Genomic DNA, 72,089 nt, shown 5'->3' with positions numbered 1-72,089 from the left:
TATGACTATAAAAAGGATTTGTGTAGTTTTGAGTCAAATTTTTGTTTTAATGAATTGGGAAGAATGCGTCTAAAACAAAAATTCGCTTTTCGGATACTTGCCAGCGATTAATCCCAAACACTTGCCAACGATCGCACGATGGAATCAGTAAAAATATTTCATTCACACCTAGTGTTAACATTCCGTAACTATTGAAGGTCAATACCGCACAAAGCATTTCCTGGCAATATGCGAGAAAGTTTTGTGGAGACGGTCTGGCTGATACTTTTACTGCACTTTAGAAATGTGGCGATAAGACAATTTCTTTTTAGTCTGATCCTTTGTGAACGCTGCTATTATTTTCTATTAAAAAGGATTTGTAAAACTTATTCAGAACACGGCATTTTTCTATCCTCCATTTCATGGCAATTTTGCCAGTCGTATGATGATAGCCATAGGCATGCTTTAGTTTTTAGCTTTATAAGATTGCAAATAAAATTACTTAATAGAATGAGTACTACTTAGAATGATTATTTAATACTCTTTCTATCTCAGCCATGTTTGATCGTAATAATTGTTTCACTCTTTCTATCTCAGCCATGTTTGATCGTAATAATTGTTTCTTCTATAAAAATCAAACACAAAATGTGTGATCGTACTGAAAACATATCATTTGTGCTTCTACATCACTATCGGCATTTTGAGAAATGTTTATATATATTTTATTTCAATATTAAGAAATGTCGAAAAAGCTCACAGATAAAAATTGACTTAATGCTTTGCTATTAATAGTTTTCTTTAAATTTTTATAATTATTTATATGCTTTTGTCAAATCCAAAAAGGTTTACAATAGAAGAAGTTGTGCAAATACAAAAATAAATATTAAAATTGAATAAATGAGCATTTAATGAGCATTAATGTTTCAAAGCAAAAAAAAAAAAAAAAAAAAAAAATGACTTTGGAAGAAAAACAAGATATTTTAAAGAAGAATAAGGCCTACTTTGCCTGTTTAAAGGTTGGACACGTTTCTAGAAAATGTAAAGTTAATGTTCAATGCATGCTTTGTCAGAGAAGACATTGGACAACTATGTGTCCTGAAAAGTTCAATAACATCAAACCTAACGCTGCAGAATGTCCCAGCACTTATGGAAATATAGTGTTATCAAATCAAAGTGAACTGGAAATTCTTTTGCAAACACTTTTAATATTAATTGAGACGGGGGGAAGAAGCAAAGTGGTAAGAGCATTATTCGATACACGATCGCAAAGATCATATATTTTGAAGTCTACTGTAAATCAAATGAAAATAACCACAGAACGAAGCCAAAATTTAACGAATGTAGTATTTGGCGGCGCTAATTCCAAGAAGAAACATAATTGTTATGAACTGTCAGTGAGTAATTTGAAGAAAAATTATTCTTGTAAGATACAAGTTTCGGATCAGGATATTATTTGTGGTAATATTCCTATCATACAAAAGGGTCCATGGGTCAAGGAGCTACAGAATAAAGGTATCCGATTCACTGATGTTGGGAAAAGCTCGATGCCTATAGAGTTATTGATAGGAGCTGATTATGCTGGAAATCTCTTCACAAAAAATATATGTCCCTTGTCATCTGGTTTGATTGCTGTCGAAACCTATTTGAGTTGGAGTGTAACGAGAAAACCAAAAGCTGTTTTCATCAAAAACTCCTCTATATCTCTTTTTATTCAAAGTAATGACATTTCAGACCTGTGGAGACTAGAAACTCTAGGTATAATGGACCCATGCGTGACTGATAATTCAAATAAAATAAATAAAATAAAAAAATAAATAATAAAATAAAGCTTTTGATTATTTTGCCAGAAATGTAAAAATTGACGAGGATAGAAGATATGAGATCAGGCTTCCTTGAATGCGCAGTCAAGATGAACTACCTACAAATAGAGACATTGCTGGGAAAAGGCTCGTTTCTACTAGCATGAAGTTGTTAAAGGGCAATCAATTCGAATGCTATGATGGTGTCTTCGAAGAGTGGAAGACAGAATGTATTATAGAATATTCTGATAAGGGTCCTGGTCCCTATATACCTCATCGAGGAGTATTTAAGAATGATTCCACCACCAAAGTGCGGCCAGTTTTTGACGCTTCATGTAAGTCAAGAGGTAATCTCACACTGAATGATTGTTTGATGAAAGGTCCAAATTCTATAGAGACGATACCTTCAGTACTTATGAAATTTCGGGAGAAAACTTTTGGTGTTGTATCAGACATCAAAAAGGCGTTTCTTCAAATATCGGTGCTAAAGAAGATAGAAAATATTTGAAATTTATGTGGTGGAAGAATGAGAGCAGAGATGTGACTAAAGTTTATCAGCATGCCAGAGTAGTTTTTGGCCTGAATTGCAGCCCCTTTCTGTTGAGTGCTGTCATCCACCAGCATTTGGACCAGTATTTATCTTCTCTTTACCGTGATACTGCTGTGAAGTTAAAAAATTCACTTTATGTCGACAATTGTGTGATATATGTAGATTCAGAGCAGGAACAACAACACTTTATTGAAGATTCCACAAAGCTGATGGCACAAGCCAAGTTTGACCTTTGAGGTTGGGAATACACAGGACAGGCAATTGCATTAAAAGATCCCAAATCAACTCCTGTTTTAAGACTTTTGTGGGAAAAATCAGAAGATGTGCTTTTTTTGTGACAATCCTTTGCTGGAAATGCCTCCCGATACGATTACTAGACGTGTGATTTTATCGTATGCAAATAAAGTTTTTGATCCTCTTGATTGATTTTACTTGTCCAGTCTCTTTGAAACCTAAAATATTGTTGCAAGAGAGTTGGAGATTGAAACAAAGCTCGGATTCGGAAGTATCAACGGATATGAAGGAAAAATTTCTTAAATGGATAGAAGATATTAAAATGTTACATCTTGTGATTTTTAGCAGCATCTTGGAAAATTTTTATTAGCAATGTTTTTTCCTTTAGCCTCCACGTATTTTGCTATGCTAGCGGCATTTCATATGGAGCAGTTGTATTCATCTGATGCCAATCAGTCCATGGAACTCTGTACAATTTCTAGCCGCTAAATATAGAATAGCTCCATTAAAATCCATTACTATACCGAGACTGGAATTGCTTGCCTGCTGCCTGTTGAATTTGCTACTCTCATTTTCATATTTTTAGAATATACTTGACAGGAAAAAAAAATTGATTGACGCGATAAAACATCTAGGGCAAGGGTCTTATTAAGTATGGAACCTTATTGGAAACTATTTTCGATAGTATTTCAACTCTCAGCCTACTTTCACATAGAATTTAAAATAAATTTAATTAAAAATTTCTTAAGAACATGCTTGTGACTGAATTAAAAAATAGAAAATTCTTATTTTAATTGTTTTTGACTTTATAGTCATTAATTATTATTATATACATTATCGAATCTCAAGATGATTTTTTTTTCTTCTCTCATCCACTATCAGGTGGTGCTGTCCGCATACAGCGACGAAGCGAAGGTAAATAGCTATCGGGACATAATATTTTTTAGTCCATCATCACATTTTAAAAACTGGCATTATTTTTTTTTCTCTTCATAGCGCCCCTAAGATTGGTGCCCAAGCCATGCATTCCTCACGCTCTGCTGCTTTGCCGCGACACTACCATTTACATGGCACTAATATTTAAGTAAATGAATAAATCTTTTTAATTTAAAAAAAAATTAAAATTGTGTATAATTATAGGAAATGCAAACGCATGTATAATTTCAAAACTCTACCGTCAGGAAGTGGGTAAAAATTTCAATATAAAAACATTTCATTAATTGTATTCCTCGAGAATTCCAATATGTACTCGACGGAGAAATATACCAAATGCGTGATTTATAAGAATAAATAATTTCCAGATTTAAATCAGGACTATTATTATTTAAAGGACTCTGCAGGAAATAATTAAAACATATTATTTCCGAATATCAGAAATGATATGGAGGACAGAAAATAATAAATTATCTTGATATTTAAAAAAAACCCATCTGTTTTTAAATTCAACTTAAACTAGATTTTCATTCGTCATTATTATATCTATGACATTCAAGCAAACTAACAAAAAAAATCTCATTTCTCACGCGAATATTCGGACATTTTAAAATATTTATTTACCTTTATTAAGATTTTCCATCGGTCGTTTATATATTTAAAGAAATATCTGTTAAAACAAATCAAGATTTTGTTTACAGATAATGCAAATAAATAAATAATGAAAAAGAGCGGAACTTGATCATTTAAGCTGGAACAAACACTCTGTTTATCCAGATAATTGAATTAAAACATCAAAAAAGAGCAGCTACTACTTACATGCATGGAATAGCGATTTGTTCAAAAATATGCCCTCCTCTAGCTGTAATGATTCATAGTCCTGCACATATTTCGGCATGGATTCCACTCATTTAGAACGTAAATTTTCGACATTGTCATCACCGACCCAACTTTTGGGACATTCTCAATCATTTTCACTTGGTTGAACCGTTCGTCTCAATCCCTCTCCTCTTCACACGGATTGGCATCTGCAGACAATCCAAATAGGCTCATTTCTTTTTCTGAAAACGAAATTTTTTCTTGCTTCGAACTATGGCAAAGAGCAAGCTCTTCTTGAAGCACACTATTACCGTCAGCGAAATTTTGCATAAAAAATACAATTTGTTCTAAATTTGAAATGCATTTTTTGGAGTTCGTCATTCTCCCAGCTGATACTAAGCTACTCAGCCTCCAGATGTGAAACAATTCTGAAACATTTGTTTTTTAGGATGTTTTCTTATATGATTAAGATCTTATTCCCCAATAAGTTCTTTAGCGTTTTGCCTCATCCATGTTGATAAAGTCCTTGCACACATACACACAACAGTTTTTCGTCGTTGTGTGCAACTTCATTCCAGGCTTGTACAGCCCAGAATTGATATTTTTTTTCATGATATAAACATTTTCTTTCCTTTGCAGGTCTTAATCACCGTTTCGGATGGATGTTGTTGTCCATCTTTTTTCTTCAATAAACCTACGCCGTAGTGTCGATGAAGTAACGTTCAGACCAATAGACAATATTTCTTTTTAAGATTTCTTATTGGCTTGTGAAGATGCATTTTATTATTTATCACAAGAAGTTTCTTTTTCCAAGGTATTGTATTACGTTTGAATCCACATTTCTGTTTTGGAGAGTGTTCTAAATTAATTTTCCTCGCGTATATTCCTGGAAGCACCGGATTTTCCCAATTCTAATTACCGCAGCAATATTCCTCACAAACATAAAAATAAGCTCACAAAGAGTAACAGTTCTAGTTCTGCGATATTTATATATTTCCTACACGTGAGAATTGGAGAGCTCGTGCAATCGGCCATTCTAATAGCGTTTGAATACAACTGAGTATACTCTACGTGTGAAAATCACGGGGTCAAAAAATGATGAGAAAGGTTCGAATTGGCAGTTACGCAATAATGATAATAATTTAACGTATTTCTTTAAAAGTTGATTTTGTGTAGAAGTCACTGTATACCCGCGTCGCAGAGCTCTTTTTCAACTTCAAATTACTTTCTGTATAGAAACAGAAAGTAATTTGGGGAGCATTTTGAAGAGAAATGATTTTTTTTTTCTAATCCGCTGGTCTAACTTAGTTGATAGTTCGAAAAATTTGTCCAATAAAAATAAGGGGCTTCTAAACTGCATCCTGGACCATAAATCTATTAGGATCCGTCTCCTTAGAACCTTTTTGTTTCGCAAATATTGCAAGCCGAGGACTTCCTCGAAATATACCAGAGTTAGTTGCAACTTCTCAACGGCAGGGTACTCTTACATATAAGATTGTAGGGGCAGGGGGGGGCAAAGATAGTGTTTGTGAGAGAAGGAAAACTTGTTCGTGCAGAGAATTGGTAGAATTTTTTAATGTTACAGAAACTCGATCTCTTGCGTGTATGGCTGCAAAAACTACTTAGATTTTTGTAAGACTGCTGAGGTCCGCGGGAAGGAAACTATCCCTCTATGTAGAAAGCGCCGGTTCTTGCGAGAATTGACTATCTCTTCCTCTCTCTTTTTGCAGCTACATTTCGTCGTATTTTTCATTTTTTCAGTTATGGCTATTGTTGAAAGCCATTTGGATCACATAGGTCAGCAAGCGAATTTAAAACATGAAAAAAATTTGACTGGACTTCAAAAGATTTTATTTTAAATAAGTACAAGCACATTATTTGTAGCACTCTGGCGCTGAGCTCTGAACACACGAAACCGATCTGAGATGTAAAGGATACAGAGGAAAACTGTTTAATATCTAAAAATCCTAGTCGATTATTTTGAAATCCTTCGTTCATCAGCTAAAATTGCCGAAGTTGTCTTAATTACATAATTTTGTTTTACCCTTATTTTTCCTTAATATAATTTACAGAACAGTGATGCAGAAATACTAAAATTTTGTTCTGCAATCGGATATTTACAAAGTAAATAAAACGTATTACAAAGTATGTTGTTTTAATTAAATAACTACATACAATGCCAAAGTATCTAGACCATCAAATATATATCACAGTGATGGAATACTGTACATTAAGTATCCGTATTATGCATACAAAAATGTATAAAAGAGAATTGCTTTAGTCAAAGAATACATAACATAAATACAGAAAGACAAGAACGAAATTAAATTATGGCATGGGAAAAACAAACAACAAAACAGAAAAATCGTATAAAGTTTAATAATCTTTCCTGGGAAATAATCCAGGAAGATTGATAAAAATGAAATGATACCCAGGAAGGTGTTATAAATCATATACCAAAATCTAGAATCATTTCTCAAAAAAAAAAAAAAAAAAAAAATTCGATATTAACATGTATTATTAAAAATACCGCTCCACTGAAACATTTCAAGAAATCAACTTCGGGGAAAACGAGGAGCTGTCAATAAACAAACTAAACGAACTAAAAATTAAAAATGACTGACGAATGGAAAGGAAGCAGAGTCACATCACGAATTTTAGGAAGTATCTTTCCCGGTCCGTTCGTTGGACATGTTCTGGTCAACCGCATTGCATTCTTTTAAATTATTTCAAGCTAGAGATGCTTTTCAATCGTGCTTTGCAGTTGCCCCGTTATATTCCATTTGGTGATATACTTTTCTTTCCAGATACATGGAGGATTTAAGGGGCACGTTTGCAAAGCATACTTGAGTTTGTCAGGGAACGATTCGTGACGATGTCTGAGCAAAATCTTAGGGTGTTAATATTTGATCTATAATCCGAAGCGAAAGAGAGCAGAGGCTGCAGGAGACATTTACCGATGGGGGGAAGGGAAGACAAACCCGACGGGAGGAGCAAGCGCCATTTCTCTAATTTTCTTCCATATAACTCATTATCAATTTTATATTCAATTAAAACCATTTAAATATTAATTAGTTCAGTAAAATTCTGCATTCTATTTTTTATTCAAACACTGGTCCTACTTTTCTTTTAATGTTAAAAAATTACTATGATATAAATAAAAAAAAATGTTCTCAGTTTAGTTTACTGACTATCAAAAGATTATCAATATTTGAGTCTATTCTTTGAGATTCTTCAGAGTTGTTTGCAATGGGAAATTCTGTAAAAAATACAGTTAATATTTCATTCTGGATAACAGTATATGAATCGAAACACAAGTTATAGCGATAAATCGTCTTAATTTGTTGTTGCATGATTATAAAAATATTTAATCAGACTTTAACAAGGACTACGTTTTAATTACTTTGAATTAGATTCGAAATTAGCAAAATTTTTCTGGATCTAGTTTTAATACTTATAAAATATTTCGTTTACAATAAAAATGAATTTATTGAACAGGACTACAACAATTTATAAAAGCCTAATATTGGGTAATGATAGCATATGCAAAATTACACTTAATAAATTAAAATAATTAAATTTAAAAATCCATTAAGTGTTTTCTTGATCAGTTTATTTTTTTAAAAGTGAATAACGTTTCTGCAATATGTATTTATATGAAAACAATGAATGCATAAGACACTGCCAACACAAGAAAAAAACTAAAAAATAAATCTTGTGTTTATTCTTATAAATCCTTTCCAATTCAAAAGGAAAGAAAAAAAAATAACTGACAGCAGTTCCTGAAGAAAATCGGAGCTTCCATCGTCTTCAAGGGAGGAACTTTTGATGCAAAACTCCTCATTGTTTCTTTTTCTTTTTTCTTTTTTTTTTTTTTTTTTTCTTTTTTTGTCACACCCACTTCTTAGACAAAAGTTACCCAATTTTGTTGCACTCATTCAGGATGCTTCACACACAGATATATCTTTTAACATAAGCAGTGTCAAAGCATTTCTTGACAAAAAAATGTATTCAACTTTGTATCTATTGCACCTGGATACATGCCATGCGTAATGAACGAATGTTTTCTCCTAAAGTGGAAGTCGTATAAAATGAACGTAAAAACAAAATTCAAACAGTTTTATAAAAGAAATTCTTTAAAAAAAATCGAATTTTTAGCTTATCACCCACCAAAAAGAATTAAATAAGGATTGCGATAATGAGCGGAGATTAAGATACTTTTTGAGTCTGAGGTGAACGAGCACAAACAAAAAGCGAACACGAATAATATAGAATTCAGAGAAGATATCGCTTTTTAAAAAGGCCGGAGAAAATATTTTGTAAATATATATTCAAAATTTCTTTTTATGTAATGCCTAGTAAGGTACGAAAAATGCACAGGCGAAAAATGGATTACTCATACATTAGGTTCTCCATGTTGTTTAGAAGTGTGTGTGTGTTTAAAAACGAATGCATTTTATTCAAAGACACTTCGATATTGAATTTCAATTTTCCTGTCTTCATTTTAAGGCATCTGTTCTTATTGTTAAGCATTTTTTTCCCTCGGAGTTGTTACAAACCAATATTCCCCAAAATATGACAGTCTTTTTTTAAATCTAAATTGCATACATTGATTTTTCTTAATCTTTTACGTATAATTATGCAATGAAAAAATATTTTAATATTTATTAAGACACATTTATCTGATAAGGTGATAATTATCAACATGTAGAAACATTTCCAAAATATATAATTTTTCTCGTAAAGAGTAAATTAAAAAAAAATTAAAGAGAAAAAATTGCATTCTTCTATTGCATTGTTATAATATTGAATGTAGAATCTGCAACATTTAGGTAATAATTTATTTAACAAGTTTAGGTATGTTTGGAAACGTTATTTGAGTTTAGCTAGAAAGCTATCATATCACATACCTTATTTTATTATCAATTGAAAACGGTAACACTTGATTAATGAAATAATTTCTGTTTAATAAGTTAGATTTAAAAAATAGGTATTTTACTGATTAATAAATCTAAATTACATTTACCGAATTTACTTAGTCTAATAATTTAGAATTATCATAATGAAATAAGTATAATAGAAAAAAATTGTAAAAAAAAACAACTTAAAATTCATTGCCGAGGAAGTAATAATTGGATGAATAAAACAACAATTCTTTTCTGAATGATTCAATGAATTCCTAATGACAAAAGCAACCCTGTCGCCTTATTCCTGTATAACACAAATACTTTAGTTTTCTTTTAACAGACAGGTGAACGAAATAGTGGGAAAAAATGATAATAATTTTCCATAAATCCTGATGATTTTAGTCGAAAAAAAAAAAAAAAAAACAGTCTGCAAAAATGTGACATTTTATTCACCTGTCACAATGCATGTTATTCAGCAAAAAGCAGTGTAGATTGCAAGCAGAATGAATTGCATTTGAATGATATATATGTTAACCTGCGGACTTTTCATTGTCGACATCCGTCCGGTGCCTCCGAGAACGAAGAAAGCAATAAAAGTTTTATGGGCCAGGAACATCGACCGTTTCCGCCATTACCGGTTAACTAAGAGATGGGCTGTCTTTAGCTTTGGTTAGTTGATATCCATCGTCCCTAGCGTCCGTTCATTTGTGATTGTGAAGATTTCTGAACATTTTTTGCATTAAAATTCTTTGGCATCACCTCTGGATTACTAAAACGAAGTACCGTATAACACTTGATTATCATGTGAATAATTAAGACTATTTATTTTTCTTTAATAGCAGTTTTAATGTGAAGTATACATTAACCCTCTGGGTGGTTTCATTTTACGTGTGAAACTTTCGAAAAGCGAGAGATGTCAGACTAGTAATGTGTCGTAAAAGCGCATCGGTTTTCCAAACGAGATGCACTGAAAGCGTTAGCCGAATTTTTGCTTTCCCCCAAACGTCATGTGGGGTCAAGAGTCCCTAAGGGTAGGAGCAAGTTACCGCTCATTCAAGTCAAATTGTATTGCTTTCGTTCATTTCTTATGGTTACAAAAGTCAGAGGGTTTCTAAGAATAGTAAATGGGAAAACTGTTCTGTTTCTTTTTAACCCCGATCGCTGTTATAACACTTTGCGAATCGTTGCACAGCAGAATCATTGAACAGAAATTTCATTATATATTCGGTCTCAGTGGGTAATATATATATATATACACAAAGAGAGAGGGAGCAGTCAATGTAAGAAAAAATTGTCTTCATATTCCCTTATTATCCTTTTAAATAAATCATTGCAATATTTTTGTATCGAGTAATCAACATTTGCAATACGGTAGCATATGTCTAAAATTAGAGTTAATCATAAATAGTTCTGTTAACTGAAATGCATAAATAATAATATAGAACTGATGTACTATATTTTAGAAGAAATGGCATCATCTTCTATTATAATAAAACATACAATTTTTGAGTGCAAATCAGCAAATTGATTGGGCAGCTGAAAAAATATATTATTTTAGAGCTACATAATTGGCTACTTAGGTATTAGTTATCCAGGCCCTAAAACATCTCGTAGCAGTTTTATCAGAATTCAAGTTTGTTTATAATCATTATTTTTTATTGAAAAATAGTGGCATCTTCGTTTTTAAATTATTCAAAATAATGAAATATACAATTTAAAACCTTATGAATTGCACCAGTGTAAATGCATATCAAATATTTTTATTTAAAATTTAGTTTTGAAGTTGTATACTGTTCTAGTGATTTTAAAGCGTTAGTGAAATTTAAAACTATCGACATTTATTGCAATATTTTCTTTCATCTATTTCCACCATTTTATGTTAACATTCAATAAAATTGTCATCTACAAAAACATTCAAAGGCAGCTAAAACAAACAAACAATTCTTTTAAGATATTAAGCAGGAGTATTTTATTCCTCGTAAATTTCGATACGTTTATAATGTTTAAAATTTTCTTTTAAAAAATACAATGTACATAAATATTTTTTTTTTTTTTTTTCTAATTTTCGTCTAATCTGAAAAACTAGTTTGATACTTTTTATTTAAGCAGTTTTAAACTTAATAATTCAAGATATCTTCTACTGTACGATATTTATAAATTGCACGTATCACACAACTGGTTTTCGCAGATTTATCACCAAAATTTGATGTAAAAAATGTATTCGCAAGTTTCAGAAATTCTGTATTCGTATATTTCCCAGCACTCAGAGAAATGGAATTATAAAGAAATGCTGAAAGAAAACAAATAATATCCACCCACAATATCATCCACAAACGTTTATCATCATCATTATTATTATTATTTCGAAATTGGGAAATCATAGAGAGAAGGCGATCATTGATGACATATCTAATGGACAAAAGTTTTAATATGAAATAAAAATTGGCAGAATCGGTCGAATGGTTGGGGCAGCTTGAGCACCAAAAGGTTTTGGAAATAATTTTAAATTTCCGCCATATGGCGTATCTAGGGAATATACAGCTAAGAAATATATATATTTTTAATATTTCTCTTAAAGGAAGGTGATGAGAGACTTGCGATCTTTGATGATGCATCTATGCTTATAAGCTCTCGTATAAAGCAAAAATAAATGAAATTTATCTTGTGGTTGAAGTTGGCGCTGATTGGAATTATATATATACATCGGTGAAATTTTGAAATCATTCGGAAATCTAGTTATTAGCGGATTTGAAAGTATCCAAAATTTGTAACATAGTCAGTAGACTTTTATATATTCATTTATTTAAAGTAAATGTTCACTACAGAAAAAAAAACCCCGATTAAATAGAATTTTATACAAAAGACACATTTAAAAAAAATTCTTTTAACACCGAACTATGAAAATATTGCAATATGAACTGGGAACACATTTGATATTGGAAATTGACACATTTGAGGTTCAAAAAGCTATAAACACTGGACTTTAAATGTATTAAGAAACATGCATGGAAATTAAATGCAACTTTAAAAAAAAAATTAAAAAGCAGATTAAGAATTAAAAATTTGTAATATTTAAACGTAATAACGTAGATTAAAATATTCAGCCTTTTTTGGAAACTTGTTAAAATGTTTGGAAAATTTGCATAACAAGTATTTATTTATATAATTGTTAGGCTATATTAATTGAAATTTCAGATTAATACGGCATACTGGATATGGCTTAACCCCGTTTTTCAACCACTTCAACCCCTTTATTAACCTTTTTCAACCTCCTCTCAATTCAATAGCTAGGGTTAAAAAGGCAGAGCATGTGCCATTGGAATCATTCCAGTCAAAGTATTTGAGAGAACTTTCAAATTAATTGCAATTAACTTAAATATAATTTTATCTCAAATATTAGATGAAACTGGCTAATGGGAAATCTATATGACCGTGAATGTGTGAATGTGAATTTGAATGAAATTATTCTATTCAGTTCTTTAAAAAAACTTTGAAAAGGAGTCGCATTATAAAAAACAACACATTATTCCAAATTTTTACAAGATAAGAGAAACAATATAATAATATATTTTATTATATTCTTTGAAATTTAGACTGCTTTAAAACGCAAAATTCATTTGCATCTGTTTACTTTGTGAAAAATAATTGGAGGTAGAAATTAGCATAAAAATATAAATTTGAATCATAATAATAGTTGAACTAAGAATGAAAAATATATTTAATATTTTAACTATATATCGATGGCAATTTTTCAAATATATCCCTTTCGAGTTGCTAGTACTTCAATGTGATGTTTAATCACAAGTAAGCATAAAACTGCATTAAGAAAAAACAACTCAATGAAATTTTGAGGCAACGCTTAGATCAAAGAAATCCTATCCCTATCGATATCAAACAAAAACTATTGAAACAAAATGCAATTTAAATTTAAGTCCACATAGAGCCATTATGGGAGACACAATTGTGGAAAAATTCCTGTTCCTCTTTTCTTGGGCGAGCCCTTTCCTTTTTCACCCCTCATTCCTCCATAAGGCCGGCACCATCACAATGCCCTATGCCTAAAGGAACCTTCGGTCTCTCAGATCCTGTGACACCCTTAAATGGCCGTAAAACTTCATTGTGTTGTCTCCCCTCCAATTCATCAAGATGTCGAAACTTGTAGGGGGAAAGAAATACGTTAAAATACGTCGACACCATTTTTGGTGCAGTATACCCCCTACGTGATTTTTCGTGCAAAGCGAATTTGCATCGTTCGTTACCCTACGTTAAAATGTGTGCAGTGCACTTTAAAGACATCTATGGGGCTACGTCGAAATGCGTGTGGAACCCTTAGAGGGTTAAACCCTAAAATCCTTTCATGTCTCTTAGCATTTTAGTCTGTGTAACTGGCGTTTCAAGGATGTTCGCTTTCCCTACTCTTCATTCTTTCTCCTTCTCCGTTGCCATGGTTTCGACAAAGCTTTTTTTTTTTTTTTCACGCCAGTACGTTTCAGGAATACCTTACCTTCGGATTACCATAACAGCTGTGTAAAAAAAAGTGACACTGTTTTCTGCCTCAGCGTTGCCAGACAGACAACCAGTACCGAGGTAGAAAATGTGACCTTGAATCGCCTACAGAAAATACACAGACAATAGACTTTCTTTATTCGTTGCAGAGTGTAAACAAGAGTGGTTTAACGATTCATATAATTCAATTTGTGTAAAACTAATGGCAGAATTATTTTGTTTGCTTATAAAATATTTTTTTGACTTCACAGAAAACTAATTTTTTTTGTTTGTTTCACTAATTTTTTGCTTTCAATTTTTTTAAAACTTTTTTTCGCAGGAAATATTTTACTTTTTAAATAATTGTAAACAAGTCGATAGCTTCTAAATTTCAGAAAAAATAACATTATTATTTCAGATAAACAAAACTATTAGTAAATATTAGGAAATTAGAGCATTATTTTATAGAAATGTCGCAACTATTTGGAAATGTGAACAATGTTTAAATTTATTTATCATTTGATTATTTTTGCTCAATGGAATAGATAATTTGATTTCTGACGATAGGCTACTGTTTCTGGAAAAATGCATTAAATGGAGAAATAGAAGGAAAATAGAAGATAAAGCAGTTTTCTCGGAGGCCCCGATCCTTCGCATTGATTTCTTAATCAACCGACCAAAAATTATCGGGAAGATACCACGTCTTATTGGCCTTTCATCCTGTCGACTAGTCATTCTGCTCACTCAAACAGTCGCTTGAATATTTCGATTATTAACTTTGAGATTGTTTTTAAGTTATTATATTCGTTCCCCCACCGTTCTGAAGCAGAACAGACATTCACTGACGAAACTCACAATTTCTCGCCGACTGGGGGGGGGCAAACAGTTATCGGCAGGGGGGCAATTGCTCTCTTGACACCCCTTCCCTCCTACAGACGCCGCTTCTGAAGCCGTGTTCCAAGGACCTATCGCCTTACAGATGAGGTACGCTTTTCGGTAAACTGGACAAACATGACAGCACCCGAGAAAACTGCAAGAGAGGGTCAAGGGGGGAAAGCGTGCCTCGTCTGTAAGGTCACAGGTAGTAGGAACACAGCTTGAAAGAAATGTCAGATCCTTAAGTCACAACAGAATTGAGAAGGGCCTTTTACTGTCATCAAGAAACCTAATGATCTTGTCTACAGAGTTCAGAGGTCGCCTAAAGTCAAGCTAAAATCTATCCACGCCAGTCGGCTCTCACCATAGCGGGCTACTCGTCATGGTTTTATGTAATGAGACATCCGGGGCGTGCAGTCACTGAAAAGAGGAGCTGTATTACGAATCTGTAATATTTTTTCCTTGCGTATTCAGGCTCATAACAAGGAAGATGATTTTACAGATATTTCTTGCAGATGCTGAAAGGATGGTACTCCAAATGGTAGGAAAGGATCTCCTTGGAGTGTACCCTCGGAGCGTTTTGTGACGCCGCGTTTGTTTCTTGACGATGGCTGGCAATTTCTGCGCGGTTTTAGCGTTTATTTTTGCCGTGTTTTAATGTAAAATTCAAACATCGTTATTATTGAGCCTGTCAGACAGTTTACCATATATCCACTGAACGGATTTTTTTTGTAACATTACTGACCTATTTTGAGCGGCTGAAATTTCATTCTTTCTCTTTTCCTTTCACTAATATTGTTTTAATTTTTTTTTTCGTTTACATATTTTTGACATCGATTTTGTCATTCCTATATATATTTTTTAACCTTTAGATTGATTACTGTATAGTATTCAACTGATTTATTGCATTTATTTTATTTTATTACTGATATATACCTGAGATAACTTGATGCAGATTGAGGGTTGAGTATGTATTAATACTGAAATTTAATTTTCACTTTATTTTAAAAAAATGGGACGATCATATAAAGTCAATGCTAGATTTGAAACTAGCCTCACGAAATTATCCTAAAACTATTGGAAGTAAATTTGCGATAAAATCAGTGTTGAGTCATATAAACATCGTATGCTAGTGATTTGAGAGCAAGTGCCATAGCGCTAAAGCGCCATGATGTAAAAAATGCGCTGACTTTTCTAATAAAAATAACATTGTCCTATACCACCTACAAATAAGGCACAAAAGCTTTCATATATTTGTTTGGTTTTAATCTTTCAACATTTTATTTCACATGGAATACATTTTATTTTAAAATTAACAGAGCATTTTATTATATATATATATTTATAAAATTTTATTCGCTATAATTATAATAGGTTAAAATTTTACATTCTTAAACTTAACTCTCTAAATTTTGGTTTTATAGCTTTTTAGATAAAAGTAATATTAACTTGATAAAAGTTATATAGTCTGATACGATATACTTGATACAAAAAAATTAATAAAAGTTAAATTAAAGATTAAACGAACTTTGAAATATTTTCCTCAATAACTTCGGATCATGTATCGCGCCCGAATTATTTTTTCAGTATTTTCAAATATAAAAACAAATAAACCTTTTCAATGATAGCAATTTTATTTTCGTGTAATTTTTCTCTGTGTTTTGTATCTTTTTTTTTTTCTTATTTTGCAAGGCTTAGTTTTTTCGTTTTTTCCGGCAAGAATCAAGTTTTTATTCAAAGTAAATGTTCATGAGCTCCTCTTTTGGCTCACACACCTGTATTAATCAATTAATTTGTTTTCATAAATATTTCAAAATATTGTAATGCGCATTTTACAACAATAATTTTTATTGTTTATTTAATGTATTTATGTATATACTGTTACAGCGATATTATATATATATATATATATATATATATATATAGACAAATATTTAAAATAAAAAGAGTTGCTTTCCAATCAACTAAATTAGTCTCTAAAACTGATATATTTATGGATATTTGAATATCACTATTTAATAAAAATGAGTGATTTTAGACCACTTCATCGCCCTTCTCAAAGATGATATTTCAATCAGCGCCCAGAATTTCTCAAGACTTATTGGCTTAGGATTATGAAAATGTTGATTATTCTAAACTATTCCATTCAAAACTTCATAAATCAACTATATCTGACAGCAAAAGATAGATCATTTACTTATTTAAAAGCTGCAGTGTCGAGAATAGGATCCCTTAGGACCAAAGGACTGTATAAAATTTAGATTTCATAACTTTTTAAAGTATATTTATAGACAAAAACAAAATAAAATATATATATTTAACGACATTTAAATCCTTTTGAAAATAAAACTAAAAACTGAATTTTATGATGAATCTTTGTAGAAAAGATACTACATAAATTATGAAAATTATTCTGTAGTGCACGGTATGACTTAAATACTGAACGATCCCGTTTTCAGTACTCATATTTTAAAAAAATGCGTGGTTTGAGTAAAAAAGTTTTTTTTATATATTAATTGCAGTTTAATCATTGCCACTTTAATTTTACGGTCGCTGATTGAAAATTAGAGAGAGAGAGAGAGAGATAGTACATTATGGTTTAAGGTCGTTTTAAAAGTATGAGTGAATTACATGACTATCAAAATTTGAAGCTTAAAATATTTTGATGAAGAAGCAATTGAAAACACATAAAATATTTATATGTAATTTAAAATTTTAAGGAGCATCAAGATCGGCGAACCGGCTGGTCGCCAAAGGCGGCTAGTATATATATATATATATATATATATATATATATATATATATATATATATATATATATATATATATACTAAAGGTTCGTATATATTTACATTTTTTTTACATACACATTTTTTGATATTAGATACAAAATATTCCAAAAATATTTTCAACTTTGAAAAATTATTACATAAACAGTTATCAAGCATATAAAATCATAATAAGTTTTTTTTCCCTTAGAAACTTTAATTCATTCTTTTTTTTTTTTTTTTTTTTTAAATATTTTGAAAAATAGTGAACTTTGAAAAATTATTACATAAACAGTTATCAAGCATATAAAATCATAATAAGTTTTTTTTCCCTTAGAAACTTTAATTCATTCTTTTTTTTTTTTTTTTTTTTTTTTTTTTTTTTAATTTTTTGGCAAGAAAAGACAACGTAACTGCTACATATTCAGGTCGTATCTGAATGCAAACATTGGAGACATCCGACCGGTTGGAGGATGAGGAGTGATATTTTAGTTCAATGTATTGACAGAACTTTCTCCAACAATTTTTTGTGTGTGCAGAATAATGCAGATACTTTTGACTTTCACCTGCATTGAATATACAAAGAAAAATAGTGAAAGCATCAAAAGTGTCTGGAAATTTCGATGAACCTTCCGTTTTTACGGCTGTTTTCTTTCGGCAGTAGCCATATTTTTTATGTATCTGTTTGTGAATCCTCTCAAAAATTCAATGGATGAAAATTTGGGATACTACACTAAAATAACTGACTTTCATCACATTTTTTTTTTTTTTTTTTTTTTGAAATGCGGATACTGTCTGAATATCTAGTTGCTTGCATGTGAAGAGAAGTGACAACGATGCTGTAAGTTAGCTGAATGAAATGTGGCATCTGATTGTATCATTAGCATGATAATTCTGTATGAAATGCCGGAGCAAATATGTTCACAGATATACGGTGCTTTGTTCTTTCCCTTCCTGTGCATGTGGAAGCAATCATTTATAACCACAAGGAGCTGAAAGACAAACGGCAACAAATGATATTTCTATCTAAATTTTAAATCTGTTTCAATTTCCTGATCCAACTCTAGAAGAGCCAGTCCAAAAAACGATCATCCTATTCTTTAAGTTACAGCATCATAGATTTATACAAAATGCGCAACATTATTGTATATGCACAAGAAAATATTTTGTTGCGCTTGTACCAAAATCGTGGCACATCAAAAATGTGGGACGGAAAAATTCGTATCCCGAGATGAAATTCCGAATTATATTACTTGGAATGTTCACAACAACACGCTTCCGTAACATGCGGCGCATTGCAGAAGGTGCGGCAATTATCTAATACACATAAAATGAAAGTAAGGAGAGATGAAACGGAATGAAACTCGTAGCTGCCGCTGTTTTGTCAAAAAGAATTTTCGAACAGGAATTTCCTATGAAAAGGAGGGAAGAAAAAAATCTTTTCACAATGATAATAAGATTAACCGGATAATGACACCTGCACTTGAAATATCGAGCTCACATGAGTGCAGGTAAAAGCATTGACTGACGTGCCACATGTGGAGGCATTTTGTATTCCACATGTTTTCCTCTTGTGGGTGCATAATGAGAAAATAGGTTCCTGTTGGCGTTGGTAAAATGAAGTACTTGCGTGCATTTTACATAGCGAGCAGTGATATGTATTTTATATTCCTCGTGTTTCACATTTTGCTGGATTCAATCGGCGTCAGATCGGATGTAAGTACGTAACTTCTGGTTTTTGCTTAAAAAATGGACAACTGCGTTTCATCAGATTTTGCAGAAAAATTGTAACTTAAGGAAAATATTGCCTAAGTATGCAGTAGATTGGAAAATATGTATAATTCCCTTTCGATCTATTCTATAAATTTTGATATTTCGTCCGTCATGATGATTCGTTAATAAATATTAATGTAAAAATCATTTAAAATCGCTCTACAATTGTGTTAACCCAGCTTACAATAAGTATGGAAAAAAATATGAGAGAAAAGCTTAGGCTAATTAATTTTTCGAATTTAGAAACCATTTTTAAAAAAAGTGGGGGGAAATCTATAAATATAATTTAATAAAAGAAACCTTGAGAGATGCCAAAGAGCATGATTTCGAGCGATCCTTTGCGTTTTTTCCATCTTCTAAGTTAGTAATCAATATCTCAGTTTTGATTGATAAGATCTCTTCAAACAACACAGCGAAGACATCAAAAGAACCCATTTAAATAATGAACTTTCCGTTAAGAATTGAAATTTAGTTTTTCGAAATCGGTTCGTATATCTGCTTTCTTCAGGAAATAACTTTTAGTTGTTTATCTTAATACGCAATACAAATTTAAAACCATATAAACTGTGAAACATTTCACATTGAAACTCCCCAAAAAATTTATTTTCCCTGCTTATGACCCACCTTCTGTACATCAGCGTCGTGACATGTTGGCGAAAGTTTTATGAAACATTCAATAAAGTTTCATTTACTGTAAATAAATGGCTCAAACTTAACAAAATTCTGATTTTTCATAAATCTTCAGAGGCGTCGTATGGACTGTGCCAAACCTCATCCATCACTTTAATAGTGTTAAGAAGAAGGGGAGTGAAAGAGGAAAGGATTGCCTCTATGCGCCTATCTTGGAAATACCGAGGTATTTCGGCAATTATTACTCTGTAAGTCAACAAATACAAAGAGAGAAAGAAACAAATAAATACTCCATTTTCACCCCTGAACCATTTTCGCTCTCCTCGCAACATCGAGTAGTAGCTCTAAATGGAATGAAGGATCAGGGAATGAATTTATATTTTATGCGATAAGTTGAGCTCTTTATTCGTTCTAAAGGGTCCATTTCGAAGTGGAATACTTATTATCTCTCATCGGTTTATTTGTTTTGCTATACTCAGTTTTTGCACAAGATTTGTTGTCATAAAAGAAAGTATTGATAGAATTTTTCTGTTTTGCAGTTTACCCATCTGAATTCTGATCAAAGTAAGTGTCAAATGGATTCATTAACATTCTATTTACGATTAAGTAATTGCAATTATTTATAATGATTTTTCATTGGTATTCAGCTTTTAAGTATTAAGTGTCATTTGTGATTGCTTAAAGACAAGAAGTCATAATAGCTAAATAATCTTGTTATTTTTTTTTTTTTTTTTAAACAGGGCCACTCTGTCCTTGTGGCAGCAATAGCAGCTCCATCCACTCAAGGGTTGTAGGGGGTCATGATGCAGGAAAAGGACAATACCCTTATGCTGTGAGTGATTTTATAACTCATTAACAAAATTCGGACGAAAAACAAAACTCACCTCAACTGATAATATAATTAAGCTTTGTTAGCTTACTCATAATATCAGTAACATAACAAAGGATGGTGCAGGGTCAAAGGCAACTCCTATATAGGCCATGTATTACTGAAATTCCATCCACTTTTTTCATTATATATATAATCACTAATTTATTTCAGTTTGCAAGTAACGTTTAAATCATCAAACAGTTTAATGCATTTTTCCTTTTAGCCCTTTCAGTCTCCCAAGGAAAGTCAGGTAAACTGTTCTTCGCATTCCCACCGGGAGCATCTCAGACATGGGGATGAGAAGCTTCAGAATGTAGTTGGTTTTCGTCGCCTTAGTGTGCACAAAAATGATCTGGGGTCATCTACCCTACCGATGATAGGACGTGTCTCCAATAGGAGGGGTTGTGCCGTGAACGGTGATGATTCTTAAAATTCAACCTTAGTTTCCAGCAACGCTGTCGTGGCAACACGATCATTCAGTTCTTTCCGTGTGCCCACAAACTGAATGGCTGGTTACAGTCGCCTCTTTTCACAGGCGGAAGTAATTTCTCGACAAACCCGATTTTCCCCTGCTACGTATGCAGAAAGCCAATTTATTGGATTTCTTTCTCACGCACTCGGAGGAATCATCAAATTACAAGTCCCTTCTAGCTGGTTCCGATGTAGAAAATCGAAACTCTCTTTGCTTCTGTGTTGACTGTCAATACTTTTGAATATAGTTATCAAGATTTTGTCCATTGTTTCATTGATTAAATTTAATTCACTCAACTTTTTTTCTGAATCTGAATCTGAATTTCAAAAAATAAAAGAAAAAAATTCATAAAAAAGTTGAATAGAACGAAGGAGACTAAAGCATTAAAAAAAGCTTTTAAATACCGATCATTTGTCGTTAATAAATGTTAGTATTCCCACAAATGCGTTCATTTTAATAAAAACTCTCCATTTAGATAATTGTAATTCTTTTTCTGTTCAATAATAAATATCATCCATATGATTTTTTTATAACTAGATAATAAAATTTCCGTAATTTTTTTCGTAATATATATGCTGATGAAAGCTTTTATACTAAATTAATTTATTAATTATTTTTTATTAGAAATAATCCAATAAGTACATGAAATAAGTTCTAAGAATAATATGTCTCAATGTTATTTGTTTAAGCTTTTGTTTAGAAACTTCCTATTGAGAGAATTCAAATAATTATATATTGTTTATTATAGATTTAATAAAAAAGAACACATAATTTTTTTAAAAAAAATATTGAATTAATACGAAAATAAATCGATTGCAAGCATCAAAATTAAAATTACCGTTTAGTCTTTTAACCATTATTCATCCTATTTTGTTATGGAAAATTTTCTTAATTGTTTTTAGAATATAAAGAAATCTATTGAATGGATTCTTTTTAAATCATTCAAAAATGGAAATTACTAAATTTGTGTGTAAAATTACTAAATTATCCAAAAGTTGGCTCTTTCAACAACTCGACAAAAAAAAAAAAGTGCCAGTGCCTTGAGAATATAGAAAGTTGTGATGGAAATGTAATCAGGCAGGAAAGCAAAATATGCAGAGTCTCTACAAAACAATGCCAATTCATCGGCATAAAGTCGAAGGGGGGGGGGACGGTCTATGTCACAACCCTTTTGTCCGTGAAAATGTGACATTGATATTTCTTGTAAAAAAAGTTTTCTTTTATCTTCTTTATTTTATAATAGCTGAGAATTGTTGATTTGTGAGTCAATTTGTGAACGAAAGCAAATCGGAACTCGCTAATCTACAAAAAAATTTGAAATAAATAAGTCTTTAGAAAGATGCTCTGAAATTTGAACAAAAGATTATTTGAATTAGAATGCTTTAGAGAAAGGCATCCTTTGAATCAAAATAAGTTGCCTATTTGTTCCAGAAAAGAAGCATCTGGGTTATCATCTCGGTACGCCATATATCACTTTGTAATATATATTCGAATTATATGATATTGCTAATCATATTACAGCTTATTTAGAACAAGTGATTATGATATATCGATTTTTTTTCATTATTTAACATATTTTTTTTACATTTTAGAAATTTTTCGAACATCAGTGCTTTCGAAATTAATTATTGATATGTTTTTTTTTTCGTTTGTTATTCTTGTTTATTTTCTCCAAACGTTTCATTTTGACGTTTCTTTTTCATTCAATATCTTCCTTCCTTTTCCCTTAGAGTAAAGGAAAAAAACTGTGTGAATTAGTCTACAGTGCAAAAAAGATGCCGCTTAGCACTGCGATGTTGCATTTTAAGGCCTCTCTTGGTCTCTACTCACAAGGCGACAGCCTCCAAGGCCTGTGCTGAAATAATTCACTGAGTTTGCATTGCATATTCTTTCGGATCTGCCCAATTCTCAGTCTGTAAAGAGCCGGACATCGTATCAAAAATATCGCGAATCTGCAGAATTGCCTGCGCTATTTGACCCTGAAAAGGTACGCAAGAGCCCCGCCCCAAGACAGATTTTCAAAAAGGTTTTATTCATAACCCATTAGAGTGGCAAAATGAAAAAAAAAAAAAAAAAAAAAAATCTAAAGCAATTATGCATAAAAATTCATTAACCTTGAAAATACATTTGATGATAAAATGATAAAATTTTATTGTTGAAAGTTGATCCAGTGCTTTCTGTCAGGCTTCTTCGTTTAAAGATCATAATTCATTATATTACTGAGTTAAATGACTTGGTGGTATAAGGAATTATAATACTACTAATTTATTTTTATTTATCAACAATTCAAAATCTTTAGTTGTTCTTTAAAATGCATATATTAAAAAGACAATTTTATGTGAAAACCAGTTTTTAAAATTGTGTTTTTTTAATTTTAATTTCGTATATAGAAAATGTCAAATTTACATAATAAATTCTTTTTTTTTTTCTATTTTAAACATTGTTATATATTTATTATGAGCTAAATGTCTACTTATAACTTACAAATGAACTAGATATTTGGTAATGAATGCACAACACGTTTATTATTTTTCATTTATATTTTTTTCAGTCCTCGTATGCAAGTCTTTTATTAAGATTATAATTCTTTAAACATTCCAGTAAGGGAAAATTATTTCAAACTCAAATAATTTCAGAATTAATAAATGCAGTACATATTATGTGCTAAATTCTGACTCGTATCCCAGTCTAATTATTATTACTCATGAAAATGTTTCTATATTCAACGCTTTAAAAATATTGCATCATGCAAATTATTAGTAATTAGTATTAAGATGAAAAGCATTTCATTATTATCAGTTGCTATGTAAATCAAGTGAAAAATCTGTACATGTTACTTCATTAAGAATTCAAGCGCATATAATGTAAATCCTTATCAACAGTTCATTGTGCACTGCCTGAAAAAGTTAAAACAGTACTGCTTAAATAATATTAATAAAGCAGCTGCAAATTCTATAAATTTCTATAAAATAATGCATGTTTGCTGTTTCAGCTGTGCATTGTAAGCAGTTTTAAGAATTTAAAGTAAATGTCGTTTAATACTTTTTATGATTTTAAATTCAATATACATCTGTAAAAAAAGTAATAAAATATTTATGTATTTTGATTTGATAAAAATAATCAATGAATATCTACTACAGAATACTACTCTGCTTTGAAACAATTGATTTCGTCTGAAAGGTCAAAAAATTGACTCACTTTTATGTTTGTTTTGGGATGCTCTAAATTCTGTTTCTTCTTCAAGTAGCTGACCACGAGTAAGAACTTTCGTCAGTTTTTGAATCATTTAAATTTTTTTAAATTCATTACCTTTCTATTCATCAATATTTTTAATTTCTGATCATCCTTTTAAAACGCATTTCTTCTCGATTGATTTTCATATTTTATTTCAACTATCAGATTTTTTTACAGTTCATTTATATTTCTACTTCTGAAATTTTGTTGAGCTGAACCCCTCTGCTTAGCCATTCTTATATCATTATCTGTTTCTGCCTTAATATATTAATTAAGTCTTTATTCATTTATTTGTATATTTTTACACATATAAAATGTCAACAAATGTGCATTTTGTTGACATTCTAAAACATTAAATACTGTGTTAAACTGCAGTAGTCCACAAAAGAAATTATAGAGTTACAGTTATGATGAATATCACAAATGGAAGAATTTCTTGTGCAAAAATGCTTTTAATACCTAAAAATAATTCGTTAATATCGTGTGCAATCTCATGAAATGATCAAGAATCTATACAAAAATGCCGCATGTACGAAAATTGTATGATAACAAAAATACCTTTAGCAGTGAATGAGCTTACATCAGTAAATATCATTAACTTGGTGAAACTTGAATAAAAACAAGCTTTGATAAACAAATAAAATCTGCTACAAATCATAAGAAATAAACACACAAATAAAGGAACATAATAAGACAGCATATATTATTAAAATCATTTAAATAACTATTTTTCTATAATAAGGCAATATTTCTCACCAAAATAAACAAATTCTAAATGAAAATATTATTCAAAATATGCATACAAAATGGTTGTTTTTGTTAAAAATTTGTTTGTTTGAAATTCCCACGCTATTTTTCACCACGGTTGCCAACATTGTTAACCCTTTATCTACTGCATTATGAACTACTGAAAATTTCTTCATAAATATATTTTTTTAACTGCCATATTGATAATTAAAGAATATACAAGAAAAAAAAATCTCCCCAGTGAGAGATTTAATTTGTTAGAACTAATGAATTAAAGTGATACTTAAAAGTACCGTCAGTACACTATGTATAAATTTCCTCATAATAGAAAAAAATGACGGGTGATATTTCTAATGAAATTTAACTTCTTAAAAATGCTAAATAATCAAAAAACACTCATAAGAAAACAAAGAAATTATCAAATTGACATAATTTTATTTTATACATAATAAAGGTAGAAATTCACATTTGATGATAATCATAAAAACAATTTTTTTTTTATCATTTACGCACAAAAATATATTACAAGTTGAGCATTTTGAATGCGGTTTTGATTGAATATTTTTGAGTGCGCAGAATTCACAACGTCCTCGATTCGACACGAATGTTGGCCAATGGTATCCTCTATTTTCTAAACGAACATCATTAGAAACAGACAAATTTCCTTTTCTTCACTTTTTTGCACAAAAAGTTTGTTCATCTCCAGTAGATTTACGTCTCTCTTTTCGTTTTGGTTGTGGTTTTGATTTTGTTAGTTATCCTTTGGTAATGCAGCGCTTATATTCGAGGGACAACATTTTCTCGCGACGCACTTCCATAGATGCAATATATGAATTTACATATGCCATTTATAGCATAGCAAAAAAAAAGCCTGTGCCACCATTTTGTCGATTTCCTGTCCCTATCATAAATAGCACGTAACATGTCGGCTTTATCAATCCCCCCCCATGTGTCCATTGTAGTCTTTTACAACAATGAGTGCGGTAAAGTCAATTTTGGTACCATCTTTGAGTCTCCTTTGGACTTTGCAAGTGAAATCTAGTTTATTTTTTTATTTGGAATGCAAAAGCTAATTCAAAAGCTAATCACATTCAATACTAACCTTTTCAAATGTTCTTGACAGTTTCAGTAAAAAATAAATAAATGAATCTATAATTGAAATCTATAAAAACATATTGCTACACTACACTTTCACAATTACATTATAACAAACAGAAATACTATAGATAATAACATGGACAAAATGAAAACAAGTTTTTCTCCAACACTACGTGTACTGGCGGTATTTATAAGTACCATCGAATAATTCGACCGTTAATCACATTACATAATCTGTTATCTTATAATGATTGGACCATTAATATTCTAAGGCAATACAGAATGAGTAAAAAAAAAATACAACACTTAAATTTGGTTTGATATTATATATTTATAGCAAATAAAAGATAAGAGCGGCAATCCGTTCAAAATAGCAGCAAAAGAACAACAATGTCCGTTCGAAAATAGCTTTCTTCCTCACAAAATTCATCAGCCTAGAACAACTACTGCCATCTATCATGAAAAAATAGAGTTAAAAGACTGTTTCTAAAATGTACCATCAGGATATAAGTAATGGTTGTTGTGCTAAAAAGTTTTAAAGTGATTGGTACTTATAAGTACCGTCAGTAGATTAAGGGTTAAGGTATGTATCTTAGCAGGACACGAGTTTTAAATGAAATGCCCTTGTCGTAGAGAGATGCCACCAGCAATACTGAAGAAGTGAACGGGAAATGTGAGGAAAATGCATTATCAGTTTCGTAATGGGGAATCTTTAATTCTTCCTAATCATCTGTTCAATTTCTGTAATCAAACGTTCATCCATCAAAGACTCCCGCCTCCTTTTCTCTTCATCGTAAACATCTTCACGTCCTTTGTTGAAATTTCGCATCCACCTCCTCACTATCGAATCACTCGTTGCTTTCTGTCCCCAAATTTGTCTGCGCATTTCAATTGGTTTTGTGTTCCTTGCGTTAAGAAAACATATGAGAGAACGTTCACCGATGCAAAACTCGGGAATCTAAGAATGACCGTTTGCTAATGAGCAGAGAAGCATGGGTGAAACCCTGATTGCCACCGCTCCTAAAGCAAAGAATAAAAACGGAACTTAATTTCTGGATAACCATCACACACTTAAAAAAAAATTATATGATACAAATGCTGAAAGTTTTTACCTACCTTATATTCGATTTACGTGCGTCAAATGCGGTTTCGTAACTGTCTTGCGCAAATGCGCCTAAAAAATGAAATACGTGTGAACACTGTCACTTATTTCAATAGCATCATGCTCTAAATTGGCATTAAAATCAGAGCATTATCACTGGGAAACTAGCATACGTTTCGGATGCGTCTGCGAGGCACCGCTGAGAGTGAAAAACACCATTAAAATACACACAATCGTGTGTCACTTAGGAGCGCCTGCGTGCACCGCGAACTCACTGTGTAAACATACCCCCAATCTGTCGGGCACAAATGTATTCCCAATGGTGTGTAGCGGAAGTTTAAGGGGGGGGGGCAGCTCAGGCACTATCGCATTATCTGGTTATTCAAAATGAAGAGGTACGTCCCAAAATAAGCCTAACGTTGCTTCAAAAGGAATGTCAGTGGGATGTACAATGATATGCAATCAGAGTTACTGCACGCATCTCCGCAAGTTAAGCCACTTTTTCCTTGTCAGAACCTGTATGTTAGTTCAAAATCCTCTATTTCGTCTTTTTTATTTTCTCTTTTGAATTTTTTAAAAACCTTTCTTTTTCTCCTATTCCCTTTTCTTGCTTTCCTTTCTCATTAATAATGCCATCATGTTCTTTTCCCACTGCTTTTTCAGGTGGACAGTCAGGAAAGGAGATTCATTATTATTATTAACATTCAGTGGGCCCTTGTTAGTCTCATTCCGAGAGGCTTAGGAAGAGATGTGATCTTTCGGAGTACATGCTATTATTTGTAGCAGGAAGTCGAACTACAAGATACATCTTGCAAATTCTAATAAGCTAAAACTTTCCAAAATTTTATAGATTTGGGCATTGCAATTAGAAAAGAAAAATGGAAGCCGCTTTTCAGAGCTTAATATATAGGCAAAATAAATCAATACAAATATTTTTATTATTTAACTCACCTTAAAGTTTAGGAGATATTTTTTTCTCTAGTTATTAGCTAAAACATGTTCACAACCTTCCACTATCCGTTTCGGTAGGGCAATGTAATAGGACTTCTCCGAAGAATCACAGCAAACAAAAATTCTGACTAAAAAAATTTAAAAAATTCTGTATAAAGTGCACTTTACAATTTACCCGGATTTACTTACAGATTGAAGAGGAGACTGAAGTGTTGAAAAGCACACTTTTAGAGGCATTAGAAACAGGATTTTACGTATTTTTTCCAACTGCAAAATTTTTTTTAATTAAATAAGGAAGTAATAAGGAATAAGTTTTAGGAACTTAACGAACGTGCCAGCGCAAAGCTTGGTCTCCCGCCCTTTCCTTGAATCGCTTTTGACTGAAGCATTGGGCAGGTAACTCCTATGGGAAAGAGTGGTTTTGAATTGGACATAAAATGCAAGCATCTCCCCCCCCCCCCTCCCTACGACCATGCTTTTTTTTCCAAACAGGCACGATACTCTACTTTTTTGAAATTTTCGAGCTCTAAAGTGTTCACAATGAGAATTATCAGACACTCACAAAGTAAAAGTGAAACTTCGTGTGATGGTTGGAAAATGGGAAAAACTTTAGCGAAAAATAAATTGGTTTCAAATGTGGTTGACAGAGGAATTATTACCGATGAAATCCATTATTCGATGAATCGAAACCTATTTCATTGCCCTTTTCGGTGTCCTGCAAACGGCAGAATATCCGGAACTGCAGAACGCTAGCGCATCTATTTAGATGTCAAAAGTTTGGTCTAAGAATTTGAATAACATAGCATCATGTCGCCAAGTCGAAGTCATTGCAAATGGTGAGCTCACAGAAAAAAAGTTCTTCTAGAATGTTCACAAATTTAATATCAGTTATTGCATCACGCCCAAATAATGAATAAATGTGCACGTGCCTGATGTTTCCAAAGTAATATATAATCTGACGGCTTTATTCGTAATTTTTTTGTTGTTGCCTAAATGCTTTTCTCTCTCCATTTATTAATTCATCCCCAAATCTCCAAATTTTTGTGATGAATGGTTGAGGCTGTATACAGCTCTTAATAGAGGAACCCTAACTATGGAGTACCCTGCGCTTATGGAATTTATCCTCCTGTTCATTTCAGTATCAAAAACCGATTATATATATTTTTAATTATTAACACTGGGTGCAGTTTTTTGGAATTTTGGTGCACGGTTCACTATTTCACCATTGTTAATGGCCATAACGAAAACGAATTTCTCATGATTCACTTTATCTTTATTATACGCTGACTGAAATGGCAACTGGAGTGCCCGAAATGTCCTAATGTCATATTCCCCGTGCAGAGCTGCCTGATCGACTCCTCCTGGCGGACGGCAAGACCGGCTCCTTTCTGCGGAGCGACTCTCATCACCGACTCGCACGTCATCACGGCTGCGCACTGCGTCAAGGAGTGAGTTTCATCTTAGTTATATATCTATACTTATAATAAAGCTCAATGTGTGTGTGTGTGTTGGCGCTCTACAGGCCAGACCGTTTGACATACAGCTACCAAATTTGGTACATGTATACCTTGGAGGTTGGGAATGTGCACCTGGGGTTTCTTTTTTCGAATTTTTAATTAGAATTTTAATTATTAATTAAAAACTAACTTTCCCGCCAAAAAAATCTTCCATTTTCCCCACCGCCAACTTTTCCGCCAAAAAAATCTTCCATTATCCCCAGCGCCAAACTAGAAAGGCTTCAGTTGTTTTTTTCTCCCAACAGTAATGAGGCTAGGGTTAAAATTTTTCGGCGGATTATTTCAATCGGTTCTGTTTATTTTCTTAATGTTTGATGCATTTAAAATTAAACATTGTTAATGAATCAATCTTTCAGATTCATTCTGAAGTACTTTTGAATTAAAATAAAACAGAATAAAGGAAATTAAAAATTTCTAATCCGCATAGCGTTACCCCAACTGGCGTAGAAAAAATCACGTATTTGCGTTACGTAACCGGCGAAGAAAATTCACGCATGCGCATTCTGTTCTGATTGTTGCCATGACAACGTTATCAATGGATGATTTAAATTATTTTGGGGTTAGTTGTATGCTTTTGTAAGTAAATTGTATTTATGTTATATATTTTTTGTATATGCTTATAATTTTAAGTACATCGTTTTTTAAGTAGTTTTTTTAAAACCTGTTTTCAACCGTTTATTTTAAACGATTCGTTTTATTTACTTAGTGTTTGATGCATTTAAATTTAAACATTGTTAATTAATCGATCTGCTCATAATGAATCTAAGAAAATTTTGTTGACCAACTCTTGAGATATTACATAAATTAAAAAAAGATATTCTTTAGTGCCCATAAAGTTTAAACGCTGAGTGACTCTATTTTCAGTAATCAGATTATAAAAAAATGCTTTGTTTCAGTAAAAAATATTATTATATTAATTGAAGATAAATTCTTTCCACTTTAATTTAAAGCATAAATTCTACGGGTGCTAACAGAAAATGAGAGAGATACATATTACGTTATGACTGAAGGCCTTTATAATATTATGAATGAATTATATGATAATCAAAATTTGAAGTTTTAAAATAATTTGATGAAGAAGCTATTAAAGTAGAAATTGCATAAAATATTTAATTATTAAAATTTTAACGAACATTAAGATTGGCGAACCGGCTGGTCGCCAAAGGCGGCTAGTATATATATATATCTGCAACATCCTCTCTCTCTCTCTCTCTCTCTCTCTCTTTTGTATCGGATGCCTCTGCCGACGGAATGTTACAATCGTCAAAAATGCGCCATGAAGATTTTGAAACCTCTCCCGAGTCATTTTAGTAAACGTGTATATCTGTCTGAACACAATAACTCGGAAACGCAACGATTCATTTGAAGTTAAATTTGATTTATGGTCTGTAGACGCAGATTTCCATCAAATTTGGTTTGAAACACATTTGCAAGAGGACCATTTCTCCCTGTGCTTTTGAACAAGATTAAAACCATGAAAAGCTAGTTGGAACGAAATTTAGCACGTGGTTTTAACATCGGAAGTTTAGACATGTTTCACATTTTGGATTCAACCTGCGCTCGCGTTGACTGGCTGTAGGTCAGTCTATTGACTTGCAGTGAAGGCGGTCATTCAAAACCCGCAATGATTTAAATGAGTGAAATATAGTATATGCTCACACGTGTAAACATTTGCCGATCAATAGAAAGGCGTCTAAGAAGCCCGCTCGATTTTCACATGCATACGACGAAGTACAAAGCGCGTCATATATGTCAGTATGAGCTAGGGGCATCATTCTGGCGCATGACTCCCCTGCCAGTTCTGGTCTTCCCTCTGCGATTCGTCATGGGAACACTCCCCTTTATGAACAGATTTCGCAAGGTAGTACGAACATACGAGAAAGCCATAAGGTTAATACCCCCCCCCCCCCTGTTTGTTTTATATTGTATGAACATTCGTGAATTTAGAAATTTCACGAGCCCTGGGCTGTTTACATTATGAAGCTACTCAATTACTAAACTGTTCAAATGAATCACATTTTTCAATATACTTCAAATGTAATCAAAACGATAACGACTTATTTTAGTTTATTTTTTTATTTCAGTAAAATGTATTTGTTTTCATTTATTGACTACTAGCCGGATTTGGCAATCATCTGGCTCGCCGGGATTAATGCTTTCTAAAATTTTCAATTAAATATTTTATTTAACTTGGTCTGTTGATAGCTTCATTAGCAAAATATTTTTTAGCCTCAAACTTTCTATAATTTTCTGTCTGCTCTCGAAAAAATGTAACTTTAAATTAAGGTGGAAATGGTTAAACTTCAATTAATACTTTTTTTTTCTGAAACCAAGCATGTTTTTTTTTTAAAATATCAATAAAGGAAAAAGAATCGTAGGGCTTTGAAATCTTATCTGCACTACTAAATAATTTTTGCAATTTATGTAATATCTCAAAAAATTATTCATTAAAGATTTTTCTGATTTATCATAAAATTCAGTTTTTAGTTTTATTTTCGAAAATATTTAAATGATGTAAATAACAATATATTTTGTTTCGGTCCATTAATATATTTCAAAAAATTATGAAGTCTAAATTTTATAGTATTTTGATCCTAAAGAATCATATTTTGCAAAATATTCTTGATACTTCAACTTTTAAATTAAAAAAAAAAAGTTTATATTTTCTGTTGTCAAATATGATCAGATTATGAAGTTCTGAATATTAGAATTTTTGAACAATTAGCATTTTTAAAATCTTAGGCCAATCGGCCTTGAAGAAACTTTGAGCACTGATTGGAGTATTTTCTTTGCCGCTGTCGATGCAGTGGTCTAAAATCGCTGTAATATAGTAATTATTAATAGTAATCGCTAAATAATATAGTAATTATTCGAATTTTCGTAACCAACTTAGTTATGGTCGCAATAGAGTGATCCTATTTATTATTATTATTATTAAAACTGTTCCCCTTTGTTGACCATCTGGTTGCTGAGAATACAGGTTATGTTTAATTTTCGTTACATTGTATAGATATAATCTCATGTCTATGATTCCATCAAATTATGAAACATTAAAACCATGTTTTTTTAAATATCTCTTTGTTGTGTATATGAACTTTTCTAATGGAGATCGGTCCCATAGTGGACATCATGGCACTTTTAGAAATTAATAGTCCTTCTGTCTTCTAAATTTCGCGATATTGTAGCCTTCATTTCGTAAGCTGCAAATATTTAAAAATAAAACATCGTTCTTTAGCTTTCTATAATGGAAAAAAATCGCTTGCGAAAGAAAACAGTTAACATTTAGAAAGAAAAAAATCGGAATTCCTCGATAATTTACAAGACTATTAAACTAATGCTTAAAAAAGATGATTTTTTTAAAAATTTAGAAACTATATAAACTTTGCGTTTTTATGATAATATTTTCGAAAGTTATCGCTGGAAAACGGTAAAATTCTGCTTAATTAATTAAAATAAAATAAAATGTTCCGTGGTTTACATTCCCAACCCCCAATGTTTTAAATTTGGTAGCTGTAGATTAAACGATTCAGCTAATTGAGCCGCAACACACATTCACCTTCATTATTAGTGTAGACATAGATATATGTAGTATAATCTTGCAGATACTTAGCAAATAAGAAACAAATTTGGAATTTAACTCTATTTTATTTTTCCACAGGTGGGTATAATTTGTACATGTTGTGAACAAACGAAATGCTTCTGTTTACGTCGCACACAAAATGGAAGTCTTTGAAATTGTTCCCTTAGAGTTTTTACTCTGACAGATTCTCTCGTTCCCTTAGAGTTTTTACTCTAAGGGAATGAGAGAATCTGAAAGGAATTTCCTCGACACGTGTCGATTTAGGAAAGGGAATCTTAGGTATCTTTGAAGTTATGCCATAACTAGGGATTTTAATACTTCACTTGGGGCGTGAAAAATGCGCTGATCATCAACTTTTTAGAGCGTGTATTATAAATAATGAAATAAAGAAAGTGAGACATGGAAAAGGAAATAAGAGGAAATTTTAGAATTTTCTCCAATTTCATTTTCCTAATTTCTCTTATTTTTTCTCACTCTGCTTAAAATGTGGAACTTTAATTTAAAGTGAATAAACGAACTTCAATGAATGTAAACACTTTTTTTGCTGAAACCAAAGATATGTTTCTAAAAATGTGCAAAAAATACCATCGTTCGGCATTTTAATCTTCTGTGTGCCGCAGAATGACGTTTAGAATGAATGCAACGTCTCAATAGATTTCCACTACTCTCCACACTCTGATTCTGTATAAAATTCAGTTCATTGCATTAAGAAAGAATTTATTAAGCCAACTCTGACATAAGCCCGTGATCTGTATAAAAAGTTAAAATTCGTAATTCGTTAGTAAGCTGATTGAATCAAGCAACTTAAAGTGTCATTATTTTTTCCTTTATTACCAATTTTCCTAATGCATATGCCTAACAGTTTAGAAATTAGCTGTTAGGACAATTATATCTTCTTTGTATAAACCATATTTGCCTTTAACACTGCAGAATTATTGAATTAATAACACAAATATTTCAAACATTCACATAAACTTGCACATATTGTTCTATGAAATATTATGTTTATTTTATTTCATAGAGACGCGCGCTGAAAATGACACTTTTCTATGTTTAATATGCAAGTAAGAGTTAATTTAATCTTTTTATTTGAATTTTTATTAGCGCTGGCAACATGCGGGTTAAATTTTATTTTTCATGAAAATATTGTTGAAAAATATGCTTAAAATATTTTTTAAAAATTGATTAAATTTGAAAAAGTATACATCCAATCAATAACTATCATTAAAAAGACAATTGTTTGAATTTTAAGATGCTGTAAAAATCATTTTTGTGTTCTAACATTTTCGAAAATCCTCGCTGAAAAACGCCAAAATTCCACTTAACTTTTAATTATTTTTGTAATTAAGTTCCAAAAAGCTTTAAGTTTGCTTTTTCTTGCCCTCCAAAGTGTCCAATTTGATAGCTCTAGGTGAAACGGTCTCGCCTGTGGCGAGCTGGTACACACACATTGACTTTTAGTTTAGTATATAAAAATGAAGATTAATGCTTTAACATATTTCAAAACATTATCTTTTTTTAATGTAATAATGTTTTCAGGCTGGATATATTTATTTTTTGTAAATTATGGGATGCAAAAATAATTACGCGCAAAATGCAACGTTTGATGAAATTCAATTAGTAGACGAAGTAAGCATAAAATATTCTCTAAATGAAATGTTTTGGACTCGAATCTTCTTTAAATTTGTTCTTCTTCTCTTGGAACAGCCGCCCTCCTGAGGTGGTTCTCGTGGACATCGGCGACTACGACTTCATGGACAATCGAAAGCTCAGGCTCCGAAAAGCGAAAGACATCATTCGTTTTCCGGAGTACCGGCCCTACAGCTTCCGTGCTGATATTGCCATCATCGAGTTCGAGCGCCCCGTCCAGTGGGCCTCCGGTGTGAGGGCCGCGTGGCTTCCGCCCCCCGACCTCCGATTGGAAGCGGGCACCATTGTGTCTGTCTACGGATGGGGACGACTCCAATATGGTGAGAGTTTTCTCGTCGTACCGGGAGAATTATAAAATTTTCAATAATATGTGGAGATTCTGAAATCTATTGAAACAGTCGCTTTATCTGAAAGCTTTCCAATGAAAATTATTTGTAATGTATCTGAGATTCTTATGAAATTATGATTTAAAAATCTTACTGAAGCACTGATTCTCTTTTTCTTGGTTGACAGCACTTTATTTAAAACATTATTTTAAGCTCATAGTTCACATAACCTTTTATCAAAACGATCACTTTTTTTTTTTTTTTTTTTTTTTTTTGTGAAACCTCAAAGGTAAATTTTCAAAACGATTGACAACTCAAATTGCGAATATGTGAGACAACTGAATCGCATGTGAATGATGCAATATGTGCTCTTGTGCGTCCCGACACTATATAAAGTGTTCCGTCAATTGAAACAACTTTCATTTTAGTTAATTTAATACTTATTGTAACACTAGTAACAGATTATCCATTTGGGTTTGAAATTTGGACAACTCTATATTATTCCAAAGCCTTATATATTAGCTCATTTTATAACATGGATTGATTTTGTTTCTTTCTGCTAATTCATGATTATGAATGAAAGCACGTCAGATTCTTTGTTAATCGTATTTAAGGTGAGAAAACCTTTTGAAAATTCGTGGACAGAGAAAATTAAAAGCACGGTGGTCAGGATAATGGCACGGAATAATTCCTACTGGTGCTCATCGCGAAGCTCCCTTAAACCTGGGCTCCGTGATTAACTCATCTCCAAGCTCTCATCTTTCCCTTTTCTCTTTATTTATTGCGTTTTGCTTTAACAATCGGGCATAAGAAATGCTTCCGGTTTGCCACACGTTGCTCTAAAAATCTCTCGTTGTTTTTCTTTTAGCAACCATAAAATTATTAGAGAATAATAAAATCTATATTAGATGGTTTTATTTATCTGTTTTCGTTGATTGAGATAAACAAATAATGATTTAGATTTCATCGTTTTCTATGTTCTCAAGGCTGTTCACAAACTTGTATTTTGAGCAATTCCATTATCATGCACTCGTATTAATGTAACTTTTTAATTCAGCTTCATATACCGATTTTCAGAACTTTGTTTAATATGAAAGCGACCTATTTTCTCACAAGTGAAGAACAAGCGTCGCTATCATCAAAAAATTCGACTTGGAGATTCTGACGAATCCACACTTTTCAGATTCTAAAAAAAAAGTTATTTTTGGTATTATTTGAATCTGTCTGTGAAAATTGTAACTCAGAAATGCTAGGAAATAGAAACATGGTCTTTAAACCGACATTTTAGATTTTCATCAAATTTTGACCGAAATTCGTTGATAGAAAGCCTGTCTATCCGTCTGTCAACTCGCATGTAAGCTCGATGGCTCAAAAACTCCGCAAACTAGAAAGCTGAATTTCGACATATATTTTTATTTTAATCTAAATCTCTATCAAATTTCGGACCATCAAAGAAGGACTCTCCTTTCGTGTGTGAATGTCTTAACTTATTGTAGTAAAAGGCTAGATGAGTGAATTCTAGGACATTATCTTTACTTTTCAATTATGAATTTCTCTCTAATTTTGAACCATTAAATCGAATTTGGGAACACTATAATAACACAATAACAGTCAATAAGATAAAAGTGTTTTGATATATTGATTTGAAATCAAAGACGTAAACTCTGAAACTATCAGATCGTCAGGAAGCATTATAAGATGCATATTCGATTTTCTACACTGTATTAAGAAGTTAAACATAAAACATTTTGCTGAAAGTCTACAAGAAAGACGAGGGAATAAACTTTCCCTGGTTTGAACGGAATTTCTGAAAGAATAAGCACTTGAAAATTACTTTTTACTGTTCGGGACTTTGAGTTGGCGAGTAGCATTCAAGCCGCATTAGTTGTACATAACTAAGTTATTCTATTTCCCTCTCATAATAAATCTATGGGATTTTATAATCACTCTGCGGACCGTTTCATTCTATTGTGTCTTTAGTGTTTCATCAATTACTTATTAATGAACGTATAATTTTATTACTGGTGATTCGAAGAGAAAAACCCATCAGATCTGACCTTCCAATGAATTCAAAATGCTTTCGCTTCACACAGTCTTTTTTCCCCCCTCGTAAAACTGTTTTAAGAGGCTGTAGAGATATCATCCACTCGTCATTTAAAGAAAAGATAGTATTTATTGAGAAAATCCTTTAAATAATTTTCAATAAGATTGCAGCGCCAAAAAATTCAGTAAAAACTTCATTGATTACATCCTTAAGATTCGAGAACGATCCCAATTTTTTCTTTTTTTTACTCCCCTAGACGGAGGGCATCCGAGGTTCCTGCAATCAACAGAGCTTCCTGTTGTTGAGAATCACATTTGCCAGCATCAGTTCAAGACGCACATCGAGCCGAGCATGATCTGCGCAGGGGGACAAGAAGGCCACGATGCTTGCATAGTAACCTCAGCCAAATATTTACTTTTAATGTTCAATATCATTGACTATGCGTCCTTTTTCTAATATTGACTTTAGCAATGTTACTTTTGTAAGGTAGCTTTTAATACAATTTCCTGGCGAAGGCTTATTTAAATTACTCATACCTGACCATCAAACAAATAGCTGCAAAAATGATCAAAAATTCACTATTTTCAAGAAATTACAATGAAATATACGTGGTTTCATTTATTTTTATTCTCTATTCTTTTTTGCTTGTTATTTTTTAAATGTTGATTTTTCTATATTAAGCCAAAACAATTTTTAAATTCATAGATACTGTTGCATGTAAAAGGAATGCAAGTTTGTGAATATACATATGTATGTTCGTTTGTCTTTCCTAAACGCAATCTCGAGTTCTTCATACCTGTAAAAGAGTATAGAATTAAGAAAATGAGCCAAAGTAGTTTGTTTGATACTGCCACAAAGTCTAACTTTAAACAATCAGTAGTCAGCAGCCCACTCAAATGTCTGCTCCACATATACAGTCTGATAATAAACTATTAGATTAAGGCAAAAATGTTACTACAAGCATGACTCCCTGTATTATTTGATCCTGATTTTCCCTGCATTATTTGCTCTTTGTGAAACGGTCATGAAGTAATCATGCAATTTCTGTTCTATTCGGTTGCCTTCCCTTTTTCCAGTGCGGTCCTGGAGCATCTTGCTTGAAATATCATGGCCAGACATGAGCAGAAATTTATGATTTAAACCGTTATATTATCCGTCTGATTCTAATATGAGGAAATATATATAGAAAGTGTTCCGCTAGAGAAAATCGTAGAGAGAATAGAGGCTGTGGTCAAAAAGATGAAACTCTTTAAAAATTTCAGAGGCGTTTCGTTAGAAACGCGATGCTCGTGACACCGGACATTTATGAGATGATACAAACAAAAAGCATTGGGGCACACTTCCAGCCTGCCGCGCTCGTATGCGTCGTTTATCTTGCAAAGGAAGAGTGAATCTTGAATACAAGAATGAGAACCTTAAATATGAGAAATCGATTCTCGGCTTCCGTGAAGGTACAATAATGGTTTTGAAGCCCGTTGACGGACCTTCGAGACAGCGCATAATGTATGAGATATTCAAAACCGTAACCATTTTTAGTAATTCACAGTTCTGCGTCGGTTCAGATATTCAGATTTTTCAGGCCGTCTGTTGTCAGGGAGCGGTTATTTCGTTGGAAGGGAAAGAGAACGCGATCAAATAGCCTTGTGTGAGACAACAGATGTCAGATGACATGATAAATGTATGTGTGCCTTTCACTTAAACTAGAATTTACATTCTCAATGACCCCTGTCAAGAAATTACAAGAGAACTGCTGTAATCAAGTGAAATATTTCCAACTCCAAATGTAGAATTCAAAATGAATGTCATTTTCTGAGCATCCATGTATTAAATCTATTTATTCTTTTCAGGGGGACTCTGGAAGCGGTTTGGTCGTGCGTTTGGATAACGAATTCGTCCTGTGCGGACTCGTCTCTTTCGGGCGCCGATGTGCATTGCCTCGAGTGCCGGGAGTCTACACTCGAATCTCGAGTTCCATTGAGTGGATCTACAAGAACACCCTCCATTCTAAATGTCAGCCGTGTATCTACAATACGCAGATAGTACCCATGTCAAATAACAACTCTGTAGATATGAAGACAAGTATTACTTCCGAATAGGCAGATGATGTGAAAAGAATGACTCTGCAGAGAAACGAATTGACAATAAACTAACATTTTTTATTAGAAAGTTGTAAATGATATTGGTATAGTTTGAAGATTTTCTCGTGAGAAATCTGGATTGATAATGCACAGTATAAGTTGTCTCTCAAAAAATAAATTTAAAAAAATCTGTTTTGTAATCGTTAAAGAAGATTGTACTCACTGTTCAGCTGCGAAAGAAAATAAACAAATCTTTATTAACGCCAAAATTCAAGCGTCGCAGACCAAATATAACACACTAGTGATGGGGAGGAGAGCATACAGAGTGTACGATCTCGATGGACCACAATCTCCGACACATAACCAACGAGAGTGGTCTTCGCAAAACTTTCTCGCGTACTCTCTGATAAGGATATTATCCGAGAGAAGGCCTTGAATGGCACTGGCGTATGCTGGTTACTAAAAAAAAATAGTTATTAAAAAGGTGTAAAATATTGACCTTTGAGCGAATTTAACATTTTTACTGAATCTATCGTGTGATTTTTGGAGATTAATCCTGACATGCAGTTAATAGTATCCGAAAACCGAATTGGTGCTTTAAGCGATAAGTCCCCAACCTATTGAAACAAAACTTTCACATAAACTATATTTGTAGTCACAAAGTCCCTACCAAATATATATATATATATATGAGGCATTGTTTTTTTTCTTCTTTTTTTTTTTGTTATCGCGTTACATGTCTTTGAAAGCACAGTCGGTTAGACCCTTGTTGGATTTGGTTCAAAATTTGATGGGTGTCTATACTATAGATGTATAACCCCCTGGGGGGCACTTCGAAATGAGGATGAGATGCTTTCGGTAGGGTGGTTGGATTTCGCCATCCTGGTGGGTACATAAATAGGTGGGGGATCTGACTCCTCCCATCGATGACGGGACGTACTTCCTTCGGGAAGAGTTGTACCGTGGCCGGTGATGGCCCTTAGGATTCAGCCAAAAGTTCCCGCCAATGTTGCTGTTGCGGCGGTCCGGTCATTCAGTTTTATTTATCTGTGTGCCTTCGGGTGGGTCGGAGAGTCAGTGATATGACTATACTATAGATGTTAAATCTGTATGCCAAATCTTATATATCTACTCTCTTCGTTTTGTAGTTAATCTGCTAACTTATATTCGAGCAGGTGGATAGGCAGATTTTCCCGGAACGGATTTTGCTCAAAATTTGATGGAATATAAATTTGATATAAAGATACCAAATTTCATCTGTCTAGCTCTAAAGCGTTTTTGAGTTATCTCTGTCACAGACAGACTTTTCTACAAACGTATTTTTCGAACTCAAGATGCTCTAAACCATGGAGATTCGTCAGAAGCTGAAGTTCACCTTTTTTTACGACTACCATTTTTCCTTTATACTTCGTATATGAGAAAATGTAAATGATTTTTAAAAAGGAATATGACTCAATTGATTTGGCCGGATTAAAAATTTTTCCGAATAAATTTACAATAGAGGTATGCTGAAAAGGAATTGAATTTGATTAGGAAAATAAAGAATATGTCTCATGGACTCGCTCACTCACTCTCCATCATTGAATGCATTCCAACATTTTTTCGTATCCAAAAAAATTGTCATTTATTGAAAGGGAGAAGAAGAAGTGCTTGACCTGATGTGACTCGCGTGATTCCACTCATCTGGCCACGAGTGCGGGCGAAAGTAACTGTGCAGGTCATGTAGCATGTAATGTAAGCTCATTGAGTCAGCTGCATTGTCTTTCTCCTCTTGCAAGAGAGACAACGGATTTCAGAACTGACTGAATGCAATGCGCTTTTTGTGTTAACCCATTCCTCGTTTATTCAGTATTGTTGCAAGTGAAGCTGGACTTGTTCTCGTTAGTGATAAAGTGGACTGCTTCTCGTTTTTGCAGCTTATAATTTATTTTTTTTAAAAGTAGACTTTTTTAATTATTTCTGATTGAAACCAAAATTGGGTGCAATTCTACTGTATTATAAAAAAATATCGCGCACCAAATTTCATTCATCAAAGTCACTACGCTTTTTAATGAATGCTCTCTGTACATTCGAATATGCCAATAGATAGTCAATCCACTGAGGGATAGGGTTAAATTGGAAAAACTCATGGGATGTCGGCTGTCTGGAAAAACTCATGGGATGTCGGCAAACTAGATATAGATGTAGCATCGTGGTAAAAAAAAAAAAAAAAAAAAAAAAAACGTTGTCTACGTATTTCAAATTGCGCAAAATTTGAAATTTCCTAAGGCAGAACCCTTTCTTAATATCGTGAATGGATTTCCCATGGAAAAAGTACCTAGATTACGAACTTTGGATACCATACCAGGATTCCATTGAGCAGCATTCGATATTTTTTTGTTAAGGGATCGTTGCCGTAGTATGTAAAGGTGTGAGACTAGATATTATTTGGACGTCGGTGGTAGTACCTTTATTTTTGTTGCCCCTTAAAAGCATCTATAAAATTACAATCTATATGTTGAAATCGATTGCTACTTCATGCATGTCAAATGATGTACAATAAAAAACTCTAGTATTGTTTAAATTGCGTCTCATCCTGCCATTACGTCGAAAGCATCCAAAAAGAACGATTTGCTGCAAGAGTGAAAGAAATAAAACTGACTATATATTTTTATTGTTTAAAAAAATATTCATTTTAATAACAATGAAATTGATATCTTACCGCTAGGAGAAGAGAAAAAAAAATGAATTAAATGTTATTCTTTTCGCATGGTATGCATGCATTTCGTTATCGGAGCAAACTGCTCTTATCATCATTGCTTACTATTCATAAATTGATATGTCGCTTTATAATAGAAGCACATGAAACAAGTAGTATATTTTATTCACTGGTAGATGTTAATCAGTTTGTTTTCCATGTTTTGCCGACAACTTGGCGCTCTATTCAAACACTTTTGTGGAAGAATTCGTAATATTGAGAAACGTATATAGGATATATGCTTGTTATAAACGTGGAGCGCAAATCGCAGTACATCGTTCTAAATGTTCATTTATTCTACAAATCTTTCATTTCCACTACTGTGGAACTTTTCTAAGCTATTATTCATCTCATCATTTGCTGCTTCTCATATAAATAGAAATTTGAAAGCAGGCACAATGATAGGAATAATTATTACATTTATATAATTATAAGTGTCATTGTTCCCAAGAATTACTTTAAATCGTAATTTTAATGGAATAAAATTAATTCATAACTGCATTTTTGCATTCGCTCTTAAAATTTTAAAAGCCTTTTCAGAAGGCTCTAAAAACGGCGCTTTAAAACACTTGAAAAGAAAGATGCGACGATGCAAGATTGTTCATGCCATTGAAATAAAATTTAAAAAATGCCCACAAATACTTTATTTAAGCAACACACAATATTTTGTATTTGTTATAAGTATCAAAACTTTGCAAAAAGTATTAAGGTAAGAGACAACATTCAAAAGTCGATTTTTTGCGAAATTATAAAATTGTTTTTCATTTACTTTTCTTAAGTTCGAACAGTTTTTTTTCTTATATATAAAACCACAGTTTTGCCTCTTAGTCTATTTTTTGGAAAGTTATATTGATTTTTATATAAGCATTTACGTACGCTTTAATATTATTTTGCATTCTTAGATGCTGTTTTCTTTGATAGAATTTTCTGACGAAAAACCTCATAAATGAAATTCTAACGCGTATTTTCAGTTCAAATTTGATATAATAATTCCTCAATATGTTCTGCAGCTCCTGAACCAGAGAATAAGTAATCTATTCATTCATTTGTTGACTGCTTGGAAGAAATCAGACTGTTTCTGCAAAATGTGGGAGAAATCGAACAATATACACAGCTCTTGGGTGTTATGTGGCTCTCAAAATGGATGTTTTTTACAGAAATATGCCAACATTTCAATGAATGGAACTTAAAGCTTCAAGACATAAATAAAACAATGATATATGTATATATATAACGGAAACGTTCAAGTTTATTATGTGCCCTGATGTGATTTCATTTGATAAACTGAATGTGTCCTAATTCTATTAGTTGCAAATTGAAGAATTTGAAATGCAACTGATTGATTTCCAGTCCAGTTCAATATGGATTCAAAAACTTATAGAAACAAGGAATAAGTTGGAATGGATTGAAACAGAAAGATTAACAAGCAATATACGTAAAAATGCCAGTGACAAAATTTTGGAAACATGGAATTCGATTCCAGGCACACTTAACTGTTTGGAGAAGTTGGCTCATGCTATTTTAATCTACCTTAATTTTCATCTACCTATGTTTGTGAGTCATTATTTTAAGAGATAAATAACAATAAAGACTCTCTTAGAGACCGTTTGTCAGATGACTCCAATTCAGCCTGCGTTCTGCCAAAAGTAACATCTTGCAACCCTAATATAAGTTCTTTTGTTGCAAATTAGATGTCAAATAAGTCACACTAATGCCCCCTTAATTTGAATTACACGTATAACTAAAACTTTTACTAGTATACAGTGCAAAATGTATTTTTTCGCAGTAAATAAAGAGTTTTGAGTTATTAGTATTTAGTTGTATTGTTTTCCCAATAATCACAAGTCAAAATTATTTCACGGCACGTCTATACTTCATTAAACATTTCTTTTGAAAAAATGGCACATTGATCCATAAAGGTTCGCTACCCCTGGATTAGGAGATGTATTCCTACGTAAACACAGAGATTAAAATCAGAAAAAAAAAGGCTGATACTTCTTTTTTATCTGTTTAAGATTTATAGAAAGTATTTCTAATACTGTTGCCATGATAATTTTGTTGCATTAAAATATCAATATCCTTAACATATAGAAATAAAACTTTTTTCGGAATTATTATTGAAGACTGAATTTTACATAACTGCCACATATTCTGAATAATTTCGCAAGTTGTAATATGTGTCCAACTACATGTTGCCAACTTGCCATATATCTAAATATATGATAAGAGGGAAGTCTACAGAAAACTTTTCAACATTCCTATCAACACATTCTTCTGACTGCCAATATTCTTTATTAATGAAATATCCCCATCAACACCATGCAGATAATATACCTCTCAATTGATAATAATGAAATATTTTCTTTCTCTCGTGCAACATGAGTAATTATGCAAAAAAAACTATAATTCCTTTACTTTAAAATTAAAAAAAAGAAGAAAAAAAAAACCCACACATTTTGAACAACATAAAGCGTATTAACAGTTTATCAATAAATAAGAATTAGAATTATTTCTCTTCCAATAAAAAATAAAATTCAAATACTATCAATCTTGCTCTATCATGTTTATAAAAACTATCATTAACACAATTTAAAAAAAATGAATATGAAATTTTAAAAAACGCGTATTTTTTTAATAAAAGAAAAGAATTTTAAAAAATTCAGAAATCAAATTATTTCGGAATGTTTTTTTTTCTTAAATGCATCTCTTTCTATTATATCTACTTGAGGCAGTGACGTGAGAAGATATTGATACTCCTGTCTCATGGAGCAGAACCGAACAAAACATGAATTCGTTTATATAATTTTTAAAGATTAAAGACCGTGAGAGGATGACAGAATAAGGCCTTTTACCGGACGTCATCTTTATTTACTAAACCTCTGGTGACGATTGAAGGCAAACAAATTATATTTGGTCTCAGATTCCTTTTACTTTCGCTACACCACTATAAGTGGTGATTCCGAAATATAGAATTCAGCAAAATTATTTCAGTATCCATATTGCATTCAGCATTGTTAAAGTCTAACATTTTGTCAGGATTCCCAATATTTGCTGCAATTACTGTACGAATTTTCAAAATCCTGTTAACACTCTTTCTAAAAATATTCCTGAAAATCACAATATTTATTCGTTTGATATGCTATATTCCAGTTTTACGGCATCTATCTGCAACCAGACACGACTGTGAATATACACACATTTGATAGGATCTGGAATGAAAAAAAATAATAAGGCTAACTGCTTATGTACAATAAGTATATACGAAGTTTTAGTAATGATTTCTTAATGGAAAAATGGTGGTGACGAGAAAGATGGCTAACTAAAAATCGAAATTTTGTCATAAATAGAATGATTGGATTGCCAAACAAGTACGTGAGGCAGCCTCCGAAAGAGACGAGTCTTCTGAACTAGATTCGACTTGGTAGCGTACTTCAGATTTTTGAAGTTAACTCCGTCCATGTCACTTTCTACATATCTGTAACTATTATCAATGCTAGAAATACTGGCTGTATTGAAATAAAATGTAATGAATTGATTAAGTATAATTAATAAAAAAATATATTTGTTTGTGATTCTAGCATTTTTGACTGTGTTCCTGAATAATTTTTTTGCCGAAAACAAATATTTACATCCCTTCTTCAGAGATACGATGACGATGAACAAACAGAAACGTGCTATTTATTGAAAGTGCAAAATAACGACTTTCTCCCTTGGTACTCTATTCAAAAGAAAAAAAAAGAAAAGAATGCTCCGTGATAAAATAGGGATTTTAAAAAACGATGCAAAATTGTGTTAGCACTGGTCATACTTTGAAAATCATTGGAAATCTACTGCTTTCAGTGCTATTGCAATATAACCTATTCAAAATCCTACATTTCCGAATAAACATCTGACAAACCAAAAATCCTAAATTTCCGAATAAACATCATACAAACACGAAAATTATATCATATTCCGACCATGTTGAAATTAGCAACTACATTATTTAAAAAAAAGTTTCATTTTTTTCTCATTTTTAAATTTATAAACTATTCATGACTGCCCCTTTTTTAAATTAAAAAAAAGACTTTAAAAATTAAGACCTTTAAAAATTATGCATCTGTTATGGAATTTAATTTTTTTCTGCTATTTTGAATTGCCAATATACCCTTTCCCTCCCTCCTCCCTCCCGCTCTACATATTATTACGAAGGGTGAAAATCGCGTAAATCGCGCCTAGGTTTCAACGTCACACTAGAACGACAAAATATAAAATAATAATAACAAAAAGGTTTATTGTTTAATTTAGACAAACGTTGGAAATGGCAACCCTTGTCATTGCACAGTCAACAACGACTTAAAAATTATTTCTCAATGCCCTTGTAGACACAAAGTATTATATATATATATATATATATATATATATATATATATATATATATATGTGTGTGTGTGTGTGTGTGTGTGTAACATTATTTGTTGTGATGCAGAATGCAGTTTGAAGACGGTGAAGAGACTTTATCTTTTTAAATTCTTTTTAATCCATCGGGAAAGCATAATTATTTACAAGCAAAGACGCGGACATTGAGCGTCCGCCACAGCGCGTTGCAAAAGCAGAAGTGGGGAAAAAAGGGCCGAAATAAATTATCCCTCGCCTTATATAACCTTAGATTTTGATAAGGAAAATATTTCTCCATAGTGCTAATATATTAATAAGATTCTGATAGGGATTTCTGACGCATGTCAATCACATGTAAGGGAAACACAGGGATCTTTTAAAAAGAATGTGCTTACTGGACATTTTTTACCTCTTCATGCCGAGCGTGTGAAAGTATCGGCGTTTAGCCTATTCAGCAGTTTTATAAAGCTTGTCTTGAATTAATTAAGTAGAGAATTGGATCACGAAGCAAGAGAATATTTTTAGAATGAAGTTACTATGGGCGAAATTAAGATAAAATCTTGGAATTTAATTACATTTCAATTAAAATTTAAAATATCATTACATACATACATACATACATATATATATATATATATATATATATATATATATATATATATATATATATATATATATATATATCGAATAAACGAGTGATTTAGGGTAACCCTATAAAGAAAGGTCGCTAAGTTAAATATCCAGAGAACCTGATAAGATAAGCCATGTGTCCTGCGTGTCCAGTTTATCTCTTTAGATCTATAAAATCGAAGGAAATTCTCACCTCTCGGGAAAACTGTGCAGAGGCACTTTGATGCATGGGCCGTATGCCTCATTTCTTGCAACTTACTTGCAATATTTTAGAGGAGAAAATGCTGCATAAAAGTAAGGTACGATGCTCCACTCTGTAGTTCGGTCAGCAACTGTAGCTCTAAGATATAATCACCGAGTATTCCTGCCTCTGTTGAATTTCCATAGTGCACTGGATGAAGGCTGCCCATCTCCCATATGACAGTAATATATATGTAAACAATGCCGCTAGATGCAAAGCCTTCATTCGCTTTTTCACCCGCTGAGAGTAGTTTGAGATACCATGTTCCAATGCAATTTTTGTTCCTCTTGGTGCCTATTAAAATTCTTTGAGTTAGTCGGTCCATTAACAGAACATCCTTCATATGTATTATATTTCTATATTTTCTGTTACAGAACAGCAAAAATCTATTTATCTTTATGCAAAACATGTTGAAATGCTTATTTTAATCCTAAGGCGTGTTTCAATTTTTTAGGGACACCAATAAAAATGAAAATAAAAGCGTGAATAATAAATATTTGACATTTATTTCTGAAACAAGTTAGATAATAACAAAAATAAATATTGTAGGATAATTTAGATTAAACAAATAAAGATTACACAAATAAATTTCAACTTTGAAATAACTAAACAAAAGAGCAGCACAAATTTTGTGTTTCAAATTTTTAGGGACAGTGGAATTAAAAGCTTCAAAACTTCAAATTAAACTTTTTTACCGTTCAATATTAGCAACATTTTTTCTGATGACATCATATATTCTGTTTGGCATGGAATATATTAGGTTCTGAAGAAGTGTTGGATCCAGAGAGCACCAAGCTTTCATTATTGCTTGTTGAAGTTGCATTTTCGAATAAAATTGACGCCCTCCTTCATAAACTGTTCTTGCCAAAAGACCCCATAGATTTCCAATAGGGTTAGATCAGGGCTTCTAGCTGGCCAATCCATAACTTTCACATTGTTATCTCTAAACCACTTTTTTGTTGATTTTGAGCTGTGGATAGATGCATTATCTTATTGAAAAGTCCAATTTGGACCACATATTTCAAGTCCTGTATTAAGTAAATGTGTTTGTAACATTTCTTGGTATCGATCAGAATCCATTCTTTCATTCACAAATGACAGTTCGCATGTACCATTGAAGCTAAACGCTCCCCAAATCATAACAGATCCACCACCCATTTGCCTTTTGGAGAAAATCTCTGGTTCTTTTCTTAGATCATGCCAGTAATATCTCCAACCGTCTGGCCCATCTAGATTAAACTTCTTCTCGTCGCTGAACATGACTTCTATCCACTCATCTTTGAAATGCATGTATTCCTTTGCCCAGAATAAAGGTTGTAATTTGTGTTGTTTGGCAAGTAGTGGTTTGCAAGCCTTTTTCACATATTTCATGTTTTTATTGCTCTTGATTGACCTCCAAACAGTAGTGTGAGAACATAGCAGTTTCAATTCTTTTGTTACTTTTCGTACTGATGATTTTTCATTTAACATTTCTGAATAATTCTCCTGCGGGTACGTGAATCGAGCTTTGGCTTAGGTCCTCGCTTTTGAATGGCAGTTGATTTCACATTTAACTGCTTCACATAATTTTCCACAGCACGTTTTGAACGTTTTATGAGGGCTGCAATATTTCTCAAAGACTTTTTTCGCTGTAATAAGCTTTTATTTGGCCATTTTCAAGATCTGATAACCATTTCCCTTTAGCCATATTTCTTCGGCAAAAAATTAAGTACTAACGAGGACGTTTTCAATATAAGCTTTTTAAGTTATTAAAACAACTGGTAGTAAATGAAAATGAGCAATAATAAAGATTTAACTTGAATTTATATACCATCTCATCTAGCTGTCCCTAAAAATTTGAAACACAAATTTGGCATTTTTTTGTAATTTCTTCTTTTATTAGCATTGATATTTGTTTAATTATTTTAGATTTTTTTATTATATTTAATTTTTTATGTTTTTCAAAGAAGTTTTTACAGATATTAGGTAAAAATTATTTCGATTTTATGTTTTTATATGGTGTCCCTAAAAATTTGAAACACACCTTATATGGTGTTTGGTATCTCTCTTTTCAGATTTATTCCTCTTAAATGCAACATGTTTACAATCTGAAAATTTCAGATTGTAAACATGTGGCATTTAAGAGATTTTAGAATTTATGAACCAAAAATGAATCAATAAATCTTTATCACGTTTAGCTATGGGGTGTCAAATTGGCATCACTGAATTTGAATATTTTGAGTTTTAAGATGGCGAAACATGGTTTCTGAATTATCAGAAACAATGAAAATTATTGGATATGAAAACATCCACATAATAATGGCAAAGCTTCAAATTTCATCTACTTCTATATTTTCCTTTTGTTGGAAAATTGAGCATTTCTATGATAAGTTGAAGATTTCGTATAGCTCACATAACATTGCATGAGTTATAAGAGATTGTTTTGAGATGGACCTCGTAATTTTGGACATCTGCTTGATGGCAAGAGCTACATGAAAGCCATCACTCTATTTTATGAAATTCCATTATACAGAGATAAAAGAACCCTACTTTATGTTATAAATTGCATAAAAAGGATAATTACGTTATTTGCTTACTAATATGCGTATTTGGATTTCATAATTTTGAAAATCAGCATATTTATTAAATATAGATTGTGTTTATATTTCATGATACAGTAGTGCATTATGTTAGATTAATTACCGGTTTGGAAATTAGATTGCATTTATTTTTTGACGAACCAACTAATTTTGAGCAGTGATAAGTTTGATCAGATAAAAAGTCTGCATCTAAGTCTTCACATAACTCTCCAAATTCCAATTCCACAACAACGCAGAAACATTACTTTCAGTTATTAAGAACAAATAAAGGTTCTGTGGTTTATACTCTGTGTGAGATGTAGACCATGCGGTTTATCACTATCTGTTAAGTATTTAGAAAATCGTCAAATTTTATGCATCATAAGATTGCGTTCAGCTCTATCACGATTAATTTATTCAATTATTCTTTACAATATGCTGCATTATGACATATTAATGTACTGTTGGAAAGCTACACAAAAGCTAATCTGGGATGGTGATCACATTTTTGAATGTTGACCAGAAACGAGTCTGCCATTCTACTCTTTCATTCTATTCCAACAGACTCTTGCATGCACGACACAAAGACACAATGTTTTTTTGACCACATAATGGGTTTTTATGTCGTTGAACTAACACACGACTTTTTAAATTATAATATCTAAGCCTTTTAATAAATCGTTTTAAGCAGCATTGTTGCGAATTTGATTTTAAGGGATGAATTTCATAAACAAATAGAATATGTTGCGCATTAACAGCAGTATTTTCAACGGGAGCGAATAATTTTTTTATAGAAGTAAGCATATATTTTTTTATAGTTATTGAAAAACGACTTCCCTGAAAATCTATTTCATATTCATAATTTGGAAGCAACAATTTATGATATTCTAAGAATAATGGCTAAGTAGATGGATTCATTAAAGGCTCTTCAGATCAGAATCTGTGTAATGTGGAATATGAAAACTTGTAGTTGCTGACGAACAAATCATCGGCTAATATGGGGCAACATGCTGATTAGGATTTTAAAAAAATGGAAAAATTCTCCTTCAGCAGGAAAAAAGGAATTGTCGTTTCTAGTATTTCAGAATGACTGAGAAAGAGAAGAAAGCTTCTTTCGGTTTCCAAAGTTAACCAGCGTCTTTAAATTTCGCATTGGCGGCAAAGGACTTTTTTTTGTTCAAATTCTTTTCAAAAATATAAAACTGTTTTAAGGAAATGAAAAAAAAAAAGTATTACAGAAAAAACATTCATTTCACTTCAATGCTTAGAAATAAATATTTTTTTTATAAAAAAAAATTGATTGAGAAAGATTTGCGTACAAGTCATAAACTAACAATCAACGGCATTTGACAATCGGTTGTGTGACAAATAAGAACAAATTTTGAGGAGCTCGTACTAATCTCAGCGACATGAATAAGGAGGAAATAAAATAATAAACGTTTTTATGAATAGCATGTAAACAAAAAATAACAAAAAAGTAAATAACATTTTATTCTGTCTATCGATGACAACTGATAACGTAAATATAATGGAACTTGAAAAAAATTTTGTATCTGAAATTATTATTATTGAAGAATTTTTTACTGAGATTTAAATGAAATATATTATTTATCGATTTGTCTATTCTTTGTTATAAAATCAGCCCTTAATTTACATTATTAAATGAACAATTAAAATAAAAATTTAGGAAAATTGCATTTCAAAGAATGATATATTTAATTGTTTTTTTAGCTTGAAAGAAAACATTATTGGAACTACATTTTCAAATTATGCCGATGTGAAGTAATTTCTGAAGAGATTGATAAAAAAACTGTATACTATGTTGTATCTGTTCCTAATAAACATAACGTAGATCAGATCAATAAATTTTAATAAGTTTTTTTATTTCTCATGAGAATTGATAGAAATTACAACATGGTATATAATATTTTTTATTTTACTTGTCAAATATTAGCCCTTCCTCTCCTTTAAAATTGAATTTTCAAAGGCTTATTATTAATTAAATTAAGATTCGGGAAATACAACTAGTCATTAAAGCCTAAGACTTGATTCCCGTAGAAAAGTGCAGCCATCATATCTTTTTCAGGTTCAATATATGCTTTGCTAATTTTAATAACACAAACGAAAATAAAATCCCAATCGGCATTTCTGTGAATAAATTGGCTGTATAAGAAGCACTCGTTCTGATGCGTCAAACGCTTTAATTTTTTTTTTTTTTTTTTTTTTTGCGCACATTAAATACTATTCATACGTTCAAATTTACCACCTTGGCTGTTGAATATAAACATTATGGGATAATGAATGTGTCGCGTGAATCCGCGATCTTTGACGAAGCGAGTAACAACTCAACTCCGTATTGGAATTTAAAAAAAACAACTTGGATTTAAAAAACTTGAAAAACTGAAAACGCTGTGATCAGCAGCTGAAAAGATTCTGAACTATTTTCTTTCGGAAATGCAGTCATTTAAATTTAATATGTATATAGAATAACTTGTCTTGTCGTAGAAATAAATGTTATAGTTTATTTTTTCAAGGACAGTAGTTTGTTTCAATCACAGTAAAAGAACCCGTGTACCAGAGGCGAGTACACGACATGGCGTCCGCGACAGGATTGTGATTTGAAATTAACGATTCGAAAGGCAAGTGAATTATTTTGACGATAAATTATTTTATATTTAAAATTTGTCGATACTTTGAAGTAAGAATAACTGTTTCAGAAAAATTATGGAAGCTTTAAAGCTTAAACGGAAAACAGATCTGCATTTACTAGATTATTTAATCAATTAGATGAGTCAGCGAAAAGGAAAGTAACATTGCAGAAGATTTAGATTGTTTGGCAACCTTCCAGCTGCTTGGCGAGAAAAACAATGAACTTCTGCAATTTAATGAAGATATTTTGAATCTTTTGTTGATGTCCGAAGATATAATGGAAGACGAATCTCGTTCAGCAGACGAGTATTCACTCAATTTTAAAAAGATCAGTTTATTAGTGGATAGAGAAACTAATCCCGATCTTAATACTGATACATTATCTTCAGTTGGCGGTGAAAAGCGGAAATTCAAGCTGCCTCGTTTGGAACTGAAGAAATTTGGCGGGGAAATTAAAGATTGGCTGCCGTTTTGGGGACAACGATATGATGAAGACAACGATATCGATGAAACCGACAAGTTTCAATACTTAGTCCAAGCAACTATCCGAATTCCAGAGCGAGGGAATTAGTTGAAAGTTTTCCCCCTACCTCCGGAAAGTATTGCAAGGCGATTGATTGTCTGAAATCTAGATTTGGCAGGGATGATTTGTTGGTAGAATATTACGTTAGAGAATTGTTAAAATTGACACTCGTATTTAATCTTAAAGAGAAACATGTTAAATTATCAACTGTTTATGACCGTCTTGAAACCCAGCTGAGATCAGTAGAAACTCTTGGCGTTACTACATCGAAGTATGCGGCCATGTTATTCCCCCTGGTCGAATCTTGTTTAAGTGAAGAAGTTTTAAGAGCCTGTCGGAGAAATGATAGAGGGGTGGATGGAATGGATGATGCGAAAGAATCTCGATTGGAAAGTTTGATGAAATTTTTGAAGAACGAAGTTGAAAATGAGGACAGGATAGCTCTTGCGATGCAAGGCTTCTCTTTGAAAGAAAATAACAAAAATATCAAGATTAAAAGAGACTTGCCGACAGCTGCGGAACTTTTTACAGGAAACCAAAAATCTGCTTTGAAGTGTGCATTTTGTGACAAGAACAATCATGAATCCAAAGAATGTCATGTTGCTCGAAATTTGGATTTAAATGAGAAAATGAAACGATTGAAGAAAAGAGGTTGCTGTTTCAGATGTTTAAGTAACGGTCACGTGTCAAAACTATGCAGGGTTCAAGTGAATTGTGGGAGCTGTGGTCAATGACATCATGCTGTGATATGCCCTGATAGAAAGATCGTTGAGTCTTCTAACTCTCAAGAAGCAACGGACAGTTCAATCAATTTTGGACAGTTCAATACATTGGCCGATCCCACATGTTCTACAAGTGTGTTTCTTCAAACCCTGGTAGTGTTTCTTCGGGGAGAAACACAAGATTTTACTGTGAGGGCCCTTATAGACACTGGAAGTCAGAAATCTTATATTACGAAAGAAGCTGCTAAGAAAATGAAGTATCCTGCATTGAAAGAAACAACTCTAATTCATACTTTGTTTGGAGGGATGCAAAATCCCCAGAAACATCCAGAATACAAGATTTTTATAAGTGATTTTTAAAAAAATTATCACTGCACTTTTAACGTATTTGATCAAGAGAAAATCTGGGCCGAAATTTGTCAGATACCAACTGGTTTCTGGTCAAAGAAACTAGAGGGTAATAGAATTCATCTAACGGATCAAGAATGTTTACCATCTTGTTCTTCATCCACAATCCATTTGCTTATTGGTGCTGACATAGCAGGAACATTGATGACAGGAAAAATCCTCAATTTAACTTGTGGATTAACTGCCATTGAGACTTTGCTTGGTTGGACACTTATGGGAAGAGCACCAAACAGTTCAGACTCTATAAGCATGACAGTGACAAACTTACTCATAAAAGATTGTAATATAAGTGACTTATGGAAGTTAGAAGCCATTGGAATTACTGATCCTGCTGGATCGAAAAAGAAGACTGAAATGCATCAAGGTACTTTAGATTATTTTCGAAACACTCTGACGATTGATGAGGAAGGGAGGTACGAAGTCGCCTTGCCTTGGGTAGGGATGACGAATATTTTCAGAGCGGTTATTACGTAACCAATATCAAAAAGTCACAAATACAAGTGATCAATACTTTTCAAAGAGGGGTGTGATTCAAATCCTTGATACGATCATACTGATGATATTTCGATTACAGGTTTTGGCTCACAATAGAAAGTAACAATCGATACGATATCACTGAAATTTGCCGGAGCGGTGACTTTACTGGAAAGTAAGAATCGATACGATCTGTCCAATGGAAGCTCTCGAAAGAAATCTGTGATTGGATTGAAAAGTGAACGGACCGGTTATTGGAATTATCGTATCGTATCATTGAATTGCATATCACTGAAATTTATCGGAGCGGTGATTTCACCGGAAAGTGCGAGGCTTCACTGGAAAGTCACCGTTCCACTTTACGAGAGTGACCGATATTCGTATTTGATGATGCGCTATTCCATACAGATCATTTTTAATTGCTCGTGACATGATTGACTTTGATTACATGTACTCTGTTTACTGCTGGCGCCATCTATTGGTAGAATATAGGACTAAAGTAAACATTTTAAAGAAATGACATATATTTTTAACTCATCTTTTCCAGAAAATAACTCACTCTAATAAATAAATTAAATAAATAGTTTTGAGAAAAAAAATTTAAGAAGTAAGCTGAAACAGATAAATTAATTCAATCACACGTTACTTAAATTAGTAAATTAAGTATTCATCACAATTAATAAATTTTATATTTAATATTAAGTAATAATTTTTAATTAATAATATGATTGAAATAACAGATATTTGGAACGCATATTTAAAAATAACAATAGCAATATTATTTGTTATTCAAAAAATCGTGGATTATGCATCTCTAGCCTTGGGTGTTAGAATTATCCCGGCTCCCTGACAACAGACAAATAGCCGAGAAACAACTTTCTTCTGTTTATAAAAAACTTGTAGAATCCGAGAAGGTTGGAGTATATGCAGATGTCTTTAAAAAATGGATTGCTGACGGTGTCATTGAAGAAATTGAAGATAAAAAGGAGTTAAATGTGCACTATCTCCAGCGCAAGCCTATATTTAAAGAGAACAGCAGTACTAAGAAAGTGAGGCCAATTTTCGATGCATCCGCACATATAAAGGGTACACCCTCATTGAATGCCTGCTTAGAAAGTGGTCCTAATTTAATTGAACTTGTCCCTTCCCTACTGAATCGTTTCCGGAAATTTCCTGTTGGAATAGCATCAGACATTGAGAAGGCATTTCTTCAGATCGGAATCAGAAAGAGGTTCGAAAACCAAAGACAAGGGAATGAAAATCTATAGACATCGTAGAGTTGTGTTTGATGTTACTTGCAGTCTATTCCTTTTAGCGGCAACTTTGAATTACCATCTGGAAAAAGCCCCTGAATAGTTCTTGAATAATTCGGAAATTTTGAAGAATTTATTTTATGTGGATAATTGTGTCTGCAGTTTGAAGAATATAGATGAAGCAGATACATTTATAATTGAATAGCAAGCGTTGATGTCTTTAGGAAAATTCAATCTACGAGGCTGGCAATCAAATACGTCACTTGAAATTATTGATCAACCCGACAAATACCAAACTGTACCCTTATTGGGCCTAAACTGGGACTTAAAACAAGATACTCTGTCTTGCATCATAAACTGTCCGAAAGATAAAAACCTGGTTCTTACTAAAAGAGGCCTGCTTTCTTTGGCTCAGAATATATTTGACCCTTTGGGTATATCTCCTCCCGTAACCATCATTTCAAAGTTTATGCTTCAAGAATCCTGGACTCTTGGACTTAAATGGGATGATGCCCTGCCAGAAGGTCTATCAAAACGATTTTGGAACTGACTGAAGGGTATAAAGAATCTTTCAGAGAATCTTTTAGAGAAACCGTCAGTATTCATGTCTTTTGTGATGCAAGTGCTAAAGCGTATGTCACTTGTATTTTCCTAAGAGTAGAGTTTCGTGATGAAGTGTTTGTTAGCTTTGTTCAGTCTCGAGCTAGAGTCTCGCCTTTAAAGAACTTAACGATCCACCTTCAACTTCTTTCTTCGCTGTCAATGGAAAATTTCATACTAGCGCTGAGGCGTTTTATTGCACGACGTGAACGACCTTCAGTAATATACTCAGATAATGGAACAAATTTTGTTGGAACAAGTAGACTATTTCATTGTATTAACAAGTAGTAAAAGAAGGGAAAAAGAAAGAAATTATTTGGAAATTTATACCACCATCAGCTCCATGGTGGGGAGGATGGTAGGAGTGCCTTATTGCCCTAGTAAAAGACCTTCTGAAGAAAGTTCTAGGCCGAGCATGCCTGCGTTACGAAGAATTGAATACAATTCTATGCGATTGCGAAGGCATCGTAAATTCAAGACCCATTACCTAAGTTTCTGAACACGATGATTTGGAACCTATAACACCATCTTCATTCCTCAGAGAATTTAGGGAAAATGGAATTCCAGATCTTGTCCACTTGAAACTATCTCCTGAGTACCTTCGCAATCGGTGGCTGTATAGGTGTAAACTGTAAGAAGATCTCAGAAGTCGATTCCGACTGGAATACTTGGGGCAGCTGAGGCAACAAACTAAGAAAATGATAGAAACCCACGATTTCAAGGTGAGAGAAGTGGTTATTGTTGAAGTAACCATCAAAAACGTCTGGCCTCTGAGGAAAATAACAGAAATATTTCTTTGTAAGGACGGTTCAGTTCATCTTGTGAAAGTAAAAACGAAAAACCGCGAATTTCTGAGACCTGTACAGCGTCTCTACGCCCTTGAGGTTCATACGCCTTCAGTAGAGAATCTACTAGAGAAGAGAGCATCTGAAATTGAAGATGAGAAAGAAGAGGCAGTACAACAGCAATATGTTGAAAATCTTGAGAAGCTACCAGAATCGGACAAAACGTCTCTATCAAATAAATCTAAATACCATGAAAACCCATTTCGGCCGTAAGATTCAAGCTCCCAAACGACTGTACCTGTGAATTTTTTGGACTAAAAAGCATTTTGAGTTTTCTTGAAAATAAAAACCCAAAAGGTGGGAGTGTCGCGTGAATCCGCGATCGTTGACGAAGCGAGTAACAACTCAACTCCGTATTGGAATTTTAAAAAAACTTGGAATTAAAAAACTTGAAAAACTGAAAACGTTGTGATCAGCAGTTGAAAAGATTCTGAACTATTTTCTTTCGGAAATGCAGTCATTTAAATTTAATATGTATATAGAATAACTTGTCTTGCCGTAGAAAAAAATGTTATAGTGTATTTTTTCAAGGAGAGTAGTTTTTTTCAACACAGTAAAAGAACCCGTGTACCCTAGGCGAGTACACGACAGAATGGTTGTTGTCTCTGGAGGCTTGTCCTTATGATACTTGAAATCTATTCAGTTCTATGATTTAATTTATGCCCTTAATACGATGATAACAGAAAGATTATATTAAAATAAGTAAACAGATTGTGTAAATGATATTCATCATAAACTCTAAATTTCAAAACAAACGAGATGAAACTGAAACAAGGTTTGGCTGATGCATGATGATGCGAAAATACTTTTCCTATGAAAGAACCTGGTGATTTGAAATGAAAAATGCATCAAGAAAATCATGAAGCATGTAAAATGAAATATAATTAAAAATTTTTTGAAAAGAAGTAAAAAAAAAAACAAGCGTTTCATCCTAAAACAGATAAGAAACATTACTAGTTTTAAAATTAAAGAAAAAAAATACACGAAAATTTTTTGAAAGCATAAAATTTAGTAAATTTTTATACATTTGAAATTGAATTGAAATAATAATTTCACTCCAATTTAATATAGCTTGAAATAGTTTTAAATTATCAGTTAAAATGTCAATATCTATGACCGTAGAAAATTTTTTAGCATGAGTTCAAGTGAAGTGGTAGCTTAGCTATTCGCAAAATTCTCATCATAACGTGAGCATCCGTGCATTTCTCGGGTAAGTATTTTTTTTCAATCTAATTTAATCTTTTGTATATATAAATAATATTGAGAGACAAAGGATTTTAAAATACTAAACAGTGATTCAATTTTAATTTAGAATTGATATTTTAATTTCATATCAAATGAATATTATTTAATAATCCAAAGAAGATGATTCTAAATAGACCCATGCCATCGGAATATTTTTTCGCCGTATTTTATATTGTGACGTTATGTCAAAATTTATAAAGTGGAAACATCTTCATCAGAATTTTACATTCTAATTAGGCATATAAATGATCATCGAACATTTATTTAGCTAACTGTATGTCTTAGTGCAGCTCCACTCATACATTTTAATTTCGTTGCGGTACATTAATTCTTGTAAATAATTCGAATTCATTTGAAACACCTTGTTATCTTTACCACGTGTTACTTTTACCACATTTTCTGAATTTGTTCATATTAATTTACTATCGGAAATTGACTTTTCTTAAATGATGTGTCGTTTTTATCGAAAACTAATTCGATTAACTGTAGATAAGTAATAGTTTTTGCATGTTAAAAAGTTTTTGGCTTGCCACTTATCCCAGGGAGTGTCTATTCGAAATTAAACGACGGATGGCTTAATACATTCACTTAGCATAAGTTTTATTAATGATAAGACAATTTTATTTTGCAAATGAAATTTATTAAAAATTAGTGTGCATTGTTAATTGGGAAATAAGATGACAGGATTCTGTACAGAAATATATTTAGCTTATTTTAGATTGATGAAAATTAAGTCTCAGAATCATTTTTCAAACACATTCTTTTTTCAGTCCTTAAAACTTGAAACAGATCCTTGTACTACTAAGATGGGCAGGGAGGACCGAGCTACCTGGAAAAGCAACTATTTTCTTAAGTTGGTGGTATGTATTGACTAGTCAATCTTAATTATTATTATTTTGAAAAATTAACTGCAATTTTTTTCTCATTTTATTGAATAGACTGATTTGTTTTCAAATCTTGCAGCAACTTTTGGACGAATATCCCAAGTGTTTTATTGTGGGAGTAGACAATGTTGGTTCTAGGCAAATGCAACATATCAGGCTCTCATTGCGGAAGCATGCTGTGCTTCTCATGGGAAAGAATACAATGATCAGAAAGGCTATACGTGGGCACATGGAAAATAATCCTGCCCTTGAAAAGTATGTCAATATTTGTTTTAGTTCAATAATGACTTCATCTTAATTTTAAAAATTGTATTATTTATTAGATCCTCAACTTTACCTTAGTTTAAATTATTAGACTTGTTTATTAGATCTTGAACTTGTGAGCATCTGCTGAAATTTTGTGCCATGATGATAGATATGGAATGAAAACTATACCTAGTCAGAGCTAGAAATAGCTGAACCCACTGATTTGCTGGTATAGAATTAGGATTCTAATTGCCTTGTGGCAGTCTGAGCACATTAATAAAGTTTTAATTAGAATTAATTTATCTTGTTTCCTTTTTAATTCTGACTTTTTTTATGTAGGCTGCTTCCTCATATCCGAGGTAATGTGGGCTTTGTCTTTACCAAAGAAGACTTGGTTGATGTTCGGGACAAGATTATGGACAATAAGGTTAAGGCTCCCGCACGTGCTGGTGCTATTGCTCCTTGTGATGTGATCCTTCAACCACAGAATACAGGGTTAGGTCCTGAAAAAACATCTTTCTTCCAGGCCTTGCAAATCCCAACTAAAATTTCTAAGGGAACCATTGAAATCTTAGTAAGTATAACAATAAAATGCTTAAAATTTTCTCTTGAAAAAATATGAAATGTATTAGAACTATGTACATGAAGGATTTGGATAGATAATTTTTACAAGCATATTAAGATGCAAATGATGTGTATATATTAATGCTGAGGTCAAATGTTGAAAAATTGGTTCCGAATTGGCTGCTTTTCTGTATAGTTACTTCGATGTGCTTTTTAAAAAAATGCAACAGTTTTAAAAATAGGTATAGTAGTTTTGTTTAACAAATCTAAATTGCTGTATAACTGAATCTGCAATAAAGTTTGAAATTGCTTGTGTATTTTATCATTGATGTTATAGTGTAGCGAGTAGCAGATTAACGTCTGCAGCTTGCTTCACTTGTGGTGATGGAGCTACTTGAGCTTGTGTAGCACAGTCCATTCCGCTGCATCGTAAAGCAAAGAAGTTTGTGACTGTAATAGCTATAAACGGAAGCTATATATATTCCATCCCTACTCACAGTCTCTCTGGGACAGTGACTGGGTAGGAAGACCATATAAAGCATAATTTTTAATTGAATTTTTTTTGTTACAAATTTTGCAGTGATGACAATAAATTCTGAAATTTACACTTTGTCAGAGCCAGAAATGGCTGAACCCACTGACATATGAGGTGTATGTTTGTGATTAAAGTTGCCTTTTGGCTGTCTGAGCATAAAGATGCAAGTGAGAAGTGAACGTGTTTGTTTGCTTTTCAGACATGATTGTGAATTGCGTCGTAAGTTCAGTTTTTGTTTCCTATGCTTTTTATGTCTGGTTTTTGCACTAGTTATCAAATTGATTCTTTTCCTTATCTATTAACAAATATTGATGTTATAGTGAAGCAGGCAGCAGATTGACATCTGTAGCCTGCTTCACTTGTGGTGATGGAGCTACTTGAGCTTGTGTAGCATAGTCCAATCCACTGCATCGTAAAGTAAAGAAGTTTGTGGCTTTAATGGCTATGAACGGAAGCCATATATATTCCATCCCTACTCGCAGTCTCTCTGGGACAGTGACTGGGTAGGAAGACCATATAGGGTACAGTTTTACTAATATTTAAATATTAATACATAATAGTATATGAAATTAATTTTGTTCTGTTTTAGTATTTTAACACTTTATGCAGGGTACAATGGAAGTCTGCATTGTAGTAATAATTAGGGAGTCAGATGGGAGATTAAGGTTAAACATTCACTTCTGCTAGTTATAGTCTGTCATTTTACCTTTCTGATTATACTTATGCAGTACAGTATGGGTTTTTGAGGCATTTTTGGTTACTTTTGACTTATGTTAATTCAGGATTTTACTTTTACTGATAAGTTATTTTATTCTAGTTGCACCAATGATGAAGTAATTTGCGTCTGATTGGTACTAAGCATGGGTAAATGCCTGCTACCTGCTATTGCTGGTGTCAAATGTCGATAATTGTTACTGAGGTGTCTGTTTTTCTTTCTGTGTGGATGTAATAACATTGATTTTTTTATGACTTCCTCCCCCTGTTTCAGTTTCTCAGGGGTGTTTGTGCTCCGGGGAAACCCCGGAATTCCGGGGATTTTGAACTTCGATACCCGGAAATTCCGGGGATCGTCGTTCAAAAGGAAGTAGGAATAATAATGAATTATTTATTTTGATCTGGGTAATTTTGTTTGCTTTCAAAGCAGAAAACGCAAGGTCAGTGTGTGTAGTGAAAACTTTTCCTTTCTTTCTCCAAAGGCAGTGATAATGCGTGAAAAGGGGAAAAAAACTTCTTTTTTGTTCTTTCCTTATTGCGAGTTATGACTCATTCCCCCGGTTCTCGGACATTCTCTTCTGGATTCTTTTCGGCAAGTAGGCGCGGCAGAAAAAAAAAAGGGAGAGACTTCGTTCGACCAGATGTGCAATCATGTGACCTGGGTTCAAAGGTCTTAATTTTGCAAAATTAATGGTTATTAATTTTGCAAAAAAAGTAATTCATTGAACTTTTATAATTAGGTCATTCAATACTTCATAATCGTAATTTTTCATTTCTCCCCCCCCCCCCCTTCTCGAAACTCCAAAATGTCGGTAGTAAGTCCGTAAAAGTTTCAGGGGATTTTTTGGGGTCCCACAAACACCCCTGGTTTCTATTAACATTAATATGTTTAGTGTTTCAAGGTTTACCGGCTGGAAGAAATGTCTTTCGTTTGTATGTGTAATCTCTAAAAATTTTAAATTTTTAATTATAATGTAACATAGTAATAGTATTGTAGCAGCAGCTGACCTTTATAGCCTGCTTTTTTTGTGGTATTGAAGCTATTTGATAATCATAGTCCATTCCACTATATCATAAAGCAAAGTATGTTACTGTAAAAGACTATGAACAAAAGTTACATATATTTCTAATCCCTACTCAGTCTGAGACAAGGCCATGTAAAACAATTTTTAAATGGATTCATTATTAAATTTTGCAGTTATGACAATAATTGTTAAAATTATACCCTGACAGAGCCTTAAAAGGCTGGACCTATTGGCATATGGGTGTGTGTGCTTATTATTAAGGTTGTCTTTTGGCAGTCTGAACATAAAAAGAGATGTTAGAAGATTGCACATTTTTAGCTTTTGAATTGCGACACCTTTTTGTAGATTGCATCATTATTGGAATTGAATGTTATATTTAATCAATTTTCATTAAGGGAAAGTCTTTGTTAGTTGAATAAAAAAAATATTTTTTGTTTATAGCATTTTTCGTTTTTGGCTTATGCACTAATTATCAAACTGTTAAAACTTTTACTGTGTTAACAAATATTGATGTTAGAGTGTTTCGGGCAGCGGATTGACATCTGTAGCCTGCTTCACTTGTGGTGATGGAGCTACTTGATCTTGTGTAGCATAATCCACTCCACTGCATCATAAAGCAAAGAAGTTTGTGGCTATAATGGCTATGAACAGAAGCCATATATATTCCATCCCTACTCACAGTCTCTGGGACAGTGACTGGGTAGGAAGACCATATAGGGTACAGTTTTACTAATATTTAAATATTAATGCATAATAGCCTATGAAATTAATTTCATTCTGTGTTGATTGCATTTTATCCTATTTGATTGTATTAAATTGTTGGTTAAGAATATTTATTACTATATCTTTAATCTGCTTAATGGTGAATTTATGAATATTGTATTGTAATAATTTGTGTTAATGTTCCTGTTAACTATGCTAAAAAGGGGAAGGCATGGATAACAATACCCTTCTCTCATCATGCCTAATTAAATTATGCTGTCTATTTCAACATATAACTGGAATTTGAGAGTATAATGAATTGAAATTTCTTTGCATGCTATGTTTCAGTTCTTTATTTCAATATCAGATTGTGCTTTTAATTTTATAATAGGTACCATTATATACCTAGAGATAATTTAAAATGTATGAATTATTTATTTAAAAAAGTTTGGTAATTTTCTATTTCAGTGTTTTGAGGTAGTATTGTCTTTCTAGAAGATAGGGTTGGTCTACATTGTTGTAATATTTAGATTAGGGATTTGGTAGGAGAAATCATTTTATGATTGAGCATTAATTTCTGTGAGCCATAGGGTCAGCAGTTGTGCTGTACACTACTGGTCTTTTTTTTTTTTTTTTTTTTAATTTGGTTTTGAGAGACTAGATAGCAACTCAAGTTTTTGATTACAGATAATTTTTTATTCTAGCACCACTGATGAAGTAATTTGCATCTGATTGACTCTAAGCATAGGTAAATGCCTGCTACCTGCTAATGCTAGTGTCAGATGTTGATAATTGATACTGGGGTGTCTGGGTTTTTTGTTTTGTTTGTGTGTAATAGTATTGAATTTTGCCAACTATTTTTTTCCCCTATTAAGTTCCTCAGGTGAATTTGACCTGTTGCTGGATGTGATATGTTTGGTTTATATTATTAACTACTGGGAATCATTCATCACTGCAAAAGAATTCATCTGTATTAACCATTTTAATATGGTAACTTACTGTTGATGTAATAGTATTTTAGGACAGCAAATTGATCTGTGTAGCCTGCTTGCATACGATATTAATTATTTAATATTTACACCACCATATCATAATTTGCATCTATCGTGCTTGGGAATGAAAGATATTTTCGATTCCTATACATAGTCCCTTTGAGACAACTGTATAGGAAGACCATATAGAATGTAAACTTGTATTGTAGGAGATATCTATTGATCTTTCATGATGAGATTATGAGCATTGGGCTATGATCTATAATGATTCAAAATGCTTGTTCTGAATATTACCTTGAAAAAAGTTAATAAATATTTTTAAATTGAAACTGTAAAACATTTATGATTTAACGTATTCTGTTATCTGTTATTCTAGACTGTGTGAAACTTATTTTGAAAGTATTGGTATTGCACGAGCTGGAATGGATGGATTGTTGTATTGACAAACTTTTACAGAGCTATACAAGTTTATTGGTGTCTTTTGTGATGGTTATATGATGAGATTATGAGCATTGGGCTATGATTTTGATGATTCTAAATGCTTTACTGATATGACCATTCGGTATCCTTAATTGTTATGATTTTAATCTGTTGATGTCATTTGTATTCATATGTTAGCATCATCTCTATTAATGTTGTTAGCTTTTTTTAAATTATTGAAGTTATTATTTAGAAGTATACTTTGTAATTATTTTTTTTTAAACATTTAAGAATGTTCTCATTTTTATTTCTAGAATGAGATTCATTTAATTAAGAAGGAGGACAAGGTAGGAGCCTCCGAAGCAACATTGTTGAACATGTTAAATGTCTCCCCATTTACGTATGGTTTGAAAATCCGGCAAGTCTACGATTCTGGTACTGTGTTCTCTCCTGAAATCTTGGACATCACTAACGAAGATCTGCGTGCTAAATTCATGGAGGTATGTATTTCTTGAAAATTGGGCCTTAGAAAGGTCAAGATGCTTGTATACATTTTAATTTTTTAATTTATTTTCCAATTTAGGGTGTAATGAATGTTGCAGCTGTGTCCTTGGAAATTGGTTATCCAACTTTAGCATCTGTACCTCATTCCATAGTAAATGGCTTGAAGAACCTTATTGCCATTGCTGTTGAAACTGATATAACTTTCAAAGAGGCAGAAATGGTAGGTTTTGAATTTTACTAAATATGATAGCATTTTTAAAAAAAACTTGATTTTGTTCCTAAACTTTTTCATGTACCAATTAAAATTTTAAATCTTTCGTAAGCTTTAAATATGTAATTTAGGAAGAGTGATATTTTACTCTGATCTATTGGGGTTTTTTCTCTCCTTCTAAAGGACTTACTTTGCGAAAGGTATTTCTTAAACAATAGGTAATGGTAATCTTTTAAAAATAATGCTTATTGAGCAACCAAGTTTTTCCTAGAAAGGAAAGACTGAAAATACCAACCAGTGGACAAATAATCTCCCCTTACTGTAAAAATTAATCTTTGCTCATGAAATAGTGTAATAGTAAAAAAATAATTGTCTTCCAAGTCAATTTTTTTAGAAAATAAGATGAAGATTGTTGTAGAAAAACCTAAAAGAATTAAAGATTTGTCTTGCCATTGTATGGTAAGTCAGTCAACATTCTTAGTTTTAAATTATAAATAACAGATTGTATTAAATATTTATAAAAAAAAACTTTGATAAATCAAGATGATTTCCTTGATTAATATTACTTCAAAATTTTCAAAAAATTAGTCTTAAGTTTTGTTAATATTCTCAAAATATGAGAACTGCTATAAAATCATGATGGTTTGGACAATGTTTTAAATGGTTAAATATATATACTTGCTTGTACATAGCAATTGATCATGTGATATAACGTTTATTACAAAATTTGTACATCTATTTAGCTCAACTTTACTTTTAAAGTGTACTTAAATACTTCTGCAGGAATTCCTCATATATCAATATTCATTGGACATTTTCTTTTCAGGCTAAAGAATATCTGAAAGATCCTTCCAAGTTTGCTGCTGCCGCCGCTGCGGCTGCCCCTGCTGCAGGTGGTGGTGGTGAAGCTAAGAAAGAAGAAGCCAAGAAAGAGGAAGAACCTGAGGAATCTGAAGATGATGACATGGGTTTTGGACTTTTTGATTAACATCTGAAGAGTGTATAATAAAACTTTTCATTCTTGTATTGTTTGGTTCTTCATTATGCACTATATGCGTGATCACTAGTGCACTCAAGATATCTGAAAATCTTTAACATTAGAATTGTTACGCTGTGTTGTTAATATTGAATATGGGTATGTCTAATTGCTTATAGATTAACAAATGAACAGCTTAATCTCTTGAGGAACATATTTCTCACATTTAGAGAAAGGATCTTGTAATTATAGTGGTAAAAATAAGGATTGCAGAAGGGGAATATATATTATTAAATATTTAATTATAAAAGCAAGTCTTGGTATGTAAAATCAAACATTAAAACAACATATTGCATCTACTTTGACAGGGTGTGTAGCATTGCAAGAAGTGCTTAATTTTCTCGAAGTGTAAAGACATAATCTTTTTTATTTTGTTTACGTACATGTAATTTGAAAGAGTAAGAGCTTATTTATTATTTTATCAAAAAAAGAGAAGGGGAGAATTCGGACATGTAATCCAGCAGTGCCAATACTTAAGATAACTCTCGTGTGACTTTCCACACCCTCTTTCTTCAATGCTCATTGCAATTTATTGAAATACCGGAATATTTATCCGGAAGGGGCAGTAAGAAATATGTGCTATGCTATGTGTTGCGGTTTGGAAAACGTTCGGAAAAAGTTTTTTTTTTGAAACATTAAAGAATGTTTGACATGTTGAATTTCTTTAAGCTATGTCTAGTATGTTTACCCTTTCATGTGTTGTGAAAGAATACGCAGATTGGTCCGATCAAAAACCAAGTACAGCAGGATGAATATGGTGCACTAATGAGATACATTGAACATGGTAGAAGTTGCTGTAAAAACATTTGCAGTGAAAGCTCTTGAGTATGTTGCACATTATTCGATCTTCATTCTCTTTAATATGTTATTTTGGAACAATCTTAAAGGGAGAAAAAAAATATATGCTAGTTCTGCTACTTAATATTTTTAATGATGTGAAATAAGTTATTTTAAATTTGCATTCTTCAGGATTTGCGTACTATAATTTTATTAAGATTTTCCTCTTTTTTTTATATATATATATTATAGAATTTCGCCCCCCCCCCCCCCCCCAATGAAATATCCGTTTGCATATAAAGGTTTGACCTGATTGAGAGAGCAATGCGTAACATAGGCCGAGATAACCTGGCTGGTAGGACTGGATTCGCATCCCTAGGATAGCGAGTTTGAACCCCGCCGACCGAAAACTCCGTTTATAAGGTGGTTTGTGCACTTATAAATCTGTTGTGGTCACAAAGGCACTGGATCAGAGGCGATCGTTCTCAGATTCAAGTCTAAATTAATGATCTGTGAATGAAGTCCTCCCCGTAAGAAAGGTTGTGAGGCATGAGTAGCCGAGTCGTACTTTTGTCTCTATATGGCGCTAGTGAAAAACGCTAACTCTCGGCTTAAAATCGTGGACTTGTCTATGACAAGTGCCGTAAGAAGTAACGTATAAACTATTATGATTTATCGAACACATTTCAAGAAGGATATTTGATTTCCGAATATGACATAGCTTAGAAAGGCGATAAAGTCCAAGATAATATATATAAAATAATTTATAGAATTCGTATAAAACATGACATACTGTCGTCAATTTCATGGCAGTTTTATTATGGTAGCCATTTCTGAATACTTTGCTCTTATCTTCATAAGACTGAAATTAAAATTTCAGAATATAGTACAGGAGGAAATAAACTGGTAGCTGATTAATTTTAAGAAGTATTAAAAAAAAGATTTTTATTGTTAATCTTATAAAAGTTAACTTGATTTTTTAGTATAGATAATTTTTCATTCTTATAATTTTCTTGTTTTTGTGGGAAAAAAAAAATTTGTTTTACAATAGAAGAGGGGTGCAAATATAGAAATAAATATTAAAATTTTAGAAAATGCACATTTAAAATGAATGAAAAATATTTGTCAATAAAAATGATACATTGTTATAAAGAAAATACACGGCTTTACATATGTGTACATGTACAAAGATGGTTAAGGTGCTTAAAAGTGCTTGATTTTTGTAGCAGTTACTCGCTACGCACCTTGTTTCACTGAACAAACAATATAAAGTAGTGCAATTTACATATTACTACTATATATTGTATTACTAATTTGATAACAAGAATTCTGGTCTCTTGATTTTTCTCTGTTTATAATAGTCCTCCTATATGTTCCATTTTCATAAAATTGGAACAAGACTGTTCAATAACACTTGGCAAATTCCAGTTCATTCGGAATAAGAGTGACCTAGTAATTTGCCTACAATGTTTATACTCGTGACGCTCCGCATTGGAAAAGAGTTCACCATCCATTTTGATTTTAAAATGCGCAGAAATTTATCATAAATTTCGGAATTCCTTTTTTTTTTTTTATCAGTATGTATTTAAAATTATTCTCAAGTTAGAGATCTGTTAAGTATTTTGTGAATAAAACGAAACGATTGATATAATGAATTCCACTTCGGCTAGAACCGGTCTTCCAGGTCAAATATTTGCCTCGTTTTTTTTTGTACTTTTCCGCCAACTTTGCTTCATTCAGTTCGCAACTGTTATTATCATAACTCGTACTTTTTTATTCTCGTTTTTTTACCAGATGATATTTTTGATACTGTTAATTACATTATTAGGTTTGATTGTGAATATTTATTCAATTCGTCATTTTTATTCACTGAAAAAAATGTTATCACCGACTGCACTGTACACACCTTCAAGACGAGTGAAACCAATAAAAAGTACAGCATGCTGAAACGGTAGTGGGACAAATGCGTACAACCATTTGCGTACGGATCATAAAAGGCCAATAAATCATGCGTAGCTCTTTGAAAAAAAGGGGGTAGGGAGCGATTAGTCTAGGTTTGCTAAAACATATGTTTTCTGTTGGCAAAAGTATTTGGCGAGAAAATGTATTGATATTTTAACTAAATTTTGATACTTAAACACAAGGAAAAAACTTTTGTCTCTATGTGTATATACTGGCGCTGTACACACCAGGTCGTCTGCCTATCAAATTTGGCAAATATATACTTTGGATGGTAGGAAAGTGATTTTTTGAATTTTTAATTACAATTTTAATTAATCAAAAATTAAGATAAATATTTTTTTCCGTGATAACTTTCTAAAAATTTACAGTAAAAAATAGTTTTTACTTGCAAATCATATCAATTCTCTGCATTATTTATTCACAGTCAAAGTATGTTAAATATAGTTCTCAAATGAAAATCAATAAAGTTTAAAAGAAAATCTGAAACAGAAACACCTGAACTTAACTATTACCATCACAAGCGATTCCAATTGTTTTAAGATAAGTTGATTATTTAAATGTGCATTTCAGCCAATTAATAACACACAAGTCAATAAGAGAATTTAACAGTTGATAAATTTGCTACTATTTGAAATTAAATCTGTTCAAAGCTTTTGATAAATCTAGTAATCAAATAAATAATTCATATACACATGAAATAAATAACTTAAGAAGCCTGATATAGTTATAAAAATACATTTTATCTTATATTTAAAAATCTAGTATTCTCGTTTATATGAAAACTTTATCTTTTCATACGTAAATATAAACGGAAGATCTTGACTATAAAACATACATGCTATCTAAGATCAGTATTCTTTTTACAGAATAAAAATACGCAAGTACTGATAAACCAATAAAATGAATGTTGTTTAAAAAATTTTAATATAATTTACATTAGAGATAACATTATTTTTTGTATTAATATTTTCAAATGCACTGAATTGCATATTTCTTTCTCCCAAATATACGTGTGTTAAATTTAGTATCTCTACATCCAATGGTCGATATTTTAAATCGATTGATGGATGCATATATATACATTCACTTTTATTCTTGGAAGAAAATCTTATTTTGTTAATTAAAACTTCTAGATTAAAGTCTGAATATTCCACACTTTAATTTTTGAATAATTTTAAACGAAAAATTTGGAAATACCTGTGAAATTTAAAGTATATGCTTCCGTGTTTAAAGTCAATTTTTTCCATTCCCTCCCCACCTCCCTCCTTTATGTGTGTGTGCGTGTTTGCGCGCGCGTATGTTATCAGGTATTTTGTTATTTAAGTTCCTAAATCAGTCCATATTTTATTTTATGAATTAAAAATAAAATTCGGGATATTTTAATGGAACATTACAACTGAAAATGGAATAATAATACGTAAGAAAGCATTTTTTAAACTTTTCCCGAATTTACTATTTATTTGATTTTTATAATATCGCAATATATTGAATATTATTTTAAAATATTCTTAGTATGATTTCTTTTATCTTTTGTGACATCGTTACAAATTTAGATCATTTTTAAACGCTGTATTCTCTTATTTTTCCATTGATGATGTAAATTTTGAAAGTAGAATGCATAAGAACCTTATAAAGAATACTTATGATAAATATTAATCGCAAAATGCATATGCAGGTAAGTTAACATAATATTCTAATTGGATGAAGAAGTATTTAAATATGACGAGTCTGATTAAATGACAAATCTTAACAAAGAGTGATTAGTTAAAAAAAGCAACAAAGAAAACTACCCTCTGCTCTTGAATTTTTAGTAGTTGTAGAACGGTATTTAGTTTTATACTTTCATTTATGACAGACGGCCCTGCAGTCAATTTATTCAAGTCATTATCAAGTATTTATTAAATTAATTTTGGAATTTTATTCTAGTAATATTCCTAATTACCATAATAGTAATATTCCTAATACCTAATATTCGTTATGCTGTTTTATAATTCTAAAAAATTTGGAGCTTTACAGTTTAAAAAAATATATTTCCTCCTTTTACAATATTGTTTAGAGTGTTATATAAAGTTGTCTTTTGTTTTCAATATTTTGCTTAAAATTAATTTTACGTTTTGACTGTGCACTTTTTTTATTTGTACAATACTGAAATGGACTTTTTAGAAAGGGACATAATATTGCGACTTCAGTTTTCAAAATTTACTACTTAAAATTTCTGAATAAGAATTAAATTAAAATCAATTAAAAAATTTGGAGAGAAAAATGGCTTTGAGATTTGCATTATCTCAGGCCCCCTGGAAGGTTTAAAACGGCCATGAATTCTTCTGAAATAAGAAATAATTACATTGATTAAAATATGGATAAAACGCATAGCTAATCAGTAAACATTTCAATTAAGGTGTAGATGTATATTGTTGAAGAGTGTATTACCAGAACTTCATTCAAAACTATTTTTAATGACTTATTGTAAATATAAGAACGATCTTCAAAAAAATTAAAGTTACTGAAGAACATATGCTACATATATTAATGTAAAAATCATTTTTCTTAATTTAATTTTATTTTTTAACAGTAGATTTGTATTATGGTTTAATAAATAGTGTAACTAGAAGAAAATTAAATTTGAATTCAGCTAATATCTCCTACAAATTTTCGCAGATACAAATGATCGGTTAGCAAAATATTAATATACTTCTGATTTAGTAAGTTGCTTATTTTATGCACCGTATATCTTTATCAGAGTACAGATTTTTTTAAAAATGTAACAATATTTAAATTATATCTACGATGACAAACAGAACATTTTAAATTTGTAATGGCTTTCTACTCTGA

At 32.0% G+C, this 72,089-nt stretch overlaps 2 protein-coding genes across 2 annotated transcripts; both read left to right on the top strand.

Annotated features, from left to right (window-relative positions):
• The first annotated feature begins 18,910 nt into the window (after positions 1-18,910).
• On the top strand, positions 18,911-43,973 carry LOC129971412 (mast cell tryptase-like). The gene is made up of 7 exons (XM_056085165.1): positions 18,911-19,066; positions 20,293-20,317; positions 20,494-20,585; positions 29,570-29,676; positions 35,033-35,295; positions 37,602-37,738; positions 39,193-43,973. The coding sequence occupies exons 1-7, from the start codon at positions 18,968-18,970 to the stop codon at positions 39,439-39,441; spliced, it is 972 nt and encodes a 323-aa protein (XP_055941140.1). The 5' UTR covers positions 18,911-18,967; the 3' UTR covers positions 39,442-43,973.
• Positions 43,974-58,553: 14,580 nt separating this feature from the next.
• Positions 58,554-66,508, top strand: LOC129971615 (60S acidic ribosomal protein P0-like). The gene is made up of 7 exons (XM_056085552.1): positions 58,554-58,650; positions 59,456-59,545; positions 59,649-59,824; positions 60,155-60,389; positions 65,082-65,267; positions 65,351-65,491; positions 66,309-66,508. Exons 2-7 carry the CDS (start codon positions 59,492-59,494, stop codon positions 66,468-66,470), a joined length of 954 nt encoding a protein of 317 aa, XP_055941527.1. The 5' UTR covers positions 58,554-58,650; positions 59,456-59,491; the 3' UTR covers positions 66,471-66,508.
• Positions 66,509-72,089: the final 5,581 nt, after the last annotated feature.

The sequence above is a fragment of the Argiope bruennichi genome, chromosome 6 (genome assembly GCF_947563725.1).
Source record: "Argiope bruennichi chromosome 6, qqArgBrue1.1, whole genome shotgun sequence".
In the NCBI taxonomy this organism is placed as follows: Eukaryota; Metazoa; Arthropoda; class Arachnida; order Araneae; family Araneidae; genus Argiope; species Argiope bruennichi.
This window is presented reverse-complemented; position numbering and strand designations above follow the sequence as displayed.

What these genes read in the sequence shown, in the direction of transcription:
- LOC129971412 (XM_056085165.1), top strand. Translation starts at nt 18,968, where the DNA reads ATGAAGTACTTGCGTGCATTTTACATAGCGAGCAGTGATATGTATTTT. An exon ending in ATGGGGACGACTCCAATATG is followed by an intron (nt 35,296 to 37,601) that starts GTGAGAGTTTTC and finishes TTACTCCCCTAG; the next exon opens with ACGGAGGGCATCCGAGGTTC. An exon ending in AAGGCCACGATGCTTGCATA is followed by an intron (nt 37,739 to 39,192) that starts GTAACCTCAGCC and finishes TATTCTTTTCAG; the next exon opens with GGGGACTCTGGAAGCGGTTT.
- LOC129971615 (XM_056085552.1), top strand. Translation starts at nt 59,492, where the DNA reads ATGGGCAGGGAGGACCGAGCTACCTGGAAAAGCAACTATTTTCTTAAG. An exon ending in AATAATCCTGCCCTTGAAAA is followed by an intron (nt 59,825 to 60,154) that starts GTATGTCAATAT and finishes TTTTTTATGTAG; the next exon opens with GCTGCTTCCTCATATCCGAG. An exon ending in CTTTCAAAGAGGCAGAAATG is followed by an intron (nt 65,492 to 66,308) that starts GTAGGTTTTGAA and finishes TTTTCTTTTCAG; the next exon opens with GCTAAAGAATATCTGAAAGA.